Here is a 72,089-nt window from a genome sequence, read left to right on the forward strand (position 1 = left end):
AATGGTCTTGTTATTTTCTATTCAAGATGTCCTGTGCTTCTAGAAGGTCAGTTTACCTGGATGTGTAGGATCTTCTTTTCTCTAGCTGTGGGGTCCCTGAGCTGGAATTAATTTTGTTACAATAGTTTATCCTTTGGGGTTCAGTTCTGGATTTTAGAAATCCCTAAGTTAAGGCATATCTATAGGGTGAGTCAGGTGAAGAAGATTCCCTGCAGGTTAATAATATGGAAACAGTTGGTTCCTTGTGAGCAGTCATCCCTTTTGTTATAACCACCAAACTTTTCCAGGTATATGAACACAGTGTTCTCTCACTCAATCAAGGGCTCCTGGATGTTGACTTACAGGTATTCCTGTAGCCCATGGAGGAGAAAATCCTATACAAATCCAAGGTTTCCTATGTATCCAACAGTTGGAGGCCCCATCATCTGCTTGACTCAATAGAGAGAAAATGAAATTGGAATCTATACATCCAAAGTTCTTCTCTTTACTTCAAAACTTAGTAATGCACTAATTTTAACAATTTTTAAAATTTTAATCCACAAGTTGACTTAATTTTAAAACTCTTCCTGATTTCCCTCCAGGTTTATTACAAGCATTTTCAGAAACTTATTTTGATGGAGAAATTGATGATGATTATGATGGTGATTATTTCCTACTGGGGAATGAATCCAGAGGGACTTTACCACTGAGCCACATCCCCATTCATTTATATTTTTATTTTTTTTAATTTTGGGACAAGGTTTTACTAAGTTGATTTAGGGCCTTGATGAATTGCAAAGGCTGGTCTCAAACTTTTGATCTTCCTGCCTCAGCCTCCCCAGTCACTGGGATTACAGGTGTGTACCACTGCACCTGGCTAAGAAGTTTCTGATTTTAAAAAGCTACAAGATTTGCATCATTTTTAGTGTTTAAAATAGTCTTTTTATTAGAAGACTTAACTGTCAGTGGTCATATTAACACTAGTTCCAAATCTTAATTTTGAAAATTTTTTCTGAATAATTAATTGAACTCTTTCCATGAATAATAATGGACTGATCCAAATGTACTTTGTTATTTTCTTATTCATAAGACAAAGTCACCATTTACTTGAAGAAATTAATATTATCAAACACACATATTTAAAGTCAAATTGACTTTCATTTCCTTTTTTACAATATCATGCTTTGGTCAGCATTTATAAGTCTAAAAGAACCCAACAAGTACTAAAAGAACCCAACAAGTAGATATAAGTTGTACATCAAGACTTTGCAAAATATACTTTTTTATAAACTGTAATTCTCAGGGTGTACCAATCTAGATGTAAATAGGGAGTCACAATATTGGTCCAATATTAGTATTTCTCTGACCATGTTCCTGTATACTTCCAAGGAAATATTAGTCTCACTTTTCTTAAAAATAATCCTGATAGTCTCCTGAAAATTCTTCATTTGTTCTACTAGAACCAGTCTTCTAAGCTCCTGTGACATTTTCTATTTCCCCTTTCCTCTACTGACTTCTCCTATTTCTAATACTTCAACCAGAAACACCACAGCAAATGTTTCTGCCCTGTAATTAGATCATTGGTACTACTAGTGTCCACCAATACCTGTGTAGATGCTCAGACCTGTTGCTGAAAGTATGCCATGAACAAATCAAAGATGCACACTCAACAACTGGTGTTATCTCCATTGCTTGTAGAAGATCTTAGGCCAAGTACAAGGTGACTTATATCCTAAGTATTTTAGATTTATGATTTTTTTCTTTTCTTATAATCTAGAACTTCAGCATAGGTGCTGAATCCAGAACAAAATCTAAATGACTGATATTACATTATAACTAGAATCAGTCCTCCTTTTCCATTCTGGCCTCTATACTTGAACCCATTTGTTTAATCTCTCTACTCTAAATACTATTTCCTAAAAGGCTCCTCCTTCCTTATGAAAAATAGATTTATGGTAGTTCTTTCTTTCTCCCAACAGACTCTTGGATATGCCTAAATTCCAGCTACAAAAATACATTAGGCTCATACCAGAACATTAGAATCTCATTCATTCTACTTTTAGTTGCCATGATTTATTTGCAGTAGTGGAGACAGAACCCAGGACCTTTCACATGTTAGGCAAGCACTCTACCATTGAGCTACATCCCTAGCCTCATCACTGTTATTTAAATATAAAAACTTATGTTGTCATATAACAAATTATTTCCTTAAACATTTCCTTAAATTTTAGTATACTTTATATTTTGGTATGGTTTTCAATGGACAGAAAAAAGATACAAAATAACATAGAGTTCCTGTATAACTCTCACCTACTTTCCCCTAATGCTAATATTTCACATTAGAATGTTACATTTTTCACAATTAAAAACCTACCTATTAACTAAACTAGAGGCTTTATTCATATGTCACTACTTTCCACCTTACCTTCCTTTTTCTCTTATAAGATTCAATCCAGAATACCACATTGTATTTTTGTCATCATGTCTTTTTAGTTTCTTCTAATCTGCCATTATTTCTTGATATTTCCATGATGCCTTAATTTTTAAATGGTTGAAATATTTTATACCAGTTATAAGAAAGGGTCTGAGGCCTACTCTGGCTAGGTACTATGAGTTATAGAAAACATTTCTCTGCATTAATATTGAAAAGTCTTATTTGTCAATATCAAGGAGAGCAAGAAAGTTTTACAATGTTGTGTCAACATATGATAGTCACAGATTATACTACTGAAATTAGACTTTCTTCCCTCAAAACTGGCAACATTTTCATAGAGACCAAGAGCAAATCACTCTAAGCTCAACCCACACCCTCTGCTCTTTTGAGGAATTCACCATTGCGAGTCACTGGATATGTAGAATGTAGTACTCACAGCTAACTGCATATCTAACATTTGTCTTACCTTCTTCCCAAAGAAATTCAGTTAATTTAGGACAGCAACATGTCTGGCTATCATCTTCAGTATTTCTTGCCATTATGTGTGGCCATGTAACATTATTCTAACTAATGAAATGTAAACAAAAGTCTACTAGATGGGTTTCTGTTAGAGACAGTTATTTTCTTCATTTACAAAAAAAGGAGCAGCTGGCATGTGCTTTTTGCACCCTGTTCTTCCCCAGTTTTCCTGCATAAAATGTAACCTCAAGGCCTGGAGAAGGAACAATCAACGTGGGAATATGAGAACAGCAAGGAGTATGAGTTAGAAGCAGAAGGAGTATCCATACCAGCTCCTCACTTCCTGTCTCCAGAGTTTTTGTTATGTGAGAATAATAAATAGTATGAACTCTTTATGTAAGTAAATATTTGTCAGGTTTAAGTGGAATGTAATCAAATGTAACAATATCGACAAACAGAGTCACACTTTCAATGCATCGTGACCCAGCATAAGCAGTAAACAGCCTTAATAACCACTTTAAATAATCTCTGAGAGACCAAAAAGGATGAGAAAAATACACTTATTGTGTTCAGGCACAACACTCTAATGAGGAACACACTTTTATCCCCATTATGTGGATATGGAAACTGAAGCCCAGAAACATCAAGCTGCTGGCAAATTTGAATTTACAATCAATAGCCCTTCCACATCTCATCTGCCATGTGGATAACAAGTAGCAATAAGCAAACCTCTAGTCCTTGGGATTTCAACAACTGTTTAGACTAATCTCTGCTTTAGTTCTTTCACTAGATGGGCCTCAGCATGAGTCTTCCATTCTAGCCAAGCTTACTTCTGATTTTCCTAGTATTAGTCTGATTTCTTGGTTTTGTACCTCAGATTCCATATAGATTAGGTATTTCATGAGTCTGAAATGCATATGGGCTGCAGGTTACAGGAAAGGCAGCTTAGGAAGGCTCAAACAAAAGTTTATTTTTTCACCCAAGAAGTCTGCTGGTAAGTGGCTGTTGGCAAAACTTCAGTGATGCTATGGTAATTCTCTTGGCCCCATCCTCAAAATTTCCCTACCTTTGGGCATCATTTCCATGATGAAAACAAGCATAACAGGGGAAGAGGTACCATAAGCCAAGTTTGACTCATATATCAAAGAAAAAAAGCAAAAACTTTCCAGAAACTTTGCAGTCGATTTTTATTTACATCTTATTTGGAAAAAAAATGTTATTCAGCCATTCTTACTGCAGAGTTGGTTGGAAACATGCACATTTACATTTTCTAGTCTCTTAGGTAAAAGAAAATGAGGCTGGGTGTGGGAGTTGAGTCAGGTAACTCAGTGTCTGCCACTGACTACATGCTTACCTGTCCTCAATGAATAAAGAGAAAATAATAAATTATCTTATAATGAAATAGATACACAGACACCTTTAAGATTAATACTTTTACTCTTTGGTAAAATGAAACTTGTTGGGGCTATGAATATGAGCCCTGGCACTCAACCCTAAGCTACAAAGAAAATTCCAACTCACATGTCAAATATCAAGCTCTGACACGTGGAGAGCTTTTAAGTTGTTTCTCCCATGCTCATAACAAGAAAAACATTGAAAAAAATCAATGTATTTTTTTAGACCCAGAGATTTTAGTTCACAGGACAAACCACCAGCCCAAAATCTAGAGACAGCTGAAAACCGAAAATCAGAACACAAATCAGATTACCTGAAGCAGAAGCTGCTGGAGCCAATTCGTGGTAGAAAAACTTAAACATTAGTTTTGATGACTTGTGTGAGGTTGTGGACTAAGAGTTAAAAATTCTTGGTGGGGGAGCCTGGGAGATAGGGCTACATTTTCATGGGTTTTGTCTCCAGGAACCCCACCAGGTTTTCACAGTGAAGACTGGAGAAAAACTCCCATTCTGGTTTCCAGAGGAGGAGGGGAAGAAACCATGTAAGACGGAAACCCAAGGATAGCAAAGGCAACAAAAATAAGGACACTAAGTGAAACTGAAGCATCTGGTGCCCACAGATGCTACAAACATTAAACACAGTCCAGCTCCTAGCCAGATTAACATACAACCTCAAAGTAAAAGCTTAATCACCTCAGTTCCTATTACCCAATATATCATGCTTGACTTTCAAGAAAAAATTGCATGCTAAAAAGCAAGAAAAAAAATAAAGTCTGAAGAGACAAAGCAAGCATAGACTCCAGATTAATATGACATTGCTTTTGAAATTATTGAACAGGGAATTTAAAATAACTATAATTAATATGTTAGGGATTCTAATGGAAAAAATAGACAACCTGCCAGAACAAATGGGTAATGTTAGCAGAGAGAGGGACTCTCCAAGAAAGAAAAAAAAAGGAATGATATAAGGCTGGGGTTGTGACTCAATGGTGCTTGCCTAGTATGTGTGGGGCAGTGGGTTCAATCCTCAGCATCACATAAGAATAAGTAAATTAGTAAGTAAGTAAATAAAAAAAATAAATAATGGTATAAAAAGTAAGGATACAAACAAACACACACTGTAAATAAATGAAGAATTTCTTTGATGGGCTCATTAGTATAGTGTATTTGGCTAACAATATAAACTTCCCAAACTGAAATTCAAAAATTAAACATAATGGGGGAAAAAACAAAATATCCAATAACCATGGCACATTTACAAAGGGTATATACAATATGCACAATAAGAATACCAGAAGGCAAAAAAGGAGCAGTAGAAATCCTTGAAGTAATTAAGTCTGAGAATTTTCCAAAATTAACGACAAACACCAAACCATAGACCGACCCATGAAGCTCAGAAGATAAATACCAAAAAAAGTAAAAAAGGTCCACACCTAGTGACATCATGTTTAAAGTGAAGAAATATGAAGACAAAAACTTGAAAGAAGCCAGAAGAGAGGAGAAATTTATTAATAGAGGAACAAAGATAGCTCATCAGAAACCGAGTAAGCAAGAGGAGGCTGGAATGAAATACTTAAATTGATACTTGAAGAAAGAAAAAAAATCCCTAAAATTCTCTATCTTGTGAAATTGTCTTTCAAAAGTAAGAAAGTACTGTCTCAAAAAAAAGAAAAGAAAGAAAGAAAAAGAAAGTGCTGTCTCAGGTGAAGGTAAGAGAATTTATTATCAGTAGATCTGCCTCAAAAGAAAAGTTAAAAGAAATTCTTCAGAGAGAAGGGAAATGACAGATAAAAATTTCAAATCTATCTAAATAAAGGAAGAATTTTCAATAAGGAATGCGTGAACATTAAAAACTCTTACTTTTCTTTACCTAATAGATACAGAGTAACTACACCAAACTAATGGCAACAGTGTATTTGGATGATTATATTATACTAGGAGGTGAAATGACTGACAGCAAAGTTATGAGAGACAGGAGGTATGAATTGGAAATACTCTGTAATATGGTATTTGTTCTAACAATGATGTCATTTCAAGGTGGAATTAAATTAGATACAAATATATATTGCAAAATCTAGAGAAACCTCTATTATCTAGACACATAAATAGAAAATAGAATGATTTAAAATATTCAATTAAAAGCAGAAAAAGCAAAAAAGGAAACAAAGAAGTAAGATAAATAAAAAGTTATATACATGGTAGATATTGATCTAACTTTATTTATTATTACTATAAATGAGAATGGTCTAAATACATGGATTAAAAGACGGGGACTATAAGAATGGCTTAAAAAGGAAGACCCAAAAAATTCATTCCTTTTTTTTATATTTATTTTTTGATATCCGGGATTAAACCCAGAGGCTCTTAACCACTGAGCCACAATCCCAGCCTTTTTGTATTTTTTCACAGTTTGAGGCAGGCTCCCACTAAATTGATTATTGCCTCATTAGGTTGCTGAGACTGGCTTTGAATTTGTGACCTGTCTGCTTCAGCCTCATGAGCCACTGGGATTACAGGTGTGTGCCACCATACCTGGCTCAAATTCATTCTTATGTTGAAGAGTTCAATACCTCTCTGTTAGTAAATGATAGATCTAGCTACAGAAAAAAAAAAAAAACTAAAAAGAACCAATAAAATAAAAATAGAAAATGAATAAAGATATGATTGAACTGAACAGCCTCCATCAATTGAGTCAATCTAACTGAATTAGTTCATCCAGCAATGACAGAATACACATTTTTCCCAAGTTCATATAAAATATTCACTAACATAGACCATATTTTTTTTTCATAAAATACAACTTAAAAATTAGAAGAATAGCCTAGCAACTCAGGAGGCTGAGACAGGAGGATTGTGAGTTCAAACCCAGCCTCAGCAAAAGCAAGGTGCTAAGCAACTCAGTGAGACCCTGTCTCTAAATAAAATATAAAATAGGGCTGGGGATGTGGCTCAGTGGCTGTGTGCCTCTAAGTTCCATCCCTGGTACCCCCCTTCCAACCAAATTAACAGAATGGTAATCAAACAGTATATTTTCGGAGACCACAAAGAAATTAAGTGAGAAATTTAAAAACATAGAAATATAACTGAAAACTCTCCCCAAACAGTTGGAGATTAAACAGAAAACTAAATAATAGATGGGCCAAAGGAGAAGTTTTGAGATATATTAAACATATTTTTGAACTAAACGGAAAAAATACAAAATTTGTGGAATGCAGCAAAAGCAGTGGTTAGAGGAAGATTTATGTATCAGTGATTGGAATTTAAGTTTAAAAACACTATACCGGACCCTCACCCGCTGCCAAAATGTCTGAAGCTGTGCCTGCAGGTTCCAGTGCTGCCACTGGCAGTAATTGGAGAATTCAGCAGACACAAACTCAAGTAGATGAGGTTGTTGACATAATGAGAGTCAATATGGACAACGTGTTAGAAAAAGACTGGAAGCTCTCTGAGCTAGATGACCATGCAGATGCATTGCAGGCAGGAGCGTCTCAATTTGAGACAAGTGCTGCCAAGTTTAAGAGAAAATATTGGTGGAAGAACTGCAAGATGTGGGCAATAGGAATCAGCATTCTGATCATCATCATATCATCGCCATCATCATCATATCATCATAATATGGAGCATCTCTTACTGAAGAACTGGCGAAACTCAAATCTGCTGTTCAGGAAACCTCTTCAAGACTTTTGACTTAGAACCTGCTATATTATCCAGCTTACCTACTGTTATTTTCAAAATGATTATTTTTGTTAGTTCATATAAAGTTTGGTTTCTAGGCTATGTGCCTGTGTTTTTTAATATGCACTCCAAACCAGAGGGCCAGCCCTCCCATGTTTTGCACAGTGCCTGTACAGATTTACCTATGAACAATAGAGGATGACTGGACACCAGAGTACTGTAATCTAGACTTAACATTGTCACTAATTCATTGCCATTGATTCTAGTTAAGGGAATCCATCCCAAGTTCACTATCCTGGTCATTTGATATTATCTTCAGAGCCACATCTTAAACTTTTGGGTAATCAGATGTCCAACTTGTACCTTCCAGGAAGAACACTACTGCTTAATACTGACCTGTGACAATAAAAGGCTATGCCTTATTTTGATACTTTTCCCTGTAAGCCCTCTTCTTTTTGTAAGCACTACTGACTCATCATAATATGAAGCATTTAAAATAAGATGCTGGTTAAAAAAATGCCCTTTTGTTAGGAAAAAGAACCAAAATACCATTTACATCAACATCAAACCCCAAAATATTTAGGCACAATATCACTAAGCATTTTTTTATGTCTATACGAGAAAAACTATAAAATTTTGATGGAAGAAATAAAATATCTAAACAAATTGAGAAATTTGCTCACAAATAAGACTCAGTATTGCTAAGATATTGCTTCTTTGCAATTTGATCTATAGATTCAATGCAATTCCAATCAAAATTACAGGAAATTATTTAGTAGATATTGACCAATTAGGTTGTGTTTTTTTAAAAATTTATTTTTAGTTGTATAAGTACCGCATACTAACCGATTGTGACTCTTCAACAAATGGTGCTGAGAAAACTGGAAATCCATATGCAACAAAATGAAATTAAACCCCTATCTCTTACTATGCACAAAACTCAACTCAAAGTGGATCAAGGACCTAGGAATTAAACCAGAGACTCTGCATCTAACAGAAGACAAAGTAGGCCCTAATCTCCATCATGTGGGATTAGGCCCCAACTTCCTTAACAAGACTCCTATGGCACAAGAATTAAAACCAAGCATCAATAAATGGGATGGATTCAAATTAAAAAGTTTCTTCTCAGCAAAAGAAACAAACTGTGAGGTGAATAGAGAGCTGACATCTTGGGAGCAAATCTTTACCCCTCAAACATCAGATAGAGCACTAATCTCTAGGGTAAGAGAAAAAAAAAGCTAAACAACAAAAAATCAAATAACCCAATCAATAAATGGGCTGAGGACCTGAACAGACACTTCTCACAACAGGATATTCAATCAATTAACAAATATATAAAAAAATGTTCACCATCTCTAGCAATTAGAGAAATGCAAACCAAAACCATTCTAAGATTTCATCTCACTCCAGTCAGAATGTCAAGTATTATGAAGACAAACAACAATAAGTATTGGCGAGGATGTGAGGAAAAAGGCACACTCACACACTGCTAGTGGGACTGCAAACTGGTGCAGCCAATATGGAAAGCAGTATGGAGATTCCTCGGAAAACTTGGAATGGAACCACCATTTGACTCAGCTATCCCTCTCCTCAGTCTATACCCAAAGGACTTAAAAACAGCATACTACATGGACTCAGCCGCATCAATGTTTATAGCAGCACAATTCACAATAGCTAAACTGTGGAACCAATCTAAACGTCCTTCAGTAGATGAATAGATTTTAAAAATGTGGCATATATACACAATGGAATTTTACTCAGCAATAAAAGAGAATAAAATCATGGCATTTGCAGGTAAATGGATGCAGCTGGAGAAGACAATGCTAAGTGAAGTTAGCCAATCCCCCCACCAAAAAAAGGAACAAATGGTGAATTTTTTCTCTGATATAAGGAGACTGACTCATAGTAGGGTAGGGAGAGGGAGCATGGGAGGAATAGACAAACTCTAGATAGGGCAGAGGGGTGTAAGGGGAAGGGAGGGGGCAGGGGATTAGCAATGATGGTGGAATGTGATGGATATCATTATCCAAAGTACATATATGAAGACATGAATTCGTGTGAACATACGTTATATACAAACAGAGATATGAAAAATTATGTACTATAGAATTGTGATGCATTCCGCTGACATGTATTTTAAAAAATAAAAGCAATTACAAAAATTAACTTGAATTTCTGAAATTTTAAAATAAAAACATTTTTAATTTTAGATGGACACAATGCCTTATTTTATTTGTTTATTTCTTTATGTGGTGCTAAGGATTGAACCCTGTGCCTCACATGTGCTAGACAAGTGCTGTATCACTGAGCCACAACCCCAGCCTTTCACTGTAGTTTATATAGAAAGTCATACATCTCAGAAGAGCCAACACATATTTTAAAGAACAAAGATAAAAGACAGACAATATCTGACTTCAAGATTTACTATAAAAGTCATAGTAATCAAGACAGTATGGTACTAATGAAAGAACAAATAGGTCAATGAAACAAAACAGGCTAACATTAGACCCACATATATATAGCCAACTGATAATTGTCAAAAAAGCAGACAATTCAATCAAGAAACTATGGATTTCTAACAATTGGCGCTGGTATACTTGGACATACATTTATAAACAAACAAACAAAAATCTAGACACAGACTTTATACATCTCACAAAAATTACTCAAAATAAATCATAGGCCTAAATGTAAAACACAAAACAATAAAACTTCTAGAAGTTAACAAAGAAATTCTAGGTGAAATTAGGTTTGATAATGACTTTTTGGGGACAATATCAAAAGTATTTAACTTTTAATTGATTTTTTAAAACTTCAATTTAATTTTTAACTTTTTACTCTGTAAAAGATACTGTTAATTAGGAGAAAAAAACGATACAATGACTAAGAGAAAATACTTGCAAAACACATATCTGGTAAAGATCTGGTATCTAAAACATAAAAAGAATTATTAAAACTCATAAAGAAGACAACCTAATTTTAAAATGGGCAGAAGATCTGAGCACATACCTTATCACAGAAGATATGCAGATGGAAATAAGCACATAAAATGATACCCAATGTCATATGCATTAGCAAATGATAAATTAAAGCAACAATCAGATTCTACTACATACCAGTTAGAATGGCCAAAATCCAAAACACTGAAATACCAAAATCTGGTAAGGATGTAGAGCAATAGGAAATCTCAATCATTGCTGGTGGGAATGCAAAATGATGCAGCCACTTTGGAAGAGCATTTGACATTTAAAAAAAAATCCAAATTTAGTTTTGCTATATGACCCAACAGTCACTTTGGTTGGTATTTACCTTAGTGATTTGAAAGCCAATGCTCCCCCCCAACACACACACACACACACACACACACACACGAAATGCACAAGAAAGACTACAGCAGGTTTACTTATAATCAAACTGGAAGCAGCCAAGATGTCCTTCAATAGGAGAGTAGAAAACCAAACTATTATATCCATACAGTAGAATATTATTTCACAATAAAAAGAAATAAACTATCAACCCATAATAAGACATAGAGGAATATAAAACACAATGAAAACTACATTCTACATAATTCCCACTATGGCACATTCTGAGAAAAGTAAAACTACGCTGACAACAAAAAAATAAGTGATTGCCAATGGTTAGGAGGTAGTGTAGATTAACATGTGAAGCACAGGGAATTTTTTATGTAGTGGAATGGACACATTAGGCAAAACTCGCAGAACAGAACAAATAGTTAACCTTAATGTAAACTATACACTTTAGTTAATCATGGTGTATCAGTTGTACTAAATGTATCACACTAATACAAGATTTTAGTAATAGGGGAAACTGCATGGGACAATGTGTGAGAAGAGTAGGAACTGTGCTACCTGCTCACATTTCCTGTAAATCTAAAAGTTCTCATTGCATTTTGTCTAATATCTCATTCAAAGGAGAAGTCAAGGTGAGGTGAAATTGTCAGAGAAAGTGTCATGGAAGAAGGAAGACAGCAGAGTCCTGAAGGGTACATAGGATTTCCCGAGTTGGAAAGGGCAGAAGGCATTTCAGCTGGGATTGAGGCATGAAAAAGGACTCAGAGGGCTCAAGTTGCAAAAAGAGCAGGAAATAACACAGAATTAATCAATGCAAAGACAACAGGCAGCAATTTAATGGAAGGCAGTGGCCAAGGCAGGGATAGAAGCACTGAAGCATCTTTCTAATATTAGATAATACAGGCACAGGAGCAGACTTGACCTTGGCTACGTCCTCAATACCTATTCATCAATTCACTCATTCACCCATTCAATAATATTTAGTAAACATCTAATATGTTCCAGACACCATAGTAGGCACTGGGGATCAGCTGTAAATGAAATAAATGAAAATCTCTGTTCTCACTGAGCTTACATTCTAGTGAGGGGAGACAGACAGAAACTATCCAGTATTTTCAAGAAACAGCAAAGAAAACACTGTGGCTGGAATGGAGTGAAGGAGGAAAGTAGAAGGTGAGACAGAGGAGATAACAGAAGCCAGAGCTTCTGTGTAGCACACTGAGGCTGGAATAAATAATTAATGACTGTGGCTTTTGCCTGAGAAATTGAGGGAGTCCTTGGGAGGTTTTGAGTGAGGAGTGACTTGCTTGATACCTGAAGAGGGTCATTCTCTTTTTTTATGTTGGGAGTTGACAGAGAAATGACAAGAGTGGCTACACTGAGACCAGTAAAGAAGTTGTAGCCATTTTCCAGGTAAGAGAGAATGGCGACTCAGATCACAGGTTTAACAGTGCAGGCGATAAGAAATCAATTCTGAACTCTGAAAGGATTTGTCATTGGATTAGGTGTCTGAGATAAAGACAGTCAAAATGACTTAATTTTAAACAGCCTGAGCAACTAATGCAAAGGCAGGTGTTGCCAGTAACAAAGTGTGAAGACTTTGGGCTATAAAGCAGGTTCGTGAGCAAGGCTGAACCCAATGTCTGAATTCAGATGGTCTATCTTGAAAAGGGGAAATTAAAAAGCTAGTGATCAGAGCAAGACTGAGAAATGGAGTGAACAAGGAAAGATTAAGTTAAAGTGTGTGAACGTAGTTGGGATTAGCATTTATTCATTCATTGAACATATTCTGAAATCAAATATTTTTTAGTATGCCTAGAGCCCAAAGACAAGACAATTTCCTTGCCTGAAGGGAATGGAGAGTCCAACGAAGGAAACAGAAATGTAGATAAATGAGTCTAGTACTTTATGCGTCATAATAGAGGCATTCAACATCTGAGTCCCTGCTATATAGGCAGTACAATGAGGAAACAGGAGGTATACACAGTGTTCTTTAAAAGCACAAAGAAATGTTTGCAAAGGTCCATAACTTAATTCACAAGGATTTTTCACTATAATATGATATCAGAGTGTTGGCAATAATCTAGATACTGTATCACTAGGAATACATATCAGTAAAATCTATGGCATACACAAAAGCAATTAGAAATAACAAACCAATTGTACCCACAGCAATGTGGATATAGCTCAGAAATAGTGTTAGTGGAAACAGTTTCCATAAATGCAGAAGACGTATACAAAACACGACTTGTCCAAAATTATCAAAAAGCTATAGCAAACATGTTGTAGATTATGTCTAGAAGACAATGGGGATTGAGAATGATGAGGAAAAATAATTTCAATTAAAAAATATAAACAAGAAGAGCCAGGTAGGAACTGATGATGATAATATGCTGAGAACTGAAGAGCAAAGTTAACTCAACTCTGCACCGGAGGTAAAATAACTACCAAATAGGAATTCAGCTGATAACCTTAAGGTGAAGGGTGTTTATGGGGCCTGCAAGCATGTCCAGGCACATGAAGGCATGAAATTGCATCTTAGGTTCAGGAACAGTTGTAAAGAGCAGACATGTTTCAAAGCCCTGGGCAAATTGCACAACATCTTACGGAAGGTATAATCTTTCCAACATGTCCCCTTTTACTACTTTGGAGTTAAAGATAACACTCTGCTCTCTTTCAGACTGTGGTGAGATTCTCTTTCAGCCCTATTAGAGTTTTCATATATTGTGACTACGCCAATGACCCTAGTACAATGGGGCATTTCTGTTTTAGCCTCAAGGATTGTGGCCCTTGATCTACTGCTTTAAAGCTGGAGTTCCACCAGCAAGGACATTGTTGTTCTTTCTGTGAGTCAGGTGGGAAAGGAACTGGAGGACCAACATGCCTCTCATTTTAGGACACCTGCCTGAGGCAGTTCACTCCCCCTAACACCCCCCCCACCCCACCCCACCCCCTTGAAGTTAACTCTTACCTCTCATATTCCCACCGGAATCATTCCCTTCTCTAGCAACACCCCTCCTGCTCCCCAGACTGGATCAGGTCCCACTATAATAGGTGTACCTATTCTTCATAGCCCTTATCACAGTTGTAAATCTATATTGATTTTGTGATAATTTGATTTATGTCTATCTACACCTCTAGATTCCAAGTTCAATGCTGGCAGTCATTTTGGTTACCAATGTCTCACTAGCACTTACCACAGTGCTTGGCACATGGTTTGCACTTAATAAACTTCTTAGTTGAATGCAAGTCTTGTAGACAAAGGGAATATGGGTCAATGTGGATATGAGCTCAGTGAAGAGGCAGGAATGGGAAAGTTATGGTTGGCGCTACTGTAGAGGGTAAAGGCGGAGAACTGCAAGAAAAAGGTGCAACTGCCCCTGTAGACTGGCCAGATGAGTGCTACATACATGCACACCCTCTGGTGCAAGGTAGGCATTGAGAAGGGCAGAAACGCACTGTAAAGGAATTAATAAGCACAAAACACATTCTTTTTGCATCAAGGTCAAGAAAAATATAAAAATGAATTGAGGAAAGAGGAGTATGTGGTCCGGTGCCACTCAGAAGGTACAGAATGTACCCACAAGACAACCCAAGATCTCTTAGTGGGGAAGGGTGTTATTCTCTGCCCTGTACCTTGAAGGGTCAGTGTGCTTGCCACTGTTACAGTTCAAAGTCTTTTCAAATCTAATTCATCACCTTTCTTGTCCCACCTCCAATTCAATCAGGCTCTGCGCTACTTTGGGAGAAAAAAAAAGTGAACCAAATCAAAGCCCCGTCTAATCCTTGCCTGGCCCCAGGATGCAGTTGATCTCCATAGGAGGCCCTTTCCCACGGCCCCCTTGCAGCTCTACACAAATCGGCGCTCTGGCCCTCCCCAGTAGATGCTAGGCCGCGCGACCTGTCACCGCCCTTCGCGCCTTCCCGCCCTACACCGAGCCCGCGCACGTCCAACCCGCGCGCCCTACGCCGGACCCGGTCCCAGCTAGTTCCCAGCAGCGCGCACGCACGCCCTCCCCAGCCCGTGAGGAAGAAGAGGGCGGGGCCGAGGGGGCCGAACCCGCGGGGGGAGGGGCGGCATAAATCACGTGACGCGGTTTCACTGTTTACACGAGGCGCTGGCCGAGCTTTCGGCCTCAGTCAGGCGCTCGTCTCCGTTTCGGTTTCACTTCCGGTGAAGGGCCGCCTTAGAGCGGGCGGCGAGCAGACGGCGAGCGCGGGCGGCGGCGGTGACGGCGGCGCCGCTGCCGGGGGGCGTGCGGCAGCGCGGCGGCGGCGGCGGCGGCGGCGGCGGCGGCGGCTGGGCCTTGAGCGCCCGCTGCCCACCTCTCGGGGGCGGGCTCCCGGCGCGAACAAGGCTGAAGAGAAGATGGAGGAGCTGGTGGTGGAGGTGCGGGGCTCCAATGGCGCTTTCTACAAGGTACTTGGCTCCAGGGCAGGCCCCATCTTCGTCCTGCCTTCCCTCCCTTTTCTTCTCGGTGTCTCCAAGAAGGCAGGCCTGGGGCCCTCTTTCGGAGCTCTGCTCCCGGTGTCCAGGACGCACTCGGCGGGATGTTGTTTGGGAGGGAAGGACTAGACTTAGGGCCTGTAGGAAGCCCCTGGAGCTCCGCTCGGTCTCCGATTAGAGGCCCTGGAGCCTACCGGGATGAGAAAGAAGCAAGGAGAAGAGGGAGCCCTTCTGAGGCCAAGCCCGGCCAGGGAAAGAAATGGGCGAGTGCCGGCGGCAGGTACAAACGAGATCCCGGCGGGAAGGGCCAGAATGGGTTCTAAGTGACAGGAAACGCTTTTTCCTTCTTTCCCAAATGTACTCTGTCGGCGGTATCTGGGCCTGACGTGTGGGTAGTTGTGGAGGAGCTGGGGGCGCTCCATCGGGGCTGCCTCCTGCCTCGCCAAGAGGGTTTCAGGTCTCCTTTGGATCCAGTGTTCTGGCCCAGCTTTGGGACTTGGGAGAGCGCCCCTGTTCTGGACGAGGGGTGTGGAGAAAGAGTAGTAAGAAGCAGTAGTCAGCACCATATCACAATGGCAACTGTTTTTTGGTGGCCCTGTCTTTGTGAATTTCAGAGAAAATTTTAGACCTAAAAGTTTCAGGAAGACCTTAAGATATCTGAGCGATGCATTAAAGAAGTTGGCCATCGGGAATATTCCTGGACCCCCTCCCTTTCTATAAATGGGGATAAATTCAGGAATCCAGATGCTTCAGCGCCTAAAAACATTAGCAACTTTGCTACTTAAAAGAATTCTTTGTATTTAAGTCCTCAAAGACCTGAATATATGCCACGAAACTTCAGGAAATTAACTAGGAGTGCATAACTACTAGGGAATTTTACTAGGGGATGTTTGGAAATATTTTTTTGTTCTCAAGAACTTGATTTTTATTCTCTTTGATTCTGTAGAGTTGCGGTGGCCTGTATTAGTTGTGGTTTTAAATAGGCATTTGTAAGTTTACTGCATTTTTTTAGTTCATTGAATATCAACTAATATCTTAAATTTTTAAATATTTGGATGTAGCCATAGTGCATGCATTTGTACCTTCTTCCTGTAGATCTAGTAATCTATAAATTCTCATCTCCTCTTGAATGTAACTTCTGTAAGTAATATCCAACCTTACTACACTTTGTTGGCAACAGAAGATGCACGTGGAAGGAATCATGAAAAATAGCTATTTCCATTGTGAAACACAATTTACAAACGTATAGAAAAATGTTTCCAGTAGAGCATGTTTGGCTATAGGACAATATGTGACTTCAATATATATTTTGTGCTTGTCAATTTTATGGGGACATTGGAGAAAACTATATTTCATGAAAAAGTAAAGTATGCAAACAGTTCCATACTTTCAGCAAAAAGGTAAGACCTTCTCGAAAAAAATAAAATAAAAACCCTCCACATTTATGCTCTTAAACTTACCAATGTAGAATTGTTTCATTTGACTCTGCAGTCAAAATTTTCATTTCAGTTTACTAGAGTGACTTTGTGTAGAAGCATTCTGGGTCCTAGATTGGTAGTTTTGGTCACTAGAGATTTGGCATTAACTATAATTTATGAGCAGGGACTAAAGTTAAGCGGTATTCTAATCTATGATAGTTTAGATGCCAATCTTACTAAAAGGTGAAGCTGGTTTGCTTTAGAAGACAACTTGCTGTGGTGATTTTGCTTGCAAAGTGACTGACTGGAATATAAGAAATATCCTCTCTTTTTGCTTTTTTTCTCTCTCACATGCTTAAAGCAAGTTACTTAATTTGAAGGTGGATGAAAAAGAATGGTTGACCTTTGATTCCATGACAGAAAATTTAATTCTCAAACAAATGTATGTAGAAAAAGTGCTGTTATGTTTTATTTAATTACAGTTGATTTTTAAGAAAACCTCCAAAGATCTGTATTGATGGAAGAATATTTTCTATAATGAAAAAGTTTTAAATAGTCATCTGACTTAGAAAATTGCTGTAGATTGAGTTGCCTTTCTGGTGATGTGGACGGGAAAGATGGGAAGTAAAGAACAATTTTTAAAAATGAACTTCTATGGAGAAATATTACAATTATGGAGTAAAATGGGAACTTTGTTCAACAAATTGATAGAATAGCCTTCAAAAACTAAACAAGTCAAACAGCTTCATAACAAATGAATTCAGACTTTGACAAAAGACAAAAGTACCATATTCCAAAGTATAGTGCTGTCTCTCCTGAGCACATGCAGTATAAACTAAATAAAATAAGTGCTAGGAATGATTTCTTTCTGAAAAACTGACTAAAGCTCAAAATTCAGAATTAACAAAAATCAAGAAGCCTAAACCCTAAGATTGAAACAGCTCTGTTCACTTTTCATTTTTGCCTTTGTTATTTATTATGAAAACTTAAAAGTTAGACTTAGTAACAACCAGCGTGACTACTTTAATGCTTACATATTTCTTTTAACTTGGAAAGTGTTGGTCACAAGTACTACTTATAGAGCCCTGTGGGTATTTTATTTAAGATATGAAGAAACATTGCCTTGTACCTCATAAAATCTTTACAAAGCATTTCCTAAGCGAATAATAATGTTAAAATACAGTCTTTATTCTAGGGCCATCTGCTCCAAATATGGTTTTCTTTGGATTAAGAGTTTTGATGTGTTCAGAGTGAATCCATTTTAGATGTAGGATGCATGTCATTCCAATATGAAGGCACTGCATGTATACTTAAGAAATATTTCTAGGTTTTATGCATTAGCATGAAAATTACTAAAGATGGATAAATTGAAAGTATAGTGGCTAGTATCTATTCATTAATGTAATATGGTGTCATTATGTTAATTTGTAATTGTAATTACAGATTGTACTTTAATATATCTTATTTTTTAAGTTTGGTATCTAAAGACAGATTTTAATTTCCTGAGAATTATTACTATATCTAGCAACTAATAAATATAAAATGTACAGTCAAGAGGAAATGTTTAAAGACATTGGTGGCCTTACATGTTTTAGCTACATTGCCTGCTATAAATCAGTTTTATTACAAATTAACTTGCATAAAATTTATAAATTTACACACTTCCATAAAATGCAGATAAACTTGCATTCATGTTTTCTCTGAGTTCTTCCCAGCTAACTTTGCATACATGTGTAATTCTGCACTTTGAGGAAGTGAATTATTAAGTCAACCACATTTTATCCTTAAAAATCCACATACTCTTTTTAGTGTTTGTATTCATGGATTCATCATCTTTCCCCCTTTGAATGGCATATTTTCCAATTTCATACTCTTGATAACCTCAAAATTATTAATTAAATGCAAAATTCCATGGTCTAGGACTTGAAGTTCTCATTCCTGCCCAACATGGGAATCTGTTTCCTGAGATGATTAGCATCATAATTATGATAATAGGTAACAGGTGCTGAGTGTTTGCAAGGCACCAGACACTGTACTAGGTGCTTTACCTTTTTCCATTTATTAATTCCTTCCCCAGAATCATGAGATATACTGTTGGTCTCACTTTTTAGATAATGGTGTATATAGAAGTTAGATAAGTAATTTACTAATAAATGTCAGAGTTCTTCAGGCTCAGATCTGGGATTTGAAATCGGTCATTTGACTTCTTAAAGATAAGTTTTAAAAAAAATTAATTGGATTTGATTTCCTGCCCAGTTTTCAATTTCATTGTAATCTTTGTATTTGTTACTGTAACAGTACCTTAGCATCCTATAACTACAATTGTATGGTTATGTTGCCATTTTCTACTGTGATACAAGATATTAGAAAATGTTCCATTTATTAACTCTTGCATCTTTACATATTATACTGTAATTCTTCATTTGAATGCCTATTAAGGAAAGATAAAGTTAGAATTCTTTGGCCCTGCCAGGACATTTGCTTTTGTTACTTACACTGTGAGCTCATAAAACTGAAGTATGCAAAAATTAAAACACAGGGAAAATTACTAATTCGTTTAATACTGTTTTATCTATATCTGTGTTATCTTTTGATCAGGACAAATAAGAAAGAATCATATTTTTCTCAGAATTTATGGGAATTGCCCATATGAAGTATTCTGGGCATGTGCTATGGTTGGAAGGAATGTTGATGAGGATTATTGTATTTTTCCCTTTCTGTTAAGTTTCTTTACATTGTTACTGCCCATATACAAAGGGATACAAAGTGACAACTCACTTTATATTTGAAGCCTTGGGTTGGAGTCTTATTTTGTCCCATTTCATGTGTTCCTATCCTCTCCAACTCTAGGAGGGATATTTTACAATCTTGTTTTCTCTAAAAACAATTTTTTAAGACTGCGTGTGCTGTCGTTAGTAGAAACCTACCGGTATGTAGTACTTGTGTTTAGTGGTGGGATTTACCTGGAAACTTCTTTATACATTAATCTTTCTTGTGACCAGTGACTCCTATTTGTAAGATAGTTTACCAAGTTAAGAGGTATGAGGTATAATAGGAGAACGAAGAGTTTACCCAAATACAGATGGGTTTTCTCACTTTCATTCTTCAGTCCCAGTAATGTAATGTTTGAGTTGGATACCTCTAGTCATTACACACTTTTATAAGTATGGTTTTGTGATTGCCTCGTTGGCTCAGTTGTCAGTAAATCAGGGATCCCAGGATCAGTGATTTAAATTTTCTACTTATTCCTCTGGTCAAAAACCTGTATCAGTTTTTAAATGTATTTTATCACTTTTTTCAAATCCCAAAGATCTTCATTACTTTTTTTTCCTTCAAAATCTAAATATAAACTTTTAGTGTTCAGTGTCTTTGTGGAAATATCCTTTTCCTTTTCTATCCAAATTTTAAAATCCTTCTTTTTCAGACTTACTTACTTTCCCATATCACCAATCATGGCTTATGCTGTGATTGAGTGACTAAGTCATAACTTCTAAGGAAAACTGTTGAGTGACTATGACATCTGTGGTCATAGACCACAGTCTTTGGTCATAGACAGGGGCTCCTGGTTTTGCAGCCCCATGAAAGCCTTTTTTAAAATGTGTACTTTTCTTGAAAGGTTACTTTTGCAAATCCAAAACATTTATGGTTCTGCATCTTTGATGAAATATGCCTCTCTTCCTGTTATCATTTATTGTCACCTATGTGTATGATGTTATTACTCATAACAATTTTAGGCTGGTCCAGTTCCTAACTTGCAAATGAGGAATCTGCTCATGATTGGAGATCACTTATTGGAGATTACCACAGCTATAATGTGGTAGAGCTAGCTAATACTTTGAACCTAGGTTAGATTCAGAGCTAATATTTTGAACCTAGGTTAACTGTGTTCAGTAACCCCAGTTACAACCCTAGCTTTCATACAATATAGTCAAACTCCCTTTGTGCTTTCATTTAATACTGTTTTATCTATATCTGTGTTATCTTTTGATCGGGACAAATAAGAAAGAATCATATTTTTCTCATGAAATTTGCCACCTTTTGGAAGCCTCACGGGAATCTTCCTTAGCTTGTCTTCTCTACAAACTTTGCCTGATAGGTAGTGACCACAGCAAAATGTAGTTTTCAAGTTGGTAGGTGGGATGATAGTGCTCTGGAGGCAGCTAGAGAACAAGACTATGAGTGTGGATGCTGGAGCGGGTATGAGAGGGCAGGGACAAAAGGAGAGTTGTTAGAGAAAGTATGAGGAAATGTAGAAAGATATGGAACTCTTGGAGTGATGCTTTAGTGAAACATTTACACTCACAGGATATACTTGTCCTTGGTGTGTGTGTGTGTTTGTGTGCTTGCACACACACACACACAGGCTAGAAACTACTGATCAGTTTCTTTTATTCTACTTATTAAAGCAGCAACCAGAAGGTATTACATGCCTTCTGTATTCATTTAATATGCAAACATTGACTAGAAATGAGTGATTTTGAAACAATCATGCAAATATCTATATACAGATAAGCCTCATTAACTCAAAGGCAGCAGGCCTCTTGGCTGTGATGATTACTCAAACCATTTTTGACACTGTACATCCGGAATTGCATTCAGAGTCCATGAAAGCTTTTTTCCTTTGTTTCTTTTTTTTTTTTTAATAGTCAATACTTGTGATCTTCCTCCTTTGAGGGAATATTTGATTTTAGGAAATAGGCAGTGTGGTGAATAAGTATGATTAAACTGGGCAATAAATTTTAGGCAAATAAGGGAAAATAAGCAAAGAGCAATGTACTAATAAATCTAAATCTGACTAAAGGACTTCTTTGATGGGTCTGAAAAATCAACAGCATTAAATGTTTTAAGTCATTGCTCTCCACTGTAGCACCCATTGAGCCTTATGTTACTATTGAGCACTTGAAATGTGGCAAGAGTGAATGGGAGAATGATTTAAATTTTAATTAATTTTAATGTAAATAACACATAACCTGTAACTATAATGATTGCACAGATTTAGACAAGGGCAGCAGTACTTGGAAGTCACTTGACTTACTGAGAATAGTGTTTCACCCAGCTGTAACAAGGTTCTGTTTTCTGACAACAGGATTTACCATTTTTAGCATATTATTTACAGTAAAGAACAAATTTTTTTTTATCCATTCATCTATTGAAGGGCATCTGGGTTGGTTCCACAGTCTAGCAATTGTGAATTGTGCTGCTATGAACATCGATGTAGCAGTATCCCTGTAGTACGCTCTTTTAAGGTCTTCAGGGAATAGTCCAAGAAGGGCAATAGCTGGGTCAAATGGTGGTTCCATTCCCAGCTTTCCCAGGAATCTCCATACTGCTTTCCAGATTGGCCGCACCAGTTTGCAGTCCCACCAGCAATGTACAAGAGTACCCTTTTCCCCACATCCTCTCCAGCACTTGTTGTTTGACTTCATAATGGCTGCCAATCTTACTGGAGTGAGATGGTATCTTAGGGTGGTTTTGATTTGCATTTCTCTGACTGCTAGAGATGGTGAGCATTTTTTCATGTACTTGTTGATTGATTGTATGTCCTCCTCTGAGAAGTGTCTGTTCAGGTCCTTGGCCCATTTGTTGATTGGGTTGTTTGTTCTCTTATTGTCTAATTTTTTGAGTTCTTTGTATACTCTGGATATTAGGGCTCTATCTGAAGTGTGAGGAGTAAAAATTTGTTCCCATGTAGGCTCCCTATTTACCTCTTTTATTGTTTCTCTTGCTGAGAGAAAACTTTTCAGTTTAAGTAAGTCCCATTTGTTGATTCTTGTTATCAACTTTTGTGCTATGGGTGTCCTATTAAGGAATTTGGAGCCCAACCCTACAATATGTAGATCCAAGCCAACTTTTTCTTCTATCAGACGCAGAGTCTCTGATTTGATATCTAGCTCCTTGATCCACTTTGAGTTAACTTTTGTGCATGGCGAGAGGAGGGGATTCAGTTTCATTTTGTTGCATATGGATTTCCAGTTTTCCCAGCACCATTTGTTGAAGATGCTATCCTCCCTCCATTGCATGCTTTTAGCCCCTTTATCAAATATAAGATAGTTGTAGCTTTGTGGATTAGTCTCTGTGTCCTCTATTCTGTACCATTGGTCCACCCTCCTGTTTTGGTACCAGTACCATGCTGTTTTTGTTACTATTGCTCTGTAATATAGTTTTAAGTCTGGTATCGCTATACCGCCTGATTCGCACTTCCTGCTTAGAATTGCTTTTGCTATTCTGGGTCTTTTATTTTTCCATATGAATTTCATGACTGCTTTATCCATTTCTACAAGAAATGCCGTTGGGATTTTGATTGGCATTGCATTAAACCTATAGAGAACTTTTGGTAATATTGCCATTTTGATGATGTTAGTTCTGCCTATCCGTGAACAGGGTATATTTTTCCATCTTCTAAGATCTTCTTCTACTTCTCTTTTTAGGGTTTTGTAGTTTTCATTGTATAAATCTTTCACCTCTTTTGTTAGGTTGATTCCCAAGTATTTTATTTTTTTTGAGGATATTGTGAATGGAGTGTTTTTCCTCATTTCCGTTTCAGAAGTTTTGTCGCTGATATACAGGAATGCCTTTGATTTATGCGTGTTGATTTTATATCCTCCCACTTTGCTGAATTCATTTATTAGTTCTAGTAGTTTTTTTGTAGACCCTTTTGGGTCTTCTAGGTATAGAATCATGTCATCTGCAAATAGTGATAATTTAAGTTCTTCCTTTCCTATTTTTATGCCTTTAATTTCTTTCGTCAGTCTAATTGCTCTGGCCAGTGTTTCGAGAACTATATTGAATAGAAGTGGTGATAGAGGGCATCCCTGTCTTGTTCCAGATTTTAGGGGGAATGCCTTCAATTTTTCTCCATTGAGAATGATGCTAGCCTGAGGCTTAGCATAGATAGCTTTTACAATGTCGAGGTAAGTTCCTGTTATTCCTAGTTTTTCTAATGTTTTGAACATAAAGGGATGCTGTACTTTGTCGAATGCTTTTTCTGCGTCTATTGAGATGATCATATGGTTCTTATTTTTAAGTCTATTGATGTGGTGAATAACATTTATTGATTTCCGTATATTGAACCAGCCTTGCATCCCAGGGATGAATCCTACTTGATCATGGTGCACAATTTTTTTGATGTGCCTTTGTATCCGATTCGAAATGTGGCATTTATACACCATGGAGTATTACGCAGCACTAAAAAATGACAAAATCATAGAATTTGCAGGGAAATGGATGGCACTAGAGCAGATTATGCTTAGTGAAGCTAGCCAATCCCTAAAAACAAATACCAAATGTCTTCTTTGATATAATGAGAGCAACTAAGAACAGAGCAGGGAGGAAGAGCAGGAAGAAAAGATTAACATTAAACAGATACATGAGGTGGGAGGGAAAGGGAGAGAAAAGGGAAATTGCATGGTAATGGAGGTAGACCCTCATTGTTATACAAAATTACATATAAGAGGTTGTGAGGGGAATGGGAAAATAAACAAGGAGAGAAATGAATTACAGTGGATGGGGTAGAGAGAGAAGATGGGAGGGGAGGGAGGGGGGATGGTAGAGGATAGGAAAGGTAGCAGAATACAACAGTTACTAATAGGGCATTATGTAAAAATGTGGATGTGTAACCGATGTGATTCTGCAATCTGTATTTGGGGTAAAATTGGGAGTTCATAACCAACTTGAATCTAATGTATGAAATATGATATGTCAAGAGCTTTATAATGTTTTGAACAACCAATAAAAAAAATAAATTAAAAAAAATAAAGACATGAGTTGGCATGAACATACTTTATATACAAAGATATAAAAACTATGCTCTATGTGTGTAATAAGAATTGTAATGCATTCTGCTGTCGTGTATTTAAAAAAATAAAATCAATTAAATAAAAAAAAAAGAACAAATGTTAATTACTGCCAGAACTTGCAAACATTATAGAACTTTAGACAAGAATGGAGACAGAAGCAGTGGCCCTTTGTAGGAAATAAGGGATCAGTCATCTAACAGGAATCCTAACTTTATTTATTTTATTGATGCTTGGGACTGAATCCAGGACTCTACCACTGAGCTACATCCCCAGACCTTTTCATTTTATTTTGAGACAGGGCCAGTCTTAAGTTCACAAGGCTGGCCTTGAACTCATGATCCTCCTGCCTCTTCCTTCTGAGAAGCTGGGATTATAAGCATGTGCCATGATGTCCAGCTGAGTCTTAACTTTAGTCAGTGGTCTAACACCATCTTCCAAATGTAGATTGTTAATTTGGTGTTAGCTGTCATGTAAAGACAAGGAAGAAATGGGGGCTGGGGGATCTTCCCCTTTCACCATAATTCTTATAACATACTTTATAAAATGTTAGAGCCTGAGTGACCAACTCCTGTATCTCTAACTCAGTATCAAGCCACGTTTTTGCTGAAATAATAGGCAAACAACCTTTTAGAGCACTAGGTCATGTACTATTATGAAAAATCTGGTGTATTCCAAAATATCATGCCCATAATTTTCAAAATATGCTGTAGAAAATGTTGGTAATTTAATTATAGTTGAGGAAAAATAAGCAAGATCGGCCAGGCTCAGTGGTGCATGCCTGTAATCCCAGAGGCCCAGAAGGCTGAGGCAGGAGGATCTTGAGTTCAAAGCCAGCCTTGGCAACTTAGTGAGCCCTAAACAACTCAGGGAGACCCTGTTTCTAAATAAAATATTTAAAAAAAAAGATGTACTCTGTAGTTAAGTGTCCCTGGGTTCAATCCCTGGTACCAGAAGAAGAAGAAGAAGAAAGGCAAGATCAGAATGATGGGAAGAAAATGTGGATTTCTTCCCCTTTAAACCAGCAACTAAAAGGATATATACCACACCTAACCTAAAAATAATTTAATAATTTACCTACCTTAGGTATTGTAGAACACAGAGATGCCATTGTAGTCCACCCTTATCTTTCTTACAAGGAAACTTTCTTTTAAACATAACTTTATTTTTATTCATCCTGACATTATTGCCAAACTTTAGTGTCTCTGTTCATAAATTGCTTCCATATCAGTATTTTCCATGGTCTTGACTCAGCTTCTATAATTTTTTCTTAGTAACTGTTAGTTAATGTTTGACTCACATGCTTTAATTTGATATTAAGGGGAGTTTCATATTTTAAAGAATCCTTTTGCATCAGACTTTTGAAGACATATTTGTTTATCAAGACATTTATAAGATGCCCACTATATGCTAGAAATTGTGCCAGTTACTGAGAATACAGACATTGAAGAATGGTCTTAATCCAAACCAATCTTCTTTCCGATAACCAATATGGATATCTAATATCTCAAATCACAAGGATTTACTGTTTTTCCCTAAGAATTTCATAGCATTAGCCCTTACATTTAGGTATCTGATGTATTTTAGTTGATTTTTCTATGTGGTGTGAGGTAAAGTTCAAAGTTTATTGTTTTGCATGGATATCCAATTTCTCAACACCACTTATTGAAAACACTTATTCTTTCCCCATTGAGTTTTCTTGACTTCCTTGTTGATAAAGAATTTATTTCTAACACATTTAAAGCTGTTTCTCATAATCTGAGCTTTTGTTCTTTCTGCCTCTTTGACCTGGTAGAATGCTTCTGCATCCTACATTCCCTTGGTTAGCTAATTCTTCCCTTATTCTTTGAGGTTTAGTAGAAACCTGAGCTCTTTCAGTAAGTTTCCCTTATCAATCTACCACCACCAACACCACACACAATTTTTCCCAGGGCTGGCAGAGCAACTTCTTAGGCAATTATCTGCCTAGTACCTAGTAAGTAATCATTGAGTTAATACTAGGCACTCTGGAAAATAACTAAATAAAATAAGACCTGGTGGCATGGTGGCATATGCCTGCGATCCCAGCAACTCTGTGAGGCTGAGGCAGGAGGATAGCAAGTTGGAGGCCAGCCTCAGCAACTTAGCAAGACCTTGTCAAAAAAAAAAAAGGGGAAGAAGAAGAAAGGAGATGTATTCATTGGTAAAGCACCCCTAGGTTCAGTCCATAGTATAAGTAAATAAGACCCCAAAACACCCAATATTACTGTTAGTGAGAAAATGAACAATAATATAGTGGAGTAAGCTTATAGTAGGGATAAGCACAGAATGCTGAGAAAGCAGAGGATAGGGATTTAACCTAGTCTTCTAGGTTTTCATAGAAAGGGGCATCTGTATTGAAACCTGAAAAATCAATAGAAGATAACTAGGTGAAAAGAGACGAAGGTCAATAGGAAGGAAATAGCATTTGTTCATAGACTGCAACACATCTATGCTGGCTGACATATGGCTCTGGAACAAGTTTTATATGATGCTGAGGATCGAACCCAGGGTCTCACACGTGCGGGGCGAGCACTCTACTGCTGAGCCACAACCCCAGCCCCTGGAACAAGTTTCTTAATTTTGAATAATACTATCCCAAAGTGTACCTCCAGCTTTATACTCACCACCACATTGTAATTTTCATTGTACTTAACTCTCTTATGAGATTCTGACCTCTGTGGAGCAATTTTTCTTGTTTAGTGTTTTAACTGTTTCTATTCCTAGAGTATACCATATAGTAGGTGGCAATATAGACGTGATAAATGGATGAATAAACCTCAAAAACAAACTTGTTCCTCAATGCTCCGTTTTATTCTTCAGCATAGAATGTTTAGTATCTCTAAAATTTAACTAAAAATGGTCTTGAGTTAATTGTGTTTTTTTATAGGCATTTGTAAAGGATGTTCATGAAGATTCAATAACAGTTGCATTTGAAAACAAGTAAGTGTCTTAATATATAGTTTTAATGTTCAGATCATGTAATATTTTATGATGATTTCTCTGTTTGCTTTTTATCTTTAAAATTCAAGTCTAGTCTGAATGTTTTTCATATTACTGACCAAGAAGTTCCTGAACAACTGTTAAATCAGTGGGATGACTGTTCTTGTTAATGACTTAGGAGCTCCCTATCGTATAATCTTGATGCTTGATTTAGTCCCTTTGACTGAAAAAGAAACCAGAATCTTCTGTATTAGTAAATAGGAATATTTGTAATTTTTGTAAAAGATGAAAATGAAGGGATTTATGGATATTGGCCACAAAATCATCTGGGTTTTGTAACATTAAATCTAAAACTAATGTTTTTAGTTGGCTAGTATATTTTATCAGAAACAGTCATATTTACCATTACCTTCATATATTTATAATCAATAATAATAAGATCTTTTCTGCATTCTTTAGTTAGATCAGAAAATAAAGATATTTATCTGGAAATATTAGTTGTACTAAAGTATAGATGTTAACATTTTATTGGGGGAGACAAGTCTTTTGACACATTTTTTGAATACTAACAAAGGCTATTTTCATAGAAATTGTTCAATATACTGAAGTAGCTATAGGGGCTGGGGATATAGCTCAGTTGGTAGAGTACTTGCTTCACATGCATGAGGCCCTGGGTTCAATCCCCAGTACCAAAAAAAAAAAAAAAAAAAAGGAGTAGCTATAAACTAAAGTGTAAGTGGGGCCACAGTTTTGGGATTTTGCTGAATACTGATAAATGACCAACAGTTAGAAGTTTGGGTTTTTATGTACTAAGAGAAGTAATAGTATATCAAAAGCAGGCTACAAATATGTAGAGACAGAAAGTTGATTAGTGCCTGCTTAGTACTTGTCTGAGATGATGAAAATGTTCTAAAATTACTAGTAATGATTGTGCATATATGTGAACATACTGTAAGCCACTAAATTGTACACTGAAATTGGTGGATTATATGGTTTATGACTCTTTTCTCAATAAATCTGCTAAAATGTAGTACATGACCCAGATGTACTGAACAATAAATAAAAACATGCTCTAAAAAATTAAGTGCAAGTCTGCATTTAGCGTCTAGCAACTCTTGTAATTAGATTGTAAGTTGGTTCTTTAGTTAGTAGCAGGACAAAGTAGTAGTATCCTTAGATGCCTGAGACACATTTAGAGAGATGGAAGTAAAAGGGTTGAGAATATCCAAACCTGTTCCCTGGTAATCTCAGTCCACAATACAAGTTTGAATAATACAATGTCTTTTTCTTTGCATACCTAAATCCCAAAGTTTCAGCATTTGCCACTTTTCTTTTTTTGAGTATCTGGTTATATAGTAGGCGACAATATTATCATACCTCTAATGGAGGAATGTTTGATAACTTGGAGAGTAATTTTTTTCTTGCAGTTATACTCTTATCCCTTTACTAGGTTAACACTGTTTGCCATAATAGGAGAGTTAGTTTCTCTTGTTGTCTGTAATTTACAGTATTAAGCAAATACTCATTACCTCCATTTATGTCAAAATGTGTCTAGTTTATACATTAATTTATCAGATCAGTTCTCTTTGATTTTTCAACCAGATTTCTACTGTAAATATAAAATTATTCTGTTCCCCTCCTAATTATTTATCTCCTGTATCACATCTGCATAAAAGTATCTCTTCAAGCTGTGTCTGTAGTCCTGAGAATTTGAAGTAGAGCATCAGTTTTTCTTTGTCTTCTTGGAGAATGTTTGAACAGTGTTTCAAAGAACTTTAGTTGAGATTTATTCTTTCTTTCCTGTCAGTCATAAAGAAACACTGCTTTACTATTATACCAGATTGTTTTAGGTGCTTTGTTTTTACCTTCCATATTTCACATTTTTAAATAATGAATTTGAATTTTTATCACTATACACTTAAGAATTTAAATAATTTTCCTTCATTGGAACCAAGAAAATTATATTTTGCATTATTACATGCATTACAAATTTACTAATGATTTTGTAACATGTTAAAGCCACTAATTTTCAGTTTGTATAAAAAGGCTTTTCTCAAGTAAAGACTCTTTTTTAAAAAGTTTCTATAGTTTTCAAGTGTGTGTAATAAGTCAGGGGGAGGGTTCTGCTAATTTCAGTGCTATTCAGATGTCTGCAAATTCTGACTTAATCACTTGCCCTCTTATATCCTTTTAAAAAAAATCAGCACTTTCCTCATTAGGATTTTACTAAGAAAGCCCCTTAACATAATGTAGACTTTAGACATAGAACAAATTGTAATATTTGCTGATGAGACACCCCAGAAAGAACCCAGAAGTGACTGCTCCAGCAGTTGAATCCTCCAGTGTTTTACAAATTTTCTTTTAATAATTTATAATCTTTTGGGGTATGAAAGAATAAGTTGGTATCTTTCAAAGTTTTCCTTATCATTTTAAATTACAAAACATAGACAACTTAATTGAACTCCTATAGGCTATCTCCATCGGGTTTCTGTGGTTTAGGAGACCCCCACCAACCCAGTGCATGCTGATACGTCATTCTGATCAGCAGCCAGCTACCCATGGAATTGACCGCCTCGTGGGATCTAAAATTTAAAGGGGGAAAAGTGAGTTGTGAATTGCTAATGTGCTGACTGCCCCATTTTGCTTGGGAATTAGAGGGCAGTTTCTTTGATTATTGGAATGTGGTTAAAATTCCTTTGCAAGTACAAGTATGTTGATGATATTACTAACAGTTATTGATACTAACATTTAATTTAAGCATCAAAGGAAATTTCTGTTATGTCCTTAATATTTAAAACTCATAGAAGTTGAAATTATTGAAGAAAGACTTTTTTTGAAAATAAATTGTTGATCTATTGTGTTTAGAGAAATATTCCAAGTGGAAGTACTAGGCTGCTATGCTGCATGCAGACTTTGTTGAAATGTGTCTATATTGCCATTATACTCAGCAAAAACTGGTCATTTTAAAAGCATTTGTTTCTTTAAACTAGAAATCGAGGGTTACACTTAATCAAAAATTAATGGCAGTGAGGTCACTGTTAGATTTACACACCAAAAGCATGTTAAATAATTACATGTTTGTTTATTTTCAGCTGGCAGCCAGAGAGACAGATTCCATTCCATGATGTGAGATTCCCACCACCTGTAGGTTATAATAAAGATATAAATGAAAGTGATGAAGTTGAGGTGAGTTCCCCCTGCCATAGCATTAAGTATGGAAGGAGTTGTGTATTTAATTTGCCTTCACTTTTTATATATCTATCTCTACCTTGCTTTATGCACTATTTAAGCTGCCTTGAGTTTCATAACTTGAGTTTCATAACTGAGGTAGATATGTGCTTTTGACTGGCCCTTCTTAATAATGATTTGAAATAATATAAAATTATACAATGCTTAAGGTTGTCTATTTCAGTAGAACTCGGGGAATGTCTTTTTTTTTTTTTTTTTTTAAGTACTGGGGATTGAACTCAAGGCTTCACACATGCTAGGTCAGTACTCTAGCACTGAGCCAACATCTCTAGCCCCTCTCAGGGAATGTCTTTAAAAGTCACTGCCCCAAGTTCTTTTGCCCATTAGTACTTTTCCCTTTCCTTCCATATGTGAATTTTTATTTAAATAATGTTTATTTATAACTGTATCCCTGTTTTAAGCAAAATGTATTAGGAAAATTTATTTTACAAACAAAACAAATCATTCTGTTTAATAGAGCGGTGACCTGAAATTTATTTCTGTAGCAGTGAATTTTCCTGATGCATTTTTTAAAAACCTACAGCTCTCAGTTGATACATATGGATAAAATCTTTTTCATAGAATATACTGTGAACAACCTGGTCATCTGCCATTGAGCTGTTTGACCAAGAGTTGCTATGGAGATTTAGCGCATGATCAGAATCATTGTGTTTATGATTCTCTGTTCATTAGAAATTGGTTTTGTATTTAAGGCACTTATAATCTCTTTTGTGTTAATTTGTGTAGCATCATCCATTTCCTTCCTACCCTTTCATATTTCATTGTGAGCTACTTCTCTTTTTTCTGCATAACACTTAGCATAATGCCTTATTAGTAACTGTAACTTCATGTGTATTTAAAATATGAAGAAAGCAACTAAGTACACATATGTAGAGGTAAGGCAAAATGGTACTAGGTCCTTGTACTTGAATTCTTATTTTCTACTGTAGGTACCAAAGGTGCAACAAAATAAGACAGAGTCTCTGCCTTTGTTAAGGTCACATTCTAGTGAGGATAGCTATTATCATGGCAAGTGAAAGTCATGAAGGAAAAAAAAGCCGAGATGAAAGGTAATATAGGGGCAGGACTGCTACTTTAGAGAGTAATTAGGGAAGGTCTCGATGTCCAGGCCTGGTTTGTTTTCTATAATTTAAAAATATAAATAAAGTATTATTTATTTACCAAACATGTTCTGAATACTTGCTAGGTATAAGCAATGGGGCTTGGTTTTGCAAGGGATCATAATAGGGAACAGAAATGTTATCTATATTTCAAGACTTTTCACTGTCTACTTACCCAGAAGATTACAAGCTCTCTGAAAACAAGGGCCAAGTCTTTTGGTCTGTCTGTATCAGTAGTACTCATAATAGTGTTTGCTGAAGGGGTACAGTGGACCTTTTTGTTTTTCTCTGTAGTCACATGACATGTGGAAGTCATTGAGATGCTGTTGCTAGGATAACCTCACTGTATTACGTAACAGTTCAGGTTATTTCTTTGGCTAGAGCAGAGTCTAGAGAGCAGTGGAGGCCAGAAGGAAAGGTACGTTGAGTTATATAACCGTTAACTCTAGTTGTAAAAGGGAGACAAGTTTGAGCCTTGACCTACTTGTCAACCTTAGATTCGGTACCTCTCTCTCCTCTTGGGGCCTTTCCTCTCTACCCCTCTTGTCCTCCCTGCTTCTACTTTCTGCTTCTGAGTATTTCTATCTCTCAACATATATATTGTATTGTTTCTTTTCCTATTAACCATGATTTGCTAGTGTCTTCACCAAAGGTTCCATGCTGCACATCGTAAGTGAACTTTGAAGTGGTCACCAGAGAGATCGGTTAGAAGAACTGGTCCACAGTGTGTGAGAGAGCAGGAATATGATATCCAGAAGATTGCCAGCGTGGATTTGTCCTTTTTAGTGGAGAGGAGGCAGGAGTCCCAACAGTAACCAAGGATCTGTCCATTTAGTCCCCAGAAAACAAGAAGGACAGGGTGGTATCCCTAGTGGGCTGAGTGGTTGGTCAGTTAGTGATCTTACCCGTTAGTGACAAGGCAGTAGGCCAGAGTCAGTAACTTCTGATTACTTTAGTTGCTTATCTGAATAAAACAAAAGCAAGTTTGTACATTTTAGATACATTTTTGTAGTTCACTAGGTAGCTAAGGAAAGTGCCCACGTTTATGAACAATCAGCCTTTCTTAAGCATACCTGTTCAGAGTACTGAGTATTACTGAAGTAAAACAGAGAACTAGGTGAACTGCTTTTAATAGGGAGCTCCCAGGCAATCTCAGGTAGTTTCTGATTATGTATCTTTGTGTAGCTCAGGGTAGAGACAAGGATACAATTTGTTTGAAAGCATATGGCATATGATTTGAATGACAGGCATTTTAAGAAAATGTCCTCAATGTCTGATAATGTATAAATTTTTATATTATGTTAATCATAAATATTCTGTGTTGCAATTTTTGTGTAGGTTTATTCCAGAGCAAATGAAAAAGAGCCTTGCTGTTGGTGGTTAGCTAAAGTGAGGATGATAAAGGGTGAGGTAGGAAAATGCTAATTTAAATTTTTTTCTTATACTTCTCTAAACCCAGACACTACATTTCAGTTTGAATTTGTATTTGAATTAATACCAAATTTGAGTCACTTTTCTATAATGTTTTCACTATATGTTCAGTATGTTTAAGTTTATTGATTTTTTCTGTAAAGAATTAATTTTGAAAATAATTCAATAGGTATATAAGTTTTTGCTCTTGATTTTAAAAAAAACTGTGAGAAGGAATGATTTTATGTATTTCTCAGTTTTATGTGATAGAATATGCAGCATGTGATGCTACATACAATGAAATTGTCACGATTGAGCGTCTACGATCGGTTAATCCAAACAAACCTGCTACAAAAGATACTTTCCATAAGATCAAACTTGAGGTGCCAGAAGACTTAAGACAAATGTAAGTTTATACACAAGAAATGGTGAGAACATGCAGATGATATGCAGTGAATTTAAAAGAATATAAATTTTAAAATAGTACAAGTCAATTTTTAAGTTCAGTAAGCTTTGGCAAAAGATGGTTTGGTCTGAAAAACAATTTGAAAAGAACTTATTTTGTTTCTTCTAGTTATATAATCACAGCCAGACTTGGTGCTTGTAAACTTAGTTGGCAAGATACATAACTAATGTACATAACATATATTTGTTTTGTAAAATAAACTAACATTTTTGTAAATTTCAAGATTTCAGAACTAATAAAAATAAATATTACGATTTTGACAAATCAAATTCTAGACTATGAAAGTTTCTCCAGATTTTTCCCCTTTAGCTAAAATATTTTTAAATAAATGCTCTAAGCAGGGTTAAAAAAGATTGAAGATATGTTTATAATATTTGATATGGAGTAATGGCTAAAGAATTCAGATAAAAGATTACTTTTTCAAAATTTTATCAAGGGAATATAGTAAGTTTGATTTGGACATACTGCAGCTCAGATAAATTGCAGATCAGAATACATAGAAATCCTTTTTTTATTCTAGAGGTTGTATTTATATGTAAATTTTCTGCCTTCTCATTCATACTTCTTTTTCTTTTTTTCTTTCCTTCAAATTTATCATCTGTTTTAAAGGAAAACCAAAACAAAATTAGATACCCAATAGCTATCCCCATAAATTTTCAAATATTGACTCAAGGAATCTACTGACTTATATGTAACCAAAATTGGGACGCCTACAGAGAAGAGTGGTTCCCCTAAATATGTTTCCTTTGATAATCTAAACCCACAAGTAATTCCTTTAGAACATAAATGTTTCTTTTTTTTCTTTTTTTTTTCATAAAATCAAGTGCTTGATTTGACTGTTTCAAGATACACAACAAAGGAACTAATCTTTTAAATGGATATAATGTATTTTGCATAAATAAAATTTAATACGAATCCATGATTATCCTAAGTATAAATCTGAATATATTTTTGCCAGTAGTTAGTAATCACTCAACAATGGGTTTCTTTTTATTTCTAGGTGTGCCAAAGAATCGGCACATAAGGACTTTAAAAAGGCAGTTGGTGCCTTCTCTGTAACTTATGATCCAGAAAATTATCAGCTTGTCATTTTGGTGAGTGTTTCCAAGTTGTCTATTTTTGGTTTGTTTCATTTGGGGCATTTGCTTTGATAATAACGTTGTTAACTTAATCATTTAGTCCATCAATGAAGTCACTTCAAAGCGAGCACATATGTTGATTGACATGCACTTTCGAAGTCTGCGCACTAAGTTGTCTCTGATACTGAGAAATGAAGAAGCTAGTAAGCAGCTGGAGGTATGTCACTTTTCCTAGCACTACTTGTAAGGCTACCTTGAGTAAAATGTACAATTCCAAAACTTGAATATGGGCAGCTTGTCATTCATTTAGTATTTCTTAATAATTCATTTTAGCTTAGAAAGCTAAATTGTATGAATCATAATCATAGTAAAGTTTTCTTGCCTGATGTTTCAAAATTAAGCAGTTCATATATTTGATGGGACTTCTGGTCAATGCACTTTTACTGTAAGTTTGTCAAAGCTGCTAATAAAATGAGGTAATGCTTCTTCCATATAACATGTTATCATTAAAGTACTAGAAATTATTAAAATATCTAATCATATTCCTTTCATTATGTATGTTTATCTCTGTTTAAAAGGGTATAGAACTTCTTCATTCTAATTGGTTGTCATTCTTTAAAACTCCTGTCTTCAGATTCCTGCCAGAGGCTATTTCCCTTACTTACTATTTCGTCTCTTAAGGTGCATTTTATCTACTTTTATTAATTCTCCTATAATTTCCATCATCATACATTTATTTTCATTGATAACAGTCTAGTATTTCCATCCATTACCATAGAAACTAAATGGATTATGGTTCAGTGTGCCAACTCAAGTAGATTACTGTCAAAATCCAGATTTCCTTATCATTATTCATTTCATCAGGGGGAAAGCATCAGTTGAAATATTTAAAAAAAAAAAAAAAAAAGAAGTTCCAAACTGAAGTTTTGGAGAGAAGGTAGTCAAGGCTATATTCTTGTAAAACCCTACGAAATTTGCTACATTCCAACTTGATGTGTGATTACTGAACTGATAGCAAGAGAGGAAAATTTTACTTTGTTTTCCTTATGGCCATGGAGGTCTTTTGATTGGTTGTGTTTTGTTTTGTTTTTCTCATTCTTTCTCGATGTCCCTGTGTTCACAATTTTGTGGTTTCTTTAGTGATTGTCTTATAATTTATAGGCCAGAGCAGCCTTCTTACTTTTATTGTGAGTATTATAAAATACACGCATATGCCTCTTCTTAATCTTTGGCTTACCATTTATCAGTGAATCATCAGTGAAAAGAAGGAACCAGGTTAATGAACCCGTACTCAAAAAGCATGACTTCTTGGAAAGTCCTAGAAATATTTAATGAATTTTACTACTCTAATCTAAAAAAATGGAAATTGTACTTATAAAATTATTTACATTTAGGTATATTCATTCAATTATCAGGTGTGTTGAATAATGAGAACTAGTGTGCATGCCTATCTTCCTTCACTACTAATATTAAAGAGATTCACATATTCCTATAAGAAATTCCCATTTTCAACATGAGCCACTAATACGTTTGGTTTGCATTAATGGCATGCTAGAACTAAACATTAAAATTTTATATACTATTTAAAAGACAGTGATTATCCACAAGTTTGGGGTATCAGTGGAATTTAGTTTTGTCATTACTGAATATATTTGAAAGAGCTCATTATACTTGTGGATCCAGATCATAAGGTCTTACAGACTCTGCTCTAATTTTAGGTTTCAGATGCATATGTGAGATAAGTTTTAAATCTTTGGCATGCTGTAATCAATTTAACTTCTATGACAGCAAGTCTTAAAATTCCTTTTCTTAGGTTTGGAGAAAATGGAATATGTTCTTTTGATGCCATCATTTAAAGAGAGGGATGTTTAGAACATAGTACCTAGTGATACTAAGTCCTAAATATGTACTATTTCCAGGGAAAAAAAAATAATATCCTTAAGTAAAAATAAAATGTTCTATAAAGATGACATTTTCAGTGTTTTGCCTAAACAATATTGAGTCTGTCAGATCCAGTGAGCTGGTGTTTATTTGGGAACATTTGATCTGCTTCTTAATTTCTGAATTGTTGATATTGGTTAACTAAGGCAGCCTTGCAAATAGGTTTTCAAAAGTTACCTTGGAAAATTGTCGACAAGCTCTTTCCTTTAATATCAAATGGCATAGACCTTCAGTAATAACCTAAAAAGTACTTATGCTGTGGGAAATCTTTTCTAAAATTAATTTTCAACTGAAACTAATTTATAGGCCCCTAATATACAGGGTCAAGATAATTTACATGGCTGACCTAAATACAGTTGTCTTAATAGTTGATAAAGCGTATTCATCAGATGTGTATTTCTCTTCAGAGTTCAAGGCAGCTTGCCTCAAGGTTTCATGAACAGTTTATTGTACGAGAAGATCTGATGGGTCTAGCAATTGGTACTCATGGTGCTAATATTCAGCAAGCTAGAAAAGTACCTGGGGTCACTGCTATTGATCTAGATGAAGATACCTGCACGTTTCATATTTATGGAGAGGTAAATATTTTACTAACTAGCCCCCTGCCCCAAATCAGTGTTGCTGCTGGTTGATCATTTTGTCTTGAAACTTTCCCCCTTTTTATTAGGATCAGGATGCAGTGAAAAAGGCTAGAAGCTTTCTTGAATTTGCTGAAGATGTCATACAAGTTCCAAGAAACTTAGTAGGTGAGTTAGAAATAACCATTAACATGCACCACAAAAATAAAATTCAGGTAAACAATTTTTATAACAATAGAATCCAATTTTTATACCAATAGAATCCAATTTTTCCTCACTCGGGAGTATCACTTAATTGAATTGCAGTCTTTGAAATATGGTCTGTTGCTACCATGTTGAGAAAGTGTTTACTGGGTATCATACTCAGATTATATTATCAGAATGTATGCAAAGGAGATTGCTTTGGTAGTTAAAACCAGACTTCTCACTGTATAGTGTCTCTATCTTAAAATTGACTGTTTTTTTTTTAATGAATGATAGTTGGTATCTTTATAATTCATAGTAGATAGGTATTTGATTTCCCTAAGAGGACTATAAAATATAGCATTATTTTTAATTATCTCAACTTGACAATCTGAATGCAAGTTTCTTAAATCTAGTACGTTTTTAAGCCAGAAGTAACTAAATGTCTCTGGGACTTTCTGCAAAGTTACTGGTAACTTCTTATTTTAACTTTTGAGTACTGTTCGATGACCATCACCATCATGAGTGTCAGCAAATACCTAAGAACATTTCACCAACCCTCCCAAATGCTGCAGGTATTTTTAGTATAACATATCAAAAACAGGTGTAATTTTATCAAGGAAATTAAATATGATTTTAATTTGTAAGTAAGATTGAGACCTATTGCCTGTACATGTTTAATCTTTTAACCTTGAAATCATGATTGCTGTAGGAGGTAATGCAACTTCTTGGGAAAGTTTAAAAAGAAAACAAGGATGACTTATGCATTTTGTGGACATAGTTTCAGAACTATATAGCTTGCTTTTTATCAGCATAGAGTTTTAAACATCTTTAGTGTCATTAAAAAACACTAGTAATGGTATTTTTCTCCCACAGAAAATCAGCTTAAAGATAAAGTACAAATACTAGTGAAATAATGCAGAATTAATAGCTCAGTTATATACTACAGACAAATTAAAGAACATGAATGTGTAATGTTATTGAGGTAATTCACATACCAGTTGTGTAGAAAATGTATGTATAGCACAGGGTGAAGTGAATATCTCAGGATGGTGAGATTATAAATGATATTTATTTTCTTCTTTATAGCTTGTTAAGCAAGTACTTAAAATTTTAAATAAGAAATATTATTGTAAATTTGGCAAATCTTATGAAAATATAGTATTCGTTTTTTAAAAAAAATATCAAATTGATGATGCTTATATGTCTCATAAAACATTGTTTTAGAGAAGGCATGATGGTAGGGGAAGGTGCTTGGGCATAGGGGTTGGCTCTGGATTTTAGTCTTTAGCTTCCTTGAGTCTTCTCTCCTCACCTATCAAATAAGTATAAAATATCCACCTTACAGTATGTATATGTGTACATATAAAGTACCTAGTGCAGTTCTGGGCATTATAGTGGACTCAATTCAATTTCCTTTACCTTATTCAAAACAACCTCATTTCAGTAAAGCAGAATTGTAGTCAATTATCTGTTGGGATTTAAAATAATTGTTTAATATTGAATTTCATAATTTGTTATTAAATAAAAGTAGATTCTACCTGTAGTCTTAACTGGAAAGAAGAGGATCTCTGAAAGTATCTTTTACCAGAAAGCCTTGTGAAGTAAATCATCCTGTTTTTTGTTGTGTTGTGTTTCTATTTAGTAAAGTGAGAGTATTCTGTTTTTGAGAGGGCTTCTACAAAACTGGCAATGTTGGGGACTTTAAGAAAGCATTTTTACATAAGATTAGGCAAGGCAATCTTTAGGGGAGATGTCATAATCAATATTACAAAAGAGTTTTGTTAGGTCTCACAATATGATTTATTATCTATTTTTCTCAAACTCTCTTTAGTGTGTATAATGATTTCCTTTTCTTAAAATTTTCTTGTTCTTCCCTGGCTTTGACAATGAATTTGTTTAATTATTCAGCTGTGTTAAACTTGTACAATACTTAGGATAGTCAAGATATTATCTTAATAGAAACATGCTAAAATCTCATTTTTCTTTTTTGCTAACTCATTTAGACTTTTATTTAAACCAGCATTGATTCATGAAAATATAGCTATTATAAATAAAAAGAAACTGTGGGCTGGGTAGAGTGGCACAACCTGTTATCCAAGTGATTCTGAAGGCTGAGGCAGGAGGATTGCAAATTCAAGGCCAGATTCCACAACTTAACAAGACCCTGTCTCAAAATAAAAAAAAAAAATAAGAAGAATTAAAAAGAAGTAGGGAATGTAGTGGTAGGTAGAGCATTCCTGGGTTCAATTCCCAGTACCCAAACAAACTATGGGAAACTCCATTCAGGTAGCTTCACTGTCCCTACTCTTCTCCTTTTTATTTGAATAGGACCAGAAATAATTGTCAAAAGATCCTAGGTCAGGTGTTCTAATTTAATGGCATCTGTTCTGTTTCCTGACCACTGAGTGGACCAAAGGTTCTCATGTAGCTACACACAGCAAAAATGTCAAAGTTGTGCTCTAATTACAAGAGCCACAGGATCCTTCTGTGAGGAGATCTTTACTGAGTTCTTATCTAGGATTGGCTCAAAGCAAATTTTGGCTTACATGTTTTTCCTCAGTTTTGCCTCAGAAAAGCTAGTGGGGCAAGCATGTGATGGATACCTTGCTGAGCCCTTGAAATAAGATACAGCTCACACACAGATTTCTAGAATTAGTAGTTATTATATTTGTAATGTCTTGCTTTACACTAATATGTGATGATGGCTCTGAAAGCAGTTATGTCCCAGTGATGTATGTGGCTGGAATTTCTAAAATGAGGGAAAGAATCCAGTGCCTATTTATTACTAGTACTTGAACTCTGGTTTTTTAGTAAAGGGTACTTACACAGGTTTTAAACTTTTGCTTTTCATTATGATTTTCATGTGCTACCTTGATCTTTTATTCTATGATTTTTGACTACTACCCAGGAATAATATTTTAACAGACTGGCATGAGAGATTGTATTCCTTTTAGATCTATGTATACCTGCATAAGCCACTTTTAAACTTAGATTATCTTTTATAAAATTCTAAAAATGAGAATGAATGGATAAAGAGGCAGATTTAAATCACATGTAGATAAGAATCAAAATTGTCAGTTGAGCATGGATATTTACAATTATTCTTTCCTTAATTCCTTTTGTAGAACTTTGCAGAATAATAAAGCACCACACTACCAGCAAGTTTAAATTGTACATAACCTCCTAAATTGTACATAACCTCCTACGTATGCAAAGCAATAGACTATCTTTGGACTTCCTTAGAAGTTTGAATTACCCAATCAGTTCACAAGTATTAATCAACTGTAGTACCTGACCAAAGGCATTTAAGTTATGATGACCTAATCAAGGAGAAAACTAATTTAACTGTCACAACAGGGGCCTCTGTTTGAATCTTACAATTCTGTGTGTGTGTGTGTGTGTGTGTGTAAACACGTACATACACACATACATGAGATAATTTACAGGAGAGTGTGCTCAGAGGGACTAAGGTGTGTTTTTAAAACCAAAAATGAATTATTCATTTCTTACTTAGGTAAAGTAATAGGAAAAAATGGAAAACTGATTCAGGAGATTGTGGACAAGTCAGGAGTTGTGAGGGTGAGAATTGAGGCCGAAAATGAGAAAAATGTCCCACAGGAAGAGGTATGTTATATTTCATGTTTCTGGTTGTCTAATAAAAGTAAAAGTCTTCTATTTTTTAGCTGACATACTAACTTAGACCTCTCGGTCACATATGTATATGTGACTGTAGATATTTTGATCATCCAACATGCCTGATATAACTAACGGTATAGTTGTACATGATGGCCTCTATCTGTTGTCCAATGCTGTGACTTCAGATTAGTCATCTTAACTTATGTAAATCTTATTTTCTAATTTTTAAAATGGTTAGTTACAAATTTTTTAATATGAAACATACATCACTGGGTTTGACATTAATGACAACTTAATGAGATAATGTGTGAAAATGCTTTGTAAAGCATTTTCAAATGTTAATGTTGCTGACAAAAACAAAAGTTCCACCTTTGACATTTTTTTTTTTTAGTTTCAGGATTATGTGTGCTTATAGTTTTTTATCTTTAAATTTTATATAACTTTTTTTTATAACTTTCACTTTTATTTTCCCGAATATATGCCTTTTGGTAGCAACATTTGAAGTGTTTGTATGGGGTGAGGGAAATGAGGTTATGCCCTTCTGTGCAGTAGTACTCTTTAAGATACTGTCACCTCCAAATGTCAAATTTCACACATCTACCCACTTTTTGTGAAAGGTTCTTTTAGTTAAATCCTTTGCAGTTTTTTAGTGCATGATGTTTATATACCAAAGTACTCTATAAGTTACATTCCTAAAAACAATCATTTATACAGTTATGGAGTTAACAAGTCTTAAAAATGGTTCTTTTTATCTTTTGTGTTTTGTGCCTGTTTTTAAGGAAATTATGCCACCAAATTCCCTACCTTCCAATAATTCAAGGGTTGGACCTAACCCCTCTGAAGAAAAAAAACATTTAGATATAAAGGAAAACAGCACCCATTTTACTCAACCAAACAGTACAAAAGTCCAGAGGGTAAGAATTATTTTGTCAATTTGGAAAACATTAAAAGTAATTTTTTTTGATTCAGATGTCACTGTTGGTGTTTTGAATATTTTTTTTTCCTGGTTAGACTGGTGAACTACTCATGTTCTATTTTTTTAGATCTGCTAGTGAACTGATGAGATACTACAAACCAAAGTAATACATACTGCTCTGTTTATTCAGAACGACAACTCTTAACACCATAAACATAACAGGATTGCATTTTTCTTTTGAGGCTGTACTTTATTTTTTCCATGCTCTATCTCCTTTAAGTTTGCAGGCCTTGTAGCTCAAAATGTGCCTTCGGTTAAGCTATTTTTAAAGATAAAAAAACCAGTTAGAAACTCATTTTCACTATTTGAACTAAGCTATCAATTTAGAAATGGGTTTTAGAAGTCCTACAATTAAGTCCTACATCCAGTCTTCTGTATATCATTTGTTAAGAGTTTTTTGTAATATCACTTGCAATCCTTACACTTCTTTAGGTATTTAGTGGTTTGATCAGTTGTAGTAGGGAATTCCAGAAACCTGAACTCAAGTTTTGGCAAGTAGGAAGACACTCATTGAAAAATATATTTTAGGTTTATACTTTAAATGTTTATTCCCCTTGTTAAAAAAGACTATAAATGATCATTCTTGGTTGGGGGCTGGTGAAGGAGTATTTGTGGGAATGTGTATTAATTTTCCTGCAGACAAAGCGCAAGGCTTTCATGCCAGTTACTTATCCAGTGTCATCTGTCACCACTCTTCTCCCTTGTACTCTAGAGAAGCTTGAGCCATACTGAAGTACTTTGAATTCTTTGAACATTATCATATTCTGTTGCTTCTAGATATATGCAGTAGAAAACTTTGTGTTTATGCTTCCTAGAGCACTCATTCTCCTCTTTCCAACCTCACTTTGACCTTACTCATTTCTTTGCTTATGTACTTGCTTCAGGTTCCCCTTCCCTGAATGCATCAAGAATCTTTCCCTTTGTGCTTCATTGTGTTATACAGTGTGGTTCCCCTTCCCTGAATGCATCAAGAAGCTTTCTCTTTGTGCTTTATTGTGTTAAACCATAGCATAGAACATAGATCTATACAGTGTGGTTGAGGAGACCAACAAGTGATCTCACTTGTTGATCTCCTCAACCACACTGTATAGATCCTTGAGGGCAGTACCCACTTGTTGATCTCCTCAGCCACACTGTATAGATCCTTGAGGGCAGCACGCCCTACCTGGCCTAGGAAAGCTGTTTTTGGAAAAGATGTTATAACTCAGAAGAGATTAAAATCAAGTCTCATTTTGCACAAAACTGTAATTTCAAGTGGGTTGGCTATTCCTCTCTGCTGGGAAGCCTAGTTCTCATACTAGATTAGGTCATCACTTTTTCCTGGTATCTCTATTAAAGGCCACCATTCTACTTTATTTTTTTCTTTTAATTTACTCAGGTCCTCTGGATAGGTGCTTAAATTAGAGTAGCCTTTGGTTAGTAAAACAATTTGGACCTGGTGTAAGAGAAAATATTTTTAAATGATTTTCTTCAAGGTCAATCTAACCAAATCTGTAACACAGAATTTTAAAGCTGGTTTTGGTGATTGTGTGGGAAGGGTGTAGCATTCTCTTACATGGGATTTTAGAAAGCACAATTAACAGCTGTGTAACAAAGTTAGGTGGCAAAAAAAAAAAAAACATGAGTTAAAATGATGTTTTTGAGAAAGGAATTCTGATTTATAGACCTGATGATTCCATACTTTACATGTTACATGTGCAAAAACAAATCAGTATGAAGACCAGGAGTTTTTATTGGCTCCTTTTTAGGTGGCCAGTGCTACTCAGAAGGCAGTTCCTTGCCTATTAGGTGAATGTCAGTCTGAAAGTGGTGTTTTTCTGATTCTTCAGTTTTGTTCATCAGCAGCCATGCTCATGTACAGGGGAAAAAACCCTGTGCCAGCCCATTCATACCTTTTAGATGCTGTATACTGAATGCAAGCAGGTAAAACCATCCCAGCAGTAGCAGCACTTATCAAATGAATGCTCTTATGAAAGACCAATGCTTTGCTCAAGGGATAGCTTCTTGGCTTCTCATACCTTTTATCTTTGCCTAGAGAGTTATGTTATATTCACAGCAAAGCTACCATCATACTTTTCCTTTAATCATTTATAGATATCAGTAACCATATGTATTCAATAGCAAAATATTGAAATATTCTTAATTTTGAATGTATGTCATAATTCCCTGCTTTTTACAAATCTCCCCTAGGATTCCCTATTGCTTGTGATGAGAAAGAGTTTATTTTCTCATTTATAGTGATGAGTCAGAAGTATAAATATTTAGATTATGCTTTTTAAAAATCTGTTCTCTTTTATTATAGAATATAGAATATTACAATCTAACAGTCAACTATATAAAGTATGCAAAAATTATAACTTTCACTAGTAATTGAAGGAAGTCAATAGAAGGGATCATAATTTTTTACCCATCCAATCAACCTAGAAAGGAAAGCAAAAGGAGAATACAGTGAAACATTTTTTCTCACATTGTTGATGACAGTTTCAATACATGTAACAGTGCAAGAACATTTTATTAATATTTTTCAAATATAAAAAAGTTCATGTACTTTATTCTCATTGTATGACCCCTGGAAATAGTCTATAAATCTAATACAAAATGAGGAAAATGTACATTTAGAAAGTTGATGATATCAATCATTTTTATAATTTTAAACAATTGAAAGCAACAAAAATTTCCAGATACACAGGGGTGTTAAATCCTTCATTATAACATCTATATTAGCAAGGAGTAATTTGCAGACCAAAACTGATTATTTTGAAAACAATCAAGCCACAGAAAATGTTTTATATAGTAATAAATGGAAAGATGGCATATAAATGACATGTAAACTATAGTTTTAACTATGCCACAACTAAGGAACTGCTAATGATTTTATTTAATAAATATCAAAGTGGTATCCATAGAAAGAAAAGCAAATTTTCCCTGTAATTCATCCTTCTAAATTTTTCAGAATATGTTATTGAAATATATATGGTCTTGCTATTTGGGTCATGAATGTGCCTGTATCTTTTTTATCTCTCAGTTTGTCAGTGCATTTTTCAATATCCTAATTTTTTTTGTTCCTGTTTTGATTGTACTCTGTTAACTCAACAAAATTTAGGTTTGTTTTTTTTACTTTTGAAATCCTGGTATCTAGTTTTGAATTATTTTCTTAAAGAATTTGATTTAGTAAAACTTGTAGTAAATGAATTAGAGCATTTGTCTATACTTCTCATGTTAAAGCTTGCATATATTGGAATTATATCGTTTTTTGCCAACATTTAATAATTGCTATATTGATCTGTCCTTATTCAAAATAGATGTGTAAAATACATCAACTACTTTTGTTTTTATATATTGATTTGTCTTTTCAACAAACATTTATGTACCTATTGTTCACCAGACCCTGTGGTAGGAATTTAGTAATTACTTGTATTTTTCCAGAGCAGTTATCACTAATTTTATACATTCATTGCTGTAATTTATTTTTCAGGGTATGGTACCATTTGTTTTTGTGGGAACAAAGGATAGCATAGCTAATGCCACTGTTCTCTTGGATTATCACCTGAACTACTTAAAGGTGAGGACAGAAAAAATATTTTATTTTTCTGGAAAATACTTTTATTTGTATTAAACATCAACCCTATTATACATTGCTAATATGCTGTGAGAACAGGAAAAATTTAACTTTCAATCCTTTTGCACTAAAATTTAAAAACTATAGTAAATATTTCAGCAGTTCGGAATCATTCTAGCCTGTGCATAATAATGTATGGCCTTGTAAAAGAAAATAGAGAAAATACTTAATTTGTTTAACTTGAATATATTCCTTCTAAAAACACAACTTACTTTTTTATTGTAAATTTAAGAACCTAATATTCCATTCTCAATAAATTCCTGTATTTCTGCCTATTCTCTTAAACCCTTACACTCAATTTTGGTATTCTTATATCTAGCCATTTAATCCAATTGATTCGTTCTAGCTTTTGTGGATTTTTTCCACACTAAATTTTGTGTCTAACACTCACCTTTGTTGTCCCTTTTATGTCATTTATCAAGGAAATTCCAGCATTTCATGAACTACTATGTTTAAATGTTGGCCCTTCATATTTTCTCTTTATTCTGTTTTTCAAAATACAAACTATTTGTGTCTTCTTGTAATTGCTCATTTTAGTTAGTGTTTGTACAGTTCTACCTCTAGATTGCAAGCTGGGAGATAGGAACCAAACGGCTACAAGGTATAGTGAAAAGAGCACTGGATTGACAATATAGCTATTTGCTTCTAGTCTCTCTTTAACTAAGAACTAGCTATATGACTTTAGGCAAGATATTTCCCTAAACTAAATGCTTTTTGAAATTCCTTTTGGCCTATAATATAATGAAATGTACTCTTAACCTAATTTTTATAATTTCTTCTTTGTACTTCTATTTATCAAAATTATAACACGGCTGGTATTAAATAGTCTTTAAAAAGTAATCCAGCTTTCCATTTTTTATGGCACTATCCTAATAAGATTTATTTTGCTGACTTAAATAAAAAGAGAGCAATAAGATGTAAATCAGAGTGAAAGGAAGAAATAGTGCAATAGCTGGGCATTTTATTCATTCTTAGTGATGATCAGTTAATAATTTAAAATGGGAAGGTTTCATCCAGCAAGGTTTGCATGGGTAGGATACCTTTTTGATTTGCTTTTTGTTGTTGCTGTTATTGTTGTTAACAGTGTGTTTCGTGTGTGATCTGTTGTATGTGTTTTTCTTCATTTCTTAGCTTAAATGATTGTAAAGACCTGGACAGTTAGGGTTGCACTGTATCAAATCCCTTGTTCTTTTGACTAATGTTCTCTCTCAGATCTTTTGATTTATTCTTCACAATTGAATAACTTGTTGGTTATCAGCAGCTGTCCTGTTTCCATTCTTTCTATCACCAGATCTTCCTTTGATTGGGCCTGGCATCTCTCACCAAAAGGTGACTGTTTTGCCTCAGTGGTATTACCCTGGAATACCATTCTGTTATGCAAGATCCGTATATCCATTCCAGGAGCTATTATTGTACCTTTGGAGGCAGCCACTCACTCAGCTGCATTCTGTCCTTTACTCTTGTGTGGTTTAGAGCACAGGTGATCCTTAACTGACTTTTCTTTTCCAGATACCACACCATATTTTAGGAACTTAAGCTTTTCAGGGGTTTTTCCAGTGACTTTTTATATAGACAGTCTCTACAATGACTTCTACTTGACTGAAACACCCAGTACTTACTGTAGTTATGGTTCTGATTCCCTGTAGCCAGTAAATGAGATATTTATGGGTAGATCGGAAGGACAAGGGTTTAAAATTAGGTTTTTGTCTGGATTTGACAGACTATAGCTTATTGGAAGTACTGTTTATAAGGGTCTGTCAGTAGACCCCAGCTGTATGTTTTAATCATCTGAATATATACTGTTTGTTGTATTTGTTGTAGTAGAGTTGTAGACTTTAAGGGGTTTTCAAGGAATAATGTAGGACTGAACTGTTTTGTTCAGCTATTAAAGTGTTTTCCCCTTTTATATAAGGAATATCAGCATTTTTTAGTTCATGGAAAATAATTGTTCCTAACTATATAATCACATCCAAAAATAGTATATGTTCTTTTAAAGCAAAAGATGCCCCAAACTCAGTGATTTGTAAATTGAGATCTTAACTGGCAAATCTATTTTAATTAAGATAATTTACAGTGTGTGATTTTTTTGAGATTAGATGGCTATACTTTAAAATGTCATTTATCTGTATTTATATAGTTTAATATTGCTTTATTCAATATCCTATCATCAAGAAGTCCCAAAAAAATAACATATTTGTGCCTTAGCCATAGAATAATTGGATAATTGTGCCAAATCAAATAAACATAAATTTTATTCAGTATAGTTTTAATTCTGAGTTTTTATTATATTTCTAATTCTGGACATCAATAACCTGTTATCTATAGTAATTTTCTTTTTTAAGGAGGCCAATTTCCTGATAATTTTGTGTAACAGTGTTTACTATAAATTTAGAACTGAAATTTAAATATTTCCAGTATATTTTTTATCTGATAAAAAGGAGAAAGATATTATTAAGAAAAATGTCAAATTATTTTTACTGTTATCTTGTATATTTTAAATAGGAAGTAGACCAGTTGCGTTTGGAGAGATTACAAATTGATGAGCAGTTGCGACAGATTGGAGCTAGTTCTAGACCACCACCAAATCGTACAGATAAGGAAAAAGGCTATGTGACTGAGGATGGTCAAGGAATGGGTCGAGGTAGTAGACCTTACAGAAATAGGGGGCACGGCAGACGCGGTCCTGGATATACTTCAGGTACAAACTAAGCATTTTACTCAGTAACTTTATCTGTTCCTAGACCTAATAGCTGCTAATCTCTAATATCATTAGAACCCCATTATAACAACTTCTCACTACATGGTTTCCAATTCACAGTGGGTCAAATTGTGTTTCAAGAGACATAGAGTAAAACTAATAATGACACACATAGTTCAACAGGGCAGTTCTGAGTTCTGTCCATGTTCTGATTGGGGATAAATCCACTCAAGCCCTTGTGTGTTGATGACTTAAGACCTCTCCTGATTTTATTACTGTATAGCCAAAACTTTTTTTCATTTGTGTACTGTGGCTCATTTTTTGTCAGGCATGTGCTGGTCATACTTGCTGGATGGACTGTGTAAATCAGGGGTCTGCATCCTGTGACTCATAAGGTGATTTTGAGTGGCATGGCCAATGTCAGCCCTAGGCACTGTCAAGAAGTAGGCGAAGTTTCTCTTTGCCTTCCCAGTTCTTCTGTCCGTGCTTCTATCTTCTTTCCCAGTACCTTTCAGTGAACCCGGTCCCCACCTACCAGTGCCTACTGTCTTTCTTGCTCAACTGTGTATCTACTATGTTACTTGCTAATGATGGTGTAAGGTATAATCCATCTCAAAAATATTTGCATTTCAAAAAGGAACTCTTTAAGATGGAAAAGCCTTCAAGATCCACAGGAATGAAGCTATAATGGTGAAGCTATAATTGGTCATTAGCTCCAACAGAGGAAGAGAGAGAGAGAGATAGATAGAGAGAGGTAGTAGAGTTGATATTCTGGAGTCGGGGAGAGATACCTACTCCTAAGGCCAACCTTGAACCTAACCCCTAACCCCTCTCCCAACACTCCGTTCTTTTTACCAATGAATTTCACTTCACCATGGAGCTCTTTTCCCACACTCCTATCCCCTCCACTATTAACCCCTCAGGCATATTGAGGTTTTCAAAGTATTCCTTTATTAATGATCAGTTAATTCAGTGGGAGTGGGAGGGAAGGTTGTGGGCCAAGCATCGGACAAACACATCCCCCTAAGAGACCCTTCCCTGAGATAGATGTCATGGTGGCCTTCATTAGTGCCCTTTCAGAGGTGACCAAAATGTGTACATTCTCCTCTGTTCCCAGGCCAAATCTTATAACAAGCTCTCTTTATAGATTTTTTGTTTATTAAGGTATTGCACTGAACTGTTGTAGACAACTTTTTCTCCAGAGAGCAGATGTTTAAAGGAGAACAGCTGTTTACAGATATGGCATACTCAGGTTTGAATTCAGATAGCTAATAAAATATGTTTTTTAAAAAAAATAAAAACCCAAACAGTAACTGTTTATAAATTACAAAATTACTTCTCAAATATTTCAAAGCCCAACATTTCAAATTTTCAATTATTTGTTTTACAAAATGGAAGGTGTTGATACTCTGGTGGGCTTCTAAATTGGGAAGAGTATTGGATTACCCCTGAATCGTCTCTGGAAGCTTCTGTTAACCTTTTTTTTTTTTTTTTTTTTAAGTCGGACAATGGTATATAACTTTTAACTTTCGATAGGAACTAATTCTGAAGCATCAAATGCTTCTGAAACAGAATCTGACCACAGAGACGAACTCAGTGATTGGTCATTAGCTCCAACAGAGGAAGAGAGGGAGAACTTTCTGCGCAGAGGAGACGGACGGCGGCGTGGAGGGGGAGGAAGAGGACAGGGAGGAAGAGGACGAGGCGGAGGCTTCAAAGGTACAGAGGTTTTCATTATTGAGAAATAATGGTGAACTGTAACAGCCGGCTGAACTTCCTTGAAACAGCTTGGTGATGCAATGAAGTACTGTCAAAATCCTGTCTCCTTTTTTGTGCTGACCATCATAGGAAAGTATCAGCCTTTCCTTTGTATATTAACACAATATTAGTTTTGGTTTATGTAGAATATATGAAAAAACACAGATAAGTAGCTAATTAGTTATCTTCATTAAGTACTCTGAAGAGAAAGCATTTGATTCTTAACTGAGATTGACCTGTTTATGCTGTATATAATACCTTCTGTTTCTTGGTAACAGAAAAGATTATTAACAATTATGTAACTGGAATCACGAGGCTATCAATTACATTTTAGTTTCTGTGGTTGGTCTACATAGAGGACGTGGTATTAGAACTTCCATTAAGCACTTGAGAATCAGTAACTGTTAAACCTTTTGAAAATCCTCCTGTAGGAAACGACGATCACTCCCGAACAGATAATCGCCCACGTAATCCAAGAGAGGCAAAAGGAAGAACAGCTGATGGATCCCTTCAGGTAAAACTTATGTGACTCTTTCCATAAATTATTTGAATACAGTAATTTCAGTTTTGAGTTTTACTTTCTTTTTAAACATGTTCAAAGATTTCAAATTTGGGAGCATGTGAAGTATTTTTCCTTCAATTTTATAGTTGTAGGCAGTCTTAGTCCTCTGTGACAAGTATACAAGTAAGAGGATTTCTCTAGAGAAGATGGAGTCTTAGCATTAGGAAGACCTGGGCAACCACTTTAGGATTTTAATACCATTGAGGACCCCCCTCAAATCCCTAAGAAAAGGAACATTCTGAAATGTACTAAAAGACAATAAATGAGTATCGTAGGCCCCTTGTCCCCTGAATTTCAAGACTAGGGTATTCTCCCTGAGTAGAAGTATGGGGAAGCTCTCTCTGCTTGCAACTAATAGTTATGATAGATAGGGCTTATGATGTTCAGGTAGTCTCCAGGCAAATTAACCATTTGTTTTAAGATGGTCTATTCTGAGGATCTCTTCTCAAATGGTCATTATCAGTGGTAAACCCAGTTTTCAAATAATTTTAAAATTACCTCAAGCACATCGGGCATCTTTGCTAAATGCCTCTTGTGTGTTTTATCTTAGTCAATCTTACATCTCACTGAGATAAGTAGTTTTATTATTCTGTTTTATGTGTGAGAAAACTGAAGTCATAGTCCTTTGCCCATATTCACATAGCTAGCATGTTGTGGAGTGATATTCCAACCCTGGTGGCAGATTTAAGAGTTCCCTCTATTGATTGGGTTAGAATCAGCACCCATTATTAGATATAAATGTTAAGAACTTTAAAATATTTCTTATAGTTCATATCACCTCTAAGTAAATTTTAACTATTGGTATTTTCCTAAGGAATAGCATAGAAAAGGCCTTGGACCTAGATTAAAAACTTTGGCAAAATATTACCAGGTATTTCTCTACTAGTTTTGTGCTTCTTCACTTAAACTGACAAGTTTCATGAACTTGACAATATAAACATTGGTTAAAAGTATGCATATTTATAATTATAATGGAGTACTGAATAAAAAATGTTTTCTTTGTGAGAATGCAAATGAATACAAAGCACTGAACCTTTGACAACCAAACATTTAAAACACAGGCCTGAAATTTTAACATACTTTGCAATTGAAGTCATCCATTTGGACACATTTTTAGCTTATACACTTGAAGCACATGAATATTTGTTTTAGGTACACTGGTCAATATCTTTCTTCTATACAGCATCAGGACTTCTGTTAGTAGTTTTCAGAATTAGCACAATATTTTGTAACTTTTAGAATGTTATTCTAAAATTACATTAGTCCTTATACTGTTCTAGGATGCTAGTCCTTCCACAAGTTATCATCTTCAGATTTCCTTCTAACATTCAGTTCTTCACAGTTCAAGTTGTAGGACCATCTGAATTGCCTTACTGAAGCACATGCTACTAGAAAGCAGTAGTCATATGCAATGGGAATTTCAGTGCAGAGAAACTTAATCATACCTATGATAGATATAAAGGTGTAAACTAAAGGCTGTCTAATAAGTGAGTTAGCTGACTTCTTATCCTGGTAAATCCAGAATAGGAAGACATTGTTTTGTGTGTCTCCTCCTGGGTTCCACAGTCTTTGGAGAATAGCCTGTTCTTTTTTAACTCCAGCATTAGCATAGCATGAGGTATGTTTTACACACACACACACACACACACGTGCACTCATACACACACAGTGCTATATACTCTATATAGCATTGTATCTCTCTTCTGGTGTTCAGTAATACTAATTCATTTTAATTAAATGTTTCTCACTGTTTATTCTGTTTAGAAGGAGACATGGTAGTATTGTGAGTTTTTCTCTAACTTTGGATGCAGTGAGATGACCAGTATGCTCCAGTTAAAGAAGAGTGTTTTCAAATCATAAACCAAATAAAGAACCCGCCTTATCTTATTTCTTGCAGTTCTTCTATGCTTATCTCCATTTCCCTTTTGAACATGTGGAATTTACACTTCAGACTTATTTTTCTTGTCAGGCCATTTAAAGATTACAATAGGATATGGTCTATATATAACAACTATAACTTGTTTTAGATCAGAGTTGACTGCAATAATGAAAGGAGTGTCCACACTAAAACATTACAGAATACCTCCAGCGAAGGTAACCGGCTGCGCACGGGTAAAGATCGTAACCAGAAGAAGGAAAAGCCAGACAGCGTGGATGGTCAACAACCACTCGTGAATGGAGTACCCTAAACTGCATAATTCTGAAGTTATATTTCCTATACCGTTTCCGTAATTCTTATTCCATATTAGAAAACTTTGTTAGGCCAAAGACAAATAGTAGGCAAGATGGCACAGGGCATGAAATGAACACAAATTCTGCTAAGAATTTTATTTTATTTTTTGTATTGGCCATAAGCAACAATTTTTCAGATTTGCACAAAAAGGATCTTAAAATTTGAAACATTGCTTTTAAGTATACTTAGCACTTCAGGGCAGGATTTTAGTTTTATTTTTTAAAGTACTAAGCAATGATAATATTTGTTAATTTGGACCATTTTCCTGCATTGGGTGATAACTCACCAGTTCATTTCAGTCTTTCTGAATAAATAGCATTTATGGTAATCAGACTGGACTTCTGTTTTCAATCACATTTAGGAGTCTATGAAATGCTATGTCATTTCATGTCCTGTGTCAGTTTTTGTTTTGGTCCACTTTTCCAGTATTTTTGTGGACCCTGAAATATGTGTGATGTGACATTTGTCATTTTCATTAGCAAAAAAAAAAGTTGTATGATCTGTGCCTTTTTTATATCTTGGCAGGTAGGAATATTATATTTGGATGCAGAGTTCAGGGAAGATAAGTTGGAAACACTAAATGTTAAAGATGTAGCAAACCCTGTCAAACATTAGTACTTTATAGAAGAATGCATGCTTTCCATATTTTTTTCCTTACATAAACATCAGGTTAGGCAGTATAAAGAATAGGACTTGTTTTTGTTTTTGTTTTGTTGCACTGAAGTTTGACAAATAGTGTTATTGAAAGGGATGTGTAATTTTTCTGTATAGACAGGAGAAGAAATAACTATCTTTTCATTTGAGAGAGGCTAAAATGTTTTCAGCTAGGAACAAATCTTCCTGGTCGAAAGTTAGTAGGATATGCCTGCTCTTTGGCCTGATGACCAATTTTAACTCAGAACTTTTTTTATTTTGTCCTCCCTAAGTTTTGTGAAGTTTTTCACATTTTAAGTTCAGGCTTATTTGGGGGAGATAGGAAGGTCATTTTCATGTACACATAATAATCCTGCAAAGTACAGGTACTTTGTCTAAGAAACATTGGAAGCAGGTTAAATGTTTTGTAAACTTTGAGATATAAGGTCTGATGTATAAGCAGAATTGAAAAGCAGACTAGGATTGGTTAGCAAATAATACTTTTTTTTTTTCCTTTTTTGGATGTGTTGGATTTTGTTTTTGTTTTTGAGTCTTTCTTTTTTAAATGAATGAAATATACTGAGGAAAAATATGTGAAGGACCTTCACTCTAAGATGTTATATTTTTCTTAAAAAATAACTCCGAGTAGGGGTACCACTGAAACTGTACAGAGCCGTACAAACCGAAGTTCTGCCTCTGGTGTATTTTGTGAGTTTGTTTCTTTGAATTTTCATTTTTGTTACTTTTCCTTGCATACAAATAAGCATATAAAAATGGCGACAAACTGCACATGATTTCACAAATATTAAAGTCTTTTAAAAAGTATTGCCAAACATTAATGTTGATTTCTAGTTATTTATTCTGGGAATGTATAGTATTTGCAAACAGAAATTGGTACCTTGCACACATCATCTGTAAGCTGTTTGGTTTAAAATACTGTAGATAATTAACCAAGGTAGAATGACCTTGTAATGTAACTGCTCTTGGGCAATATTCTCTGTACATATTAGCGACAACAGATTGGATTTTATGTTGACATTTGTTTGGTTATAGTGCAATATATTTTGTATGCAAGCAGTTTCAATAAAGTTTGATCTTCCTCTGCTAAATTGATGTTGATGCAATCCTTACAAATGATTGCTTTTAAAATTTTAAGATAGGAAAAGAAATCTATAGAAAGTGTTCTGTTACAAAATGTAACTGTTGCCATTGGAAATTTCACATGTCATAGGAAGTTAGCCGTTATCTACCAACTTTCAAGAACTTACTATTGTTTAATAAAGTGAAAAAAAATCAGCAAAATGGTACAAAACACAATGTACCATTACAATATGCACTAAGTCTCTTTTTTACAAAGGCTGAATTCAGCAAGGCGCTAACTTGCTTAAATGTGAATTACTAACTTCTAAAACTGTAATTTGATTCACATGTTTTCAAATGGAGTTGGAGTTGATTCATATTACAATATTTGTGTGCTAAATGTGTATGTTTTTCAGTTTGAAGTCATGATGTTTTTAAAATCTTATTAAAGTTTCAAAACTCTGAAGATTGTTTATCTAGATGTAAATTTTTATTAAAAAGTTGCACTTATGAAAAAGCAAAAATATAGTCTGACAGATGTTTGCTCCTGGTTTTAAATTTCTATAAACCTAAAAAAATATTGATGTCGGGGATATTTATCATGTAAAGCAAATGTGTGATTGCAATTCATCTTTTAGGAATCCTTAACAGGCAAAAATGAAGATACTTGAAAACTCTCCATGTTCTCAGTTATAAAATTTAAATACATCTTATAGGATGCTGCTAAACCATATTAAATACATACTCCTACCTGTGCACCCATAATGATATCCTCCCTTTAGAAAATATTATTTCAGTATAGTTTAAAAATATTTTGATATCAATGTCTTAGTAATAGAATTTAGGTAGAATGTATCTTGGAATTAGCTATTGTGGTCACTTCAAGAAACTCCAGCAAGGTTACAGCCTTAAAAGAGGTACAATTGACAGTTGACAGTATCACCATTCCATCTGCTATTGGAATCCAGAGTGATGCTAGACAAATATCCTTTATTGATGTTTTTGTTTATTTCTGCAGGAGGGGGGTATGCCCCTTTGTTTTCTGCTTTTCAAATTTCCTCTGTGGTACTTTTCTGGTTTTTCTGATTTTGCTTTTGCCTAGCAGGGCACAGTCCGTCTCTAAGGAGTAGGTAGAAATGCCATTAGTAACTTGTTTCGTAGTAGCTTTCAGCCCTACAAAGGAAAAGCCTATTGGCAGCCACTGGCTTGACACTCAACTTGGCTGACTTAGAAGCATTTCTGTCATCTGATCACGATCTTAGAGCTCCTGGTGGTTTTGACTGTAGTGGCTTTTAGAGTCCATACACTGATTCTAATTTCTATTGAACCAGTTTGTCACATGGCCATAAATGGCATTTCCCGTGTAAACCTCAGATTCTTCTGATAACCAGTTATTCTGAAATATTCATTACCAGATGCTAGTCTTGATTGCTCAGAAGGCACAACTGTTGCCAGGATTTAAATCTTGAGCATCTTTTTCTCAGTGTATTTTTCTCGAGCTTTTTTCTCTCAGAATTTTTCACAAAGAAACCAAGAAAATCCTTTTTAAAAATATTTTTAGTTGTATATGAACACAATACTTCTTTTATTTTATTTATTTATGAGGTGCTGAGGATCAAGCCAAGTGCCCCACACATGAGAGACAAGCACTCTACGACTGAGCCACAACCCCAGGCCCCACCGCATCCCATCCCACTTGTCCGCTCTTATTTTAATGTTAAGGAGTTTTATGTTACTGGGAAGGCATGAAAAAACTTTGAAAATTGTACTTGCTAAATGATTAAAGACAAAGCTTCAAATTTGAGTCCTTAAACGTCTTCCAATTTCTGTGTACCGTACACTTGATTACAGGGATAGATTGAAATTGGAAGGAGGGAAGATATAACTGTCAACAAAAGATGGTTACAAGGAATCCTGGGAATTGGGGTTTATTACCATTATTCTGTATCATGCAAAACATGGATGGTTTATGTTGAAAGAACTCATTTGTTCAAATGTAAAGTTATTTTGATAAATATTAAGGCATCTTGGTCATATTTCCATGGAGATCAAGACCTGTAAGATATTGTATGAAAGAATAGTGTACTAATAGTGCTCAAGGTATCTGTCCTTAAAACTTGCCAGTGTAGCACAGATCGCTGCATGACAGGAATGAGAGAAATGAGGAGGTGAATTCCACATTTCTACATCAGGATAAGTCATTTCATCTCTGCAGATTTTAGTTTCTTCTTGGATTAAGGAAAATTAGTGCTGGGGGTACTAACTCCAAAATTGTTCACACATTAACGAAGTGTATGGCTAAAGCTACAAAGTGCTTTAAGTGCTACAAAGCACCGCCTACCTGATTTCATTTGGTTCTCTTAAGTATTTACTAAACTTGCACTATATATGCAGGTACTACAGAAGCTTCTTAGAGATACAAGGATAATAGTACAAGAGCTTGGTGAGTCCATGAGCATTTTCAGTACATAGGAACCAAGATGTACATGGTGAGATGAGCCCACATAGGAGGGACATGACCTAAATTGGGGCCTGGCATGGAGTCATTAAAGGTCTTCCCAAATGAAGTAAAACCTTACCTAAGACTTATACAAAAGGAGTGAGCCTGGGAGCATTGAACTAGGCATGGAAAATCCAGTGTATCCAGAAAGCATCCAAAAGTTCAGTGTGACAAACTTTAAATTTGAGGAAGAGTGGAGATAAGATTGTCAAGAGTGGAGATAGATTGTCAAGGAGGACACAAGGTACCTAGTTAAAGATGCTGGGCTTTAGTGAGTCTTTGAAGAGCTTTACACAATCAGATTTAATTAACAAAAGTGTGGAGAACCCAACAGGAACCCCTACCTAACTGCCCAGTAACCAGCTAGCAGAAGGAGGGTGTACACAAACTGAACTCTGGCTTGGCTAGCTGGAGATTTCAGTGCCTTGGAGTGCAAATCCTGCTTCCCACAGGGTCACAGGTACTAGCAGCTAGGGTTCCCCAAAAAACTCTGCTAACAGTTGGTATCTAAACTCAGACTACTGAGTATGTAAACCTTTATTTGAGTCTCCATGTGCAGTGCTGTTAGGCTTGCTCTTTGGAAAGATAGATGCACAGGGAAGAAATAGTACAGCCCCAAGGTGCAATCAGCAGTGCCCAGGCATTGGCATGGGTGAATAGTATCCTTGTTCCTCTTTCCCTTCTATAATGATATCCTCATTGAAATCTTTTATATGTTTCTCTTTGATGTGCCCTAATTCAGCATCTAAAATCACTGGTGAACATGCTATCACAGTGCTTATTTATAACCATAAGTTCCAAGGGCCTTGGAAAGTTCGTTGTATAAGGAAGGCACTTTGAGACAGTGTGATCCTTTGACACTCCACCCACCCTGTGAGTTCTAAGGAGAAAGAAGTTGGGAGAAAAGAGCCCTTGGCCCCCAAGTGCCATTGGAAAAATTGATGCAACCTAACCTTTAGATTTGAGATGTGTCATACAGTGTCACCTATGACCCTTTGGAGAAAATTGAGGCACAATCTGTGGGGCTTCTGTACACTAACGGAATTGGACTCCCAGCAATGGTCATTAGAGTCCATTGAGGCTTGAATTACTTATATGACAAACAGGTTACCCCCAAGAAATAAGTGAAGCTGAATGGCAAGCATTTGGGGTTTCATGCAGGATTATCTTTTTTTTGCCAAATTAGCTCAGTTGACCACTGGAAAGGGAGCAAATATGACAGCACTGTCTTGCATTAGATGTCCCAGGAAATCTCATTCACAGCCACTAAGAGGAGACTTCCTGGGATGCTGAATGCACAGAAGAACAATGCTACTGAAGTCTGAACTGCTTTGTGACACCTTGACATTTTAATATGATTGTATGAAAATCCTGGGTATCTATAATAACTGCCATCAAGTGATTTTAAATCAGAGAATGCTGGAAAAGTCGATGGGATCTTATATAAAGACATCCCTCACTTTTCTCCCTCTGCCATCCTTTGGAGCTGATTTATACTTCCCCCCAAAAGGAACAGTGAGATATGGGGCCCTGTGAATGTGGCTCACATCTCAGCAAAAATGAAAAGGTAGGGAAGGAGCACCATTTTAGTTTTCCTTCTGAGATTTTCTCAGGCAGTACATTATGGTTCTGGGTCTTTTAAAGGGATTATTAAATACAAAGGTAGTAAAAAGAGAGAGGCTGATAAGCAACCCAAGTAACTCAGGAGATTCTAGGGAGAGTACATGGGTTCAGTAGATAAAAATGGCTGATTTTTAGGGCAGGAATTAATGAATCCCTGAAAGATCAAGAGTAAATTCAAGGAGATCCTGGTGGGAGAGTTTCTTTTGGAGGGGGATGCCATTAACTCTCCGCACTGCTTCACCATATAATTTTTGGATTATTTTTCTGTGTGGAATGTCATTGTTATTTTGATAGGTATTGCATACTAGTCCAAAATAAGGCTGGGGTAGGGAGAGGGGATTCCATCAAAATAGAAGATAGATGGGTGGACTAGATGAAGGTGATTGAGGGAGAGGGGAAAATGATGGAATTAGTGAAGACTTTGGAATGAGTCCGACCTAACTTTCCTACATACATTTATGAATGTGCCACAGTGAATCTCACCTTTATTATATCTACAAGACAAAACCTATAAAAGAAAAAGAACTAGATAGCAGAAAGATCAGTAGAATAGAGGGAAGGGAACAGGAGGGGTGAGGGTAGAGAAAGGGGAAGTACTGGGGACTGAATTAAAACAAATTATTTTCCATCCTTTTATAATTTTGTCAAAATGAACCCCAATGTTGATTGAAAAGAACCAATAAAAGTGAGCAAAAGACATGAATAGATATTTCTCAAAAGAAGGTATACAAATGGACAACACTCATGAAAAAAAAAATGCTTATCATCCCTAAACATCAGGGAAATGCGAATCAGAACTACAAGGAGATTTCACCTAACCTCAGTTAGAATGGCTGTTTTCAAAAAGATATCAAGTGTTTGCAGGGATTATTTGGAGAAAAGGTAGCCCTTAGAAACAATGAGACTAAATGAGTACAGTCATTATGGAGTTTCCTCAGAGATCTCAGTCCATAGATGGCTGACTCAATTCCTCAAGGCTTGAAGTAAGGAAGAACATCATGGCAGAAGAGTGTGTTTTAGGAAAGCAGCTCAGAAAATAATGACCAAGAACCAGAAAAACTAAGCTAAGCTCACAAAATATATACCCCAAAGGCACTCCCTCAATGACCCACCTCCTCTAGCCACACCCTACCTGCCTTTGGTTACCACTTAGTTAATTACCATTTTGGATTAATTCACTGATTGGGTTAAGACTTTCATAACCCAATCATTTCACCTATAAATGTACTTGCATTGTCTAACACATCAGCTTTTTGCGGGGGTCGGGGCAACAGCTGGGGGAGGTGATTACTGGCAATACCAAATTTGGCCTGAAATACAGGCCTGACAAACCCAACATTGCAGGACATAGAGTGTGCCTAAGTGACTAGGAGAAAATCAAAGATGGAGAGGGATTTACACAGGGAAATACTGGTTGTGGAAACCCACTCGGCTCCCCCCAACCCAGTCTGGCCACTTGCAGGACCTGCTGGGAGAGATTCACCTGGCCAGCAATTTGAAAGCCAGAGGCCAGAGAGATTGAGTTTAGAGACGGAACCTAAGAGACCAGGAAATGGGGAGAGGGAGTCCACAGGGGACTATGAATTGGCTCCTCTGCCACAAAAGTGGAACACGGGAGATCCCTAGGATGTAGTCTTCTAGCATGGACTGGCAACTGCTGGGCCCTGAATATGTGCTGATTTAAAATCTTCATACCAAACACCACTCAACAAATAACCTTTTTAAGCCTAAACCCCAACTTTAAGAGCTCCACCTATGGGATTTACTCTTACACTCCAGTAACCCCAACCTGAGGGTAGACCAGGCATCACACTCCAGCCCACTGCACCTAGCACTGCTGAAAGGGAAGCCAAGAATATTTTGAACTCCACCAGAAACCACTCTTAACTTTTCATCAAGATCTTTTTGTTTTTAATTTTAGTTTTAATTTTGTTTTATTTTTTTCTTTCATCTGATTAATTTTTCCCTAAATGTTTCATGCACACTTATACATTCATATTTGTTTTTCTCTCATTTCTAGCATTTTTGAAGCCAGCTATTTTTCATGGATCATTATTTTGAAAACATGGATGTTTGGTTAGTATATTTCAGATTTGTATTTTTTTAAAAATTTACTTTATATAGTTTTTCTCTCATTTATCTGTTTCCCTTGATTGTCTTTCTCTCTTTTCTTCTACTAACAGCCAATCTCTATTCTCTCTTTCACCCTTCGTTTAATATTTTACTTCTACTTACTCTCCTCCTACCTCATACTCATCACATCCTATATCACTTCTGTTCTCTCCCTGTCCACCTTTCAAAATTGTAAGCCCTTTTGTAAACTTACTGTTATTACTGTGGGCAATAACTGAACACATTATTTCTGTTTATTGTGACAATTAACATTGTAGATGTCATAGTAGGAACTATTTGTTTTAATTCTATATATTGTTTGCATTGGTTGTTATTATTTGCCTGCCCCTAAATGGTAAGGTTCAGGGACACTATCAGTCCACAAGGTAGAAACTCTACTGCCTCAGATCCATACTATTGGATGGGTAGACACACAAAAAACATGAAAAATCAAGGGAACAAAATGCCCCAAAGAGATGAAGATAATTCAATAACAGATTTCATGTGGAAGAAATGTCAGAGAAGGAGTTTAGAATCATCATAGTTAAACTGAGATAAAGGATGATGTAAGGAGTGAAATCAGAGAGAAAATACAGGAAGTGAAAGATCAATAAAGAGAGATTTTGAAAAAAAAATCAAGTAGAAAGCCTCACAATGAAGGAATCAATAAACCAAATTAAAAATTCAATAGAAATCATCACCAGCAGAATAGACCACTTGGCAGAGAGTTTTAGGCAATGAAGACAAAATATATAATAAAATAAAGTTGACCATGGAGAAAAGATGTTAAGAGACCATGAACAGAACTTCCAAGAAATACGGGATAACGTAAAGAGACCAAATATAAGATGTATCGGGATATATGAAGGCTTGGAGTTAGAACCCAAAGGAATACATAATCTTTTCAATAAAATAATATCAAAAAATTTCCCAAACCTTAAGAATGAAATGGAAAATCAAATACAGGATCCTAACTTTAAAAAGTTATAACAAGGGGCTGGGGTTTTGGCTCAGCAGTAGAGCACTCACCTAGCATGTGCAAGGCCCTAGGTTCTACCCTTAGTACCACATAAAAATAAAGATAAAAAAAAATTTAGAAAAATCCACACCAAGGCACATTATTATGAAAATGCCTACTATACAGAAAAATGTTAGAATTTTAAAGGCTTCCAGAAAAAAAAACGACAGGTCATTTTTACAGGGAAACCAATGTGGATCTCAGCTGATTTCTCATTACAGACCCTAAAAGCTAGGAGGTTTTGGAATAATACATACCAAGATCCGAAAGAAAATGGATGCCAGCCAAGAATAATATACTCAGAACAATCAAAATTCAAAATTGGTGATGAAATAAAAATCTTCCATGGTAAACAACAGTTAAAAAAATTTACAACTAGAAAGCCTGCACTAAAAAACAATAAAATATTTCAAGAAAAAGAAATGAAAATAAAATTAAAAACCAGCAAAGGGAAAAATTACACTAGAAGAATAGTTAATCAAAGGGAAAACTAATTCAAAATAAAAACTAGAAATAAATAAAAATCACAGGGAATAAAAATAACATCTTAATAATAACATTGAATGTAAATGGCCTAAACTCATCATTCAAAAGACATAGAGTGGCAGATTGGATTAAAAAACAAGTCTCAGCCAGTTGTGGTGGCACACGCTTGTAATCCCAGCACCTGTTGTGGCTGAGACAGTAGGATTGTGAGTTCAAAGGCAGCCTCAGCAAAAAGCAAGGTGCTAAGCAACTCAGTGAGACCCTGTCTCTAAGTAAAATACAAAATTGGGTTGGGGATGTGGCTCAGTGGTTGAGTGCCCCTGAGTTCAATCCCCAGTACCAAAACAAAACAAAACAAAACAAAAAAACAAAAACAAGACCCAACATATACTGTCTCAAAGAGACTCATCTCATCCACAGATTGAAGGTGAAAAGATTGAAGAAAACATATCACTCACATGGATCTCAGGAAACAAGCAGAAGTTTCTATCTTCACATCAGATTAGGTGGACTTCAAGCCAAAGTTAATGCAAAGGTACCAAGAAGATCATTTCATACTGCTTAAGGGAATCATACATCAACAAGTCATAAAAAACATAAATATTTATGCCCCAAACAATGGAGCATCGATATACATTGAACAAACCCTTTTTGATGTCAAGAATCAAATAGACCATAACAATAATACTGGGTAACTTTAACCCACCTCTCTAATCACTAGATAAAGTCCACCAAATTAAAAACTAAATAAAGAAGCTATAGAACTTACAAGTATAAAATTAATAATTTAGACTTAACAGATATATATAGAATAGTTCATCCATCAATGATTGGATACACTTTCTTCTCAGCAGCACATGGATTCTACTCTAAAATTGACCATAGTTAGGCCACCAAAAAACTCTTAGTAAATACAAAAACAAAGAAATAATAACTTGCATTTTATCAGATCATAATGGAATGAAATTAGAAATCAAAGATGAAGTTAAAAATAGAAGCTACTTTAACACCTTGAGACTAAATAATATGCTATTAAATGACCAATGGATACTAGAAGAAATCAGGGGTGATTTAAAAAAAAAAAAAAAAAAAAAAAAACTTAGAGGGCTGGGGTTGTGGCTCAGTGGTAAAGTGCTTGCCTTGCATGCATGAGTCACTGGGTTCAATCCTCAGCACCACATAAAAATAAATAAATAAATAAACAAACAAACCTATTGTGTCCATCTAAAACTAAAAAAAGTAAAATAAAAATTTAAAAAAATACTAGGAAGTAAATAAGAATAGCAATAAAACATAACAAAATATCTGGGACACTATGAATAAAACATACCAAAATCTATGGGACACTTTCCTTTCTTAGGAAAGTTCATTGCATTGAGCTCATTCATTAAAAGAATAGAAAGTCACCAAATAAATAACCTAATATTACATCTCAAAGCCCTAGAAAAAGAATAACAAATCAACACCAAAAGCAGTGGAAGACAGGAAATAATTAAAATCAGAGCTGAAATCAATGAAATTGAAACAAAAAAATCAATGAAACAAAAACTTGATTCTTTGAAAAACAAATAAAATGGTAAACCCTCAGATAAGCCAACAAATAGAGAGAGAAAACTCAAAATTAATAAAATTTGTGATGAAAAAGAAAATATGATGGATGTTACTAAAATACAAACAATATTCAGAAAATATTTCAAAATTTACAGTTCAATAAAATAGAAAATCCTGAAGACATTAACAAATTTCTAGAGACATATTACCTACCAAAATTTAATCAGGAGGACATAGAAAATTTAAACAGATCAATTTCAAACAATGAAATTGAAGACACCACCAAAAGCCTACCAACAAAGAAAAGCCCAGGACCAGACAGATTCTCAGCCAAGTTCAAACAGACCTTCAAAGAAGAACTAACACCAAACCTTCTCAAATTATTACATGAAATAGAAAAGGAGAGAACCCTTCCATACTCATTCTATGAAGCTAGTATCACCCTGATACTAAAATGAGACAAAGACCATAAAGGAAAGAAAACCTCACACCAATATCCTTGATGAACATACCTGCAAAAATTCTTAATAAAACAAATAAATCACATACAAAAACATATTTAAAAGACAGTGCACCATGACCAAGTGGGGTTTATCCCAGGGATGCAAGGTTGTTTCACCTTATGGAAGTCAATAAATGTAATTCATCATATCAATAGACTTAAAGATAAGAATCACTTGATTATATCAATAGATGCAGAAAAAGTATTTGACAAAATACAGCATCCATTCATGTTCAAAACACTAGAAAAACCTAGGGATTTTAGGAATATATCTCAATATTGTACAAGACACGGATGTCCTCTTTCACCACTTCTATTCAACATAGCCCTTTAAATTCAAGCCAGAGCAATTAGGCAAAAGAAAGCAAGTAAAGGGATATGAATAGGAAACAAGAGCTCACACTATCCATATTTGCCAATGATTCTATATTTAAAAGATCCAAAAAAACTCCACCAGAAAACTTCTAGAACTCAAATGAATTCAGCAAAGTAGCAGGATAAAACTTTAACACCCAGGAAAAGCTGATGGCCTCTCTCTTTGGTCAGGTCATTAGGCCACCCAGGATGAGACTATTGAAGTCATATGCATATGGTGCTCCCTAAGTAAACAGACAAAACTCATCCATAAACTCAATTAATAAGACACATGTGTATTTATCTTCTAGAAAGGACTACATCCTGAGAAAACCAAAGAATCTGGAATGAGAAAGTCAGTTGAGCCTGCAAGCTATCCTATCCATAGTGTCCTAGTGAATTCATGTTCAGACCCACCACAATAACAAAAGCACCATTAAGGGCTGTCATTTAATATACAAACAAACTACTGACACCCCCAGATCCTTCACTCTTGGGTAATTTCACAAGCATTTAATTCAAGGTGAACACAAATCAGGAATGATTCATGCTTGCAGATTCATTTATAGGTCCACTTCTTCTACAGAGGAGCATGTAGTGGTTTCTGACTGCTTTGAATACACTATCAGGTTATTGTTCACTTCCCCTATCAAATAGTACACATGGATATAAAACTTTATCTCTTTCAGGTATGGTGACTCATGCCTGTAATCCCAGAGACTTGGGAGGCTGAAGCAAGAAGATGATAAGTTCAAAGCCAGCCTCAGCAATTTAGTGAGGCCCTAAGCAACTTAGCAAGAACCTAAGCAAAAATTCTTAATAAAACAAATTTTAATTTTAATCTCAAAATTTAAAAAAAAAGTTATACAGAGATGGGGATGAGGCTCAGTGATTAAGTGCACCTGGGTTCAAACCTCACTACCAAAAAAGCAAAAAAACTTTATCTTTGTCATGTGTTGCAATTTCCTTACATGATACAATATGAAAACTGAACCTATTTATGGCCACTGTCAAGCAGCAATTAGTGATGGGTGTATCCGCATGGAATTCATTGGCAGTCCCAAGCTCCTTTCTACTTTCATTCAGCAAATGCAACTTAGTACTAGAGTGACCAGCTCAAGGAACAACCATGTTGGCCACTTCCACAACAGGCACTATAAGTGTTACTATCACAACTCTCCTTAGCTTTGTACACAACCATCTTCTATGCATTAGTTCAGGGCTTCTGAGAAGCTGATGCCAAAACAGGATTATATGTGCAAGAAATTTTGGAGGGAAGAAACACTTATGAAGAATAAAGGGGAGGAAACCAGAATCTCGAGAGAGACATCAGACTCAGATGAAGATCTGACATCCATGAAGGAAAGTGAAGAAAGGAGGATTAGGAAGGAAGAGCCTCAATTATAGTTCAGTTACAATTGAATTTCACTGAGTTTTATGGAGAATTCTGAGGACAAAATCACCTATTAAAGGAGTTCCACTCATAATAATGGCTGTGCTCAAATATTGGCTGGGAGTAGCCTGCAGGAAGCAGGACCTTGGTGCAAATACCGTGATGGATCCAGAAGGGTTGCAGCTGGGGCTATCAGTAATCTTGCTCTCTTCAACAGGAGATCAGAGTGGCACACTTTTATGGCCACCACAATATATAATAATAACTTCCCTCCTTTTTTTGAATGCACACTGACCATAGTGAGTAGTTTTCTGTATGGATCACAGAAATGTGGATGACCATAAATTTGGGAGGCTTTCTTGTTTTTGCTCATGGGATAGCAAGTGGTCTTCCCTCCAGGCAGACAACTCTGATGCTGGGTTTGCCACACACCTCTGAAGATGCTTCTGTTGTGTCTGTGTTCCTTTAATAAGTCACCACTGCACTGTAGCTATATTCCTTTATTTCAAGAAGTAGCATTTGGTAAAGAGATTGTTACACTTTGAGAGGAGCTAACAGACTTAAACTGGATAGTCATGAACAGATCCAACCCAGAGAATCAAGAAGAGGGTCATAGAACAAATAACCTCTCTGTCTTCCTGTTCCAGATTGAACAAACTGTACCTGTCTGAGGCAGTGACCCATAAGTGTCAACTATCACAAAAGTAGATAGGTCAAACTCAACTTGATTTGGCAGTGGGGAATGTCTTAGTCCATTCTGCTATAACAGAATGTCTGATGTATTATACAGCCTCAGGATAACAGGTTAATTTTGTTCACAGTTCTGTTGAGGCTCTTCTGTCTTTCACAATGTGGCAGATGACATCACATAGTACGGATTTATGTGGAATGTTAGCATCCATGCAGAAAAGAGCAAACACATGGGGTGGCCTTGCTTTATAACAATCCACTCTCAAAGTAACTAATCTCAGTCTCAAGAGGCCTAATCTCTTCTGCAAGATAGGCATTAATCCCTTCCAAGGCTAATTATCTCCCACTAGGCCCCACCTCTTAAGGTTTTCACCACTTTCCAACACCATTATATTGGCAACCAAGCTTCTAGTACATGGGTCTTTGGGTACAAACTATATCTAAATCATAGCAAATGATCTTATCAGAATCCTATTATCTTAAACAACGTCTCAAATGTTCCTACAGGCAGAGGCCTAATTTCTGTTGGCCTGGGCCTTGGCCTTTTCTGTTCACGTATCTATTCCTTGAAATATCCGTGTCAAGTGGATGCAAAAGACTCAAAGCAAGTAGCATTTATTCTTCCCTCAACCACTTCAAGAACTAGTTTTTCTGTGCAGTTAAAACACTCCCTTGTGTCCCCTCCCTCCCCCTTCATAAAGTTACCCACCTGCCAAGAGTAACCATAAAACTAAATCATTGATAATCAAAGAACCACTGGGCACAGATTGTATTGTCATCCTCTGGCACCATCAGTCAGACCTCATGGGGTGTTAGGACACAATTTATTTTTATTTTACATGGATTATTCTTCATCAAGAGGTGTCCCTGAGGCTTACCTGAGATTAACAATGAGATAGTTAGGGGTCTTAGTACCAAAGATATGGTTGGTGCCCTACCTCAGATTGTGTTGGATATCTGCATAACTGTGGATCACAGTAGTCCCCCTCTTCACCCATGGGAGATATATTCCAAGACCTTCCTCTAGGATGCCTAAGGCAACAGATACCACCAAACTCTATATATACTATAAATACATTTTTTGAGAAAGTTTAACTTATAAATTATGTATAGTACAAGATTAACAACAATAACTACTAAAAAGAGAAAAATTATATAATATGCTATATATAAGATGCTATAATAAAAGTTCTGTGTCTCTCTGTCTCTTTCTCTCTCTCTCTGAAAATATCTTAATTCCTTATTGCACTATAATATTTTCAGGCTGTAGTTGGACATGGGTGACTGGAACCATGGAAAGTGAAAAAGTGGGTAAGTGGGAGGGGTAAGTCTATTTTCTGACAGACAATGTATACTATGGCCAATGTACTTCTGGATAAATACCTCACCACAAGCAGAGCTATCCATCAGCAACCGTTGGAGCTAACCATAGAGCTCTAAATCACCCACAACCTAAACTTTGGAGTCTATTTTCTCATAACTTAGCCTAGGCTCCATGACTAGAAATTTCAGTGAACTTTATAGGTTTTTATGATAAATTCTATTCCATTATTTAGGACATTGCTTGTTTTACAACATCTTTGGCATAGTCATGAACTCCGGAAACACCACAGAAAAATCCAATTAATTCCTAACCTCAATGATTAGATTCATCTTTCTGCAAGACAATGAAAGAACAGGAAAGCATATGCCTCATCTTACTAACACTTTGACTTGGAAATTAAATACAGTCTTACCCTCCTTCTACATGTGATACTGGTGTTTTTCTTTCACTCACCTTCCAAAGATAGATTGAAGAGAGGAAGACTAGAGGCAGAGAGACCAAGCTTTTTGAATTATAAACCAGTACAAAGGTAGTGAGAATGGAGAAGGGTGAGATTCTTTGATATTTAGGAGATAATATTAGTGGAACTTAGTGATTATTACATGAAAGGAAGAGGGAAGAAACTAGGATTCTGATTTACAGATTTTTGGTGTAATTGTTTTGGAAGAATGGAGATGTATTCAAATCAACTAATGTTCACTGAACCTATAGCAGCAGCCAGGCAGTATTTGATGGTGTGGATAAAGAAGAAAAAACATTAGTAGACAAAAATTAATATAAAATTATAGATCATTACAAAGACAAATAGATATCATTTGTCTCTTCATAAGGTGTACTGAGAAGGGCAGAGTATCACCTCTGTGGTTTTCCTTCTTAAAGGTGAATCACCTGAATCTAATCATGTACAAACATCAGACAAGCCAAAATTGATGACTGTTTTACAAACTAAATTTGTTGAATTCTTCACAATTGTCAGGGACATAAAATACAAAGAAATACTGAGGAATTGTTTTAGATAGAAGAATATTAAAAAGACATGACAATTAAATGCAATATGATTCTGGATCATATCTTGAACCAGAAAATGCTGTTGTATTTTGTTACAATGCAAATTGTTGGAACAATTGGCTAAATATTATGACTATAGATTATATAGCACAACAATGCTAATTTCCTGATTTTGATAATTGCACTGTGGTTATTTAAGAAAATGTTGTTTTTAGGAACTACACATTGAAGTACAAATGTTTCCTTATTTATGATGGTTTCATTTATGATTTTTCCACATTTCCATGATGTAAAAGTAATATACATTCAGTAGGAACTGTACTTTGAGGGCTGTGGTTGTGGCTTAGTGGTAGAGCACATGCCTAGCATGTCTGAGGCACTGGGTTCAATTCTCAGCAGTGCATATAGATAAATAAATAAAAATAAAGGTTAGTTCATGTGCTCAATAAAAAATCTATTGGTAGTAATGCTGGTGATAGAGATTTCTAGAGCTTGTCACTTTTCCTGGTTCTCCTTTCTTTCCAGGCACATGTTTCTCTTGAGAGAATAACAGTCCTATACTTTACTTTGGCTAACGACGTGGAAGCAGAAAAGATAACATTTCCTTTCTGATTGCAGCATTGAAGAGTTACTATGATTTGGTTCTCCATTCTCTTCCCCAGAAGTAACAATTTGAAATATCATGATAGCAGTGTCATAAGATGGTGATAAGCCTCTGTCAGTCCAAGACTCAGTGACAACAATAAACAGAGGTTTCCTCCCAACTGCTGTTCACATGTGGCATGAGAAAGCAAGAAAACTTTGATGTTTAAGGCAAATCTTCAGCATTTTACCAAGACTTTTTAAAATCATCTTTAGCCACACTTATAACTCTTCCTAAATCATGAAGAATTTGGGACTTTTCTAGACACCTTGGCATCTTGTACCAGTCTCCAAATAGGAGAAAATAGGCATTATTCAACTCTCTCACCTTGTTCATGGGGTGACAACAATTGGATGCAAGGTTTGGAAATATAATCATTTAACAGAAGAATCTCAGTTCAATGAAAAAAAAAAAGCCACCAAGCAGATGTGTGATTACTTCAAGACATCCTGTATTAAGGCTCCAAAACAGTGAGTAGATGTTGGTAAACATTGAATATATCTTTCTTTTTCTCTAAATTAACCCCAAATTCTATTATTCATATCGAAGTACAATAGGATTAATGACATTAAAACCAAATCTTGTGGGAAAGTATAAGAGGTGAGGTCAGGGATGATTTCCTGAAGAAGTGATACTTGAGTCTTGAATGAAGAGGAAGAATTAGCTGGGGACAAAGAAATAGGAAGCGTGTGCAAAGGCAGAAGATAGGATCACATTCTGGGGAAGTTTGGCATGATCCTAACATCTGTGTGATGTGGACACCAAAAGCTGAAGTGTAGAACAGGTGAGCTTTCAAAAATCGGAGAAAGGAATGTGGATTGTCAGGGAACTTAGCAGCTATGGAAGGTCATTGAGCAAGACAGTGACATGATCATGTTTACATCTTTATGAGTATATAATAGTTACAGTGTGGTGAATGGATTGGAGTGGGCAAGTTCACAGGTAAAGATGAGTTAAGAGCCTATATTAGGGGGCTAGAGATAATAAAGCAGGAGGCATCCATCATAGTGGTAGAGAGATTGGAGATATCATGTATAAGTCAGGGTTCTCCAGAGGAAAAAATTTAGTCATTAATACATAAAAGATATAGATTTATTTTAAGGAATTTTCTTATTTGATTGAAGGGGCTTGGAAAGTTCAAATTTCATAGGGCAGGCTGGAAACTCAGGTAGAAGTTGAAGTTGTACTCTTGAGGTAGACATTGTCTTTACTTAATGCTCTAAGCTATTTCAGCAAATTAGATAAGGCTGACCCAGAGTTTGGAGGAAATATCCTTTACTTAAAGTCAACTGAACGTAGCTGTTAGCCCCATCTACCAAACAGCTTCAAGCAACACCTGGAATAGTGTTTGATTGAATAGCTTGGCTGAGTGCCTCACCAAATTGATACATAAAACTAATCAGTACAGATAATTTCAGAGATAAAATAGATTTTTTTGATGGAATGATGGGAATTTTAGAATATAGAGGAATCAAGGAAGATTCAGATTTCTACTTGAGAAGCTGAATAAAAGTGCCAATGATTGGGATAGAAAAGTGGAGAACGTGCAAGTTTCTGGTGGATAATCAGTCAACTTTGGATAGAAGAAATTTTAAGAGCTTGCAGATTATCTCAGTGGAGATGCTTAAGTGGAAGTCAATAGAGAGATTTAAACTGTCAGTAAATCAAGATATAATGGTGAGTCAGCCATTTGGGGAGACAGTGTAGACTAAGGAAGGAAAGAGAGGAAGGCCTAGAAGAGGGTCCTCAACAAACACAACACTTAGTATAAGAGGAGGAATCAACACAGTCAATGAAAAGCAACAAG

The 72,089-nt window shown here is 35.6% G+C and overlaps 2 protein-coding genes across 8 annotated transcripts; both read left to right on the forward strand.

The window, feature by feature from the left end:
- The first annotated feature begins 7,569 nt into the window (after positions 1-7,569).
- LOC124098966 (vesicle-associated membrane protein 3-like) lies at positions 7,570-7,953 on the forward strand. The gene has a single exon (XM_046453915.1). It carries the CDS (start codon positions 7,570-7,572, stop codon positions 7,951-7,953), a length of 384 nt encoding a protein of 127 aa, XP_046309871.1.
- A 7,562-nt stretch (positions 7,954-15,515) lies between these two features.
- Fmr1 (fragile X messenger ribonucleoprotein 1) lies at positions 15,516-55,544 on the forward strand. 7 transcript variants are annotated; one of them, XM_046453917.1, is made up of 16 exons: positions 15,516-15,675; positions 27,822-27,874; positions 30,967-31,060; positions 33,562-33,633; positions 33,891-34,039; positions 35,100-35,193; positions 35,279-35,395; positions 37,527-37,697; positions 37,787-37,865; positions 41,398-41,507; positions 42,299-42,433; positions 45,971-46,057; positions 48,617-48,812; positions 50,349-50,531; positions 51,002-51,084; positions 53,160-55,544. In XM_046453917.1, exons 1-16 carry the CDS (start codon positions 15,625-15,627, stop codon positions 53,319-53,321), a joined length of 1,836 nt encoding a protein of 611 aa, XP_046309873.1. In that variant the 5' UTR covers positions 15,516-15,624; the 3' UTR covers positions 53,322-55,544. The 7 variants fall into 7 exon arrangements, with proteins under 7 accessions (XP_046309873.1, XP_046309875.1, XP_046309874.1 ...); XM_046453919.1 differs by having other exon boundaries at positions 53,211-55,544; XM_046453918.1 differs by having other exon boundaries at positions 50,385-50,531.
- Positions 55,545-72,089: the final 16,545 nt, after the last annotated feature.

Source organism: Marmota monax, unplaced genomic scaffold (genome assembly GCF_021218885.2).
Source record: "Marmota monax isolate L192 unplaced genomic scaffold, Marmota_monax_Labrador192_F-V1.1 WCK01_AAM20220418_F8-fsc00379, whole genome shotgun sequence".
Lineage (NCBI taxonomy): Eukaryota > Metazoa > Chordata > Mammalia > Rodentia > Sciuridae > Marmota > Marmota monax.

Bases quoted from the DNA above. Each gene is read 5' to 3' on its own strand.
- LOC124098966 (XM_046453915.1), top strand. From the start codon at position 7,570: ATGTCTGAAGCTGTGCCTGCAGGTTCCAGTGCTGCCACTGGCAGTAAT.
- Fmr1 (XM_046453917.1), top strand. From the start codon at position 15,625: ATGGAGGAGCTGGTGGTGGAGGTGCGGGGCTCCAATGGCGCTTTCTAC. The intron at 31,061-33,561 runs GTGAGTTCCCCC...ATTTTTGTGTAG, and splicing joins ATGAAAGTGATGAAGTTGAG to GTTTATTCCAGAGCAAATGA. The intron at 50,532-51,001 runs GTACAGAGGTTT...ATCCTCCTGTAG, and splicing joins ACGAGGCGGAGGCTTCAAAG to GAAACGACGATCACTCCCGA.